At 44.8% G+C, this 72,089-nt stretch overlaps 1 protein-coding gene across 1 annotated transcript; it reads left to right on the forward strand.

Annotated features, from left to right (window-relative positions):
* Positions 1-3,121: 3,121 nt before the first annotated feature.
* Positions 3,122-46,097, forward strand: LOC122939823 (lysine-specific demethylase 3A-A-like). Its single transcript, XM_044295998.1, has 27 exons — positions 3,122-3,270; positions 3,987-4,165; positions 17,319-17,474; positions 21,196-21,306; positions 22,588-22,690; positions 22,919-23,043; positions 23,253-23,322; positions 23,433-23,512; positions 23,642-23,797; positions 24,049-24,209; positions 26,285-26,790; positions 26,931-27,132; positions 27,806-28,020; positions 28,099-28,251; positions 28,367-28,465; positions 29,661-29,788; positions 29,864-30,026; positions 30,964-31,133; positions 32,902-33,141; positions 33,283-33,454; positions 37,020-37,110; positions 37,233-37,363; positions 37,512-37,631; positions 37,724-37,863; positions 39,385-39,561; positions 39,681-39,815; positions 45,291-46,097. Exons 2-27 carry the CDS (start codon positions 3,995-3,997, stop codon positions 45,369-45,371), a joined length of 4,056 nt encoding a protein of 1,351 aa, XP_044151933.1. The 5' UTR covers positions 3,122-3,270; positions 3,987-3,994; the 3' UTR covers positions 45,372-46,097.
* The last annotated feature ends 25,992 nt before the right edge of the window (positions 46,098-72,089 follow it).

Below are 72,089 nucleotides of genomic sequence, written 5' to 3' on the forward strand. Positions count from 1 at the left end.
TATTATGACGGAAAAAATAACGGAATGTCTCTAAATGCATTCCGTCATAGAATTGCAATTCACCTTTTACCAACAAACGAAGTGTGAACGAATTTCAAAATATGAAATTCGCTCATCTCTAGTCAGTACGATTACAGCGATCCCACATTTATATAGTTTTATGGCTTCTGTTTTTATAGCGTTCTCTATGAGATAAAACTTGACTTGTTCTTTTGGGAAGGTGAGATGGCAAAAAGCTATTTTGATGTGTTTTTTCCCCCCATTATGACATTCGCTAAATGGGATAAATATTTGTATATTTTAATAATTTGGGCGTTTTCGCAAGCAGTGATAGCTATAGGGAAAATAGTGTGATTTGAAGTAGTAGATAGATATATTGTACACTTTTATTTTTTTTTCATAGTTCCCCCAGATAACTTGAATAATCAATCATTAGATTGCTTCTCTCATAGTCTCCAATGCACAGGTAGGGTCTTCATAGGAACATAGCTGTGGCAGCCTTGGATCATTCAGGAGCACCAAGGGTCAGTAGGGAGAGCCAACACATGGTCACATTTCACCAAGGCACCTGAGGGGTTAAATGTGTGTAATCAACATTATCGTCAATCGCACACATAAGCCCCAGGTGTCTGCTGTTTAAAACAGCACCCAGCAGCTATAGTGCTTGTGAGCGGCCACCATATTTAAATACCCAATGGAAAACAACTGTGGTGGTGGCTCACTCCTAATTACCTATGGTATGGTGCTACCAACCCAAAAAAAGAGGATACCCTACCTCTTAGGAGTAAATTGGGGAATAAAAAGTATATTGGGCGAGCACGCTAACATAAAGCACACATTTAATCAAGGAGTCCCCTTGTAGCAGATAAGTGTAATGTGCGTGTCTGGTAGGCCATCGTTGATGTTGAGAACGAAGCGAGCTTTGGATGCTTCATCCGAAGTCGCTTTGTTCAAAACTTCGGAATAATACTGTACGGGGATCCGTCTCCGTACAGTATTAGAATGTATGGGCTCCGATGAGCCTAAGTTAGTTATTCACGAAGTCGCGCATGACTTCAAAAATCAACTACCTGAGTTATTCAGTGAAGTGGAAAAACACCCTGCTTTGGTTCCGAGGTACTAGACGGAACCGAAATGATTCAACGAAGTCACTCACAACGACGAGAATAACTAAAACTTTGCCTCATCTGAGCCCATACATTCTAATACTGTACAGAGACAGATCTCCGTAAAGTATTATTCCAAGATTTTGAACGAAGCGACTTCGGATGAAGCATCCAAAGCTCGCTTCGCTCAACACTAGCCATTATAGACGTCTGCGCTTATCGCTATGCACAGCTGCAAGCTCCTAGAATACAGAAGAATGCCAACGGTTAATAAAAAAATAAATGAACAAAAATAGAGAAATAAAAATATATAGAAAACATTTTTTTGGGTTCAACAATATGTTTTTATTAAAACGAGTAAAACCGGCAGCTTTCACTTCAAATTGTAAAGTAGAAAATATACATGAATAAATATCAGGTGCGGAGAACATACTGGAGCCCTGTTGTATTCAGTAAGGCTACTTTCACACTTGCGGCAGGACAGATCCGGCGTGTACTCCACTTGCCGGAATTACATGCCGGATCCGCACTGTGGAGCGCCCCGGGAGCCGCACGGATGGTAAGTATGCTGCTCCCCCGCTCCCCACTACACTTTACCATGGCTGCCAGGACTTTAGCGATCCGGCAGCCATGGTAACCACTCTAAAAAAAGCTAAACGTCGGATCCGGCAATGCGCCGAAACGACGTTTAGCTTAAGGCCGGATCCGGATCAATGCCTTTCAATGGGCATTAATTCCGGATCCGGCCTTGCGGCAAGTCTTCAGGATTTTTGGCCGGAGCAAAAAGCGCAGCATGCTGGGGTATTTTCTCCGGCCAAGAAACGTTCCGTTCCGGAACTGAAGACGTCCTGATGCATCCTGAACGGATTTCACTCCATTCAGAATGCATTGGGATAAAACTGATCAGGATTCTTCCGGCATAGAGCCCCGACGACGGAACTCTATGCCGGAAGACAAGAACGCAGGTGTGAAAGAGCCCTAAGGCTACTTTCACACTTGCGGCAGGACGGATCCGACAGGCTGTTCACCATGTCGGATCCATCCTGACGCTATTTTGCCGCTCCGTCCCCATTGACTATAATGGGGACGGGGGCGGAGCTCCGACGGTGCACAGCGAAAGTCGCCGGACTAAAAAGTCAGACATGCAGGAGTTTTTAGTCCGGAGGACTTTCGCCGTGCACCGTCGGAGCTCCGCCCCCGTCCCCATTATAGTCAATAGGGACGGAGCGGCAGTCAGGCGGCACAGCGAAAGGACGGATGTGACATGGTGAACAGCCTGTCGGATCTGTCCTGCCGCAAGCGTGAAAGTAGCCTAAAAGATGTCACCTACAATGTGCTCTCCCCAGATAGCAGCCCGCATACAAAATTACACTGCACCCCCCCCCCCCCTCAAGCATACAAAATTACACTGCACACCCCCTCAAGCATACAAAATTACACTGCACACCCCCTCAAGCATACAAAATTACACTGCACACCCCCTGCAAAGAATATTCCCCCTCTGCACACAATATTACATGACCCCCTTCTGCATACAAAATTACACAGCACCCCCACCTACAAAGAATATTACACCTTCCCCCTCTGCATACATTACACAACCCCCCCCCCCCATACAGTATTTACACGGCGCCCACCTCTCTGTGTATAATATTACACCTGCATACAATATTACACGACTTTCCCATCTGCACACGGCACCCTCCTCTGCATACAATATTACACGGCTCCCTCCTGCACACTATATTACAGCCCCCACCATTGCACACAGATTCTCCCTCCCCTCAGCACGTCCGCAGTGCACACATCTACCTCCAGCACTGACAGACACTCTCTCCCCCACTATGAGTGATGAGCAGCCATCAGTGACCGGCTCTGCATACAGCCCGAGCGCTCCGGCTTCAGAACCTTCTATTCACTACTCTGCCCGAGTCAGTCACGTGACCCGGTGACGTCAGGAGGTCTGTTTCCTGCATGGAGTTTAGCAGCAACAAAGAGAGGACGAGACTCCGCCTCTTCCCCTGACGTCATGCCTTCCAGGAGTAACTCCATTCTAGTCACTACACTCTGCACGGATTGCTGATACTCCGGTGCAGCCGCCGAGTCGCGCTGTGGTTGGGCTTCATGTTTTAATCTCCGGTGCATGACAGAGGAGCTTCACACGGTAAGTACCGGCGACTACCGGAATTTCTGTGAATTTAACGGCCAGATTGATATAATGCGTCCTGTGGGGTGTAGGCTAAGTATCTTGCATATATTAGTGTAATTAGTATTCATTAGCATATATTATAATTAGGCTGAGCATGCACATTATGCGTTTTGTGTCACTGCTGTATTATGTGGTAGTTTGGGCCGTGGCGGTAGTTGTAGATTGGCGTTACGTTGCCCTACGCTCACCAAGCCCATTTTGCACCCCACTGGCGCCTGGCCATCGATGTCATAGAGCGACAGTCTCGCCTTGGTGGTCACATGATTGGTCGTGCAAAAGTGGTGTCATGTGACTTGAGCAAGTCATCACGGAGGTTGAGTAGCCTTGCTGCCCACCCCCCACCCCATGGCATTGCCATGGTACCACTTCCTGTCCCATTTCGGTCTGGCACGGTCACTAGGGCGTTATTTGTAGGGTTAAAATTCCCATTCTTGTTAATAAAGCTTGTCACGTCCGGATGTAAATATTCAGCCACCTGCTCGGCGTCACGTGCTGTCATTGGCATACGCTGGAGGGGCATATGCTCCGAGTGTTTGCACGGCCCTGTTCACATGTGGTTGGTCAGGACTTACCTCCGCTGTTAACCTGCGACGTGCCAGCATACATTGCTTAGGGTAAGAACAGTTCCTTAATTTAGACTTTTTGTCTTTATTTTTTTTTTAAACCCTTAGCTTTAACCATGATGGTGCTAATGCACCAAGAAAGCTTCCATGTCCTGGTGGGGCAGAGATTCGCCTGTGTGGTGGGCAGCGACTGCCAGCTGGACGTCGAGCAGATCAAGGACTGGCCATGGAGAAACGGCATCATCCGCGCCGCGTCCCACAAAGAATTCAGCTGCCCCGATTTAAAGGTATGTAACGTTTCTCCAGAATAAGTGCCAGCTGCTGACCTTCTGACGGCTGAGGCCAGGACTTGTGTTGTCTGTCGTTTAGCTTTTTTGTGTTGTTTTTGCCCTGGTGCCCCTTGGATTACTGGAATGGCATTGGACAGTTTTATTGAACTCCCTTTGATTGCTGGTTTCCGTTTGTTTAGTTGTGTCGTATCGGTCCAATGCCTTGTACTTGCTCATAGCTCGGTTTCCATCAGAATTATGACATGGACACGGCGCCAATGTTCCAGCGGCAACGACCATGTGGTGTCTACCTTTTTGTTTTCATTGGGAGGCAGCGCTGCAGTTGGCAGGGGTGCGGACAGCTTCCGCTTAGAGCCGCGGTGGGCGTTCACTCCTAGTTTAGCTTCATTTGATGGAGCTAATCCGCAAGTGGGTTTGTAGCATCCAGAGTGAACAACCGTGGTGGTTTCTTCTGCCACAGTATACGTGACGACAAAATCCAATGTGTGAATGTACCCTTACGGTTACATTTACGGTAGAATCACAGACTTTTCTCTGTTCTGGAACCCTACAAACATCGAGGCTCCAGAAACTGGCCACATTGAGGAGTGTTTCTTATCTTGACCAGAATCGTAGTGACGGTCGCCCATGAAATATATTTTTAGGTAAATTTGTTTTTGACTGTAGGATATGATATGGTGGGTTCACCATTGGCTTGATGTTCTTCAGCCTGGACAGGAAGGAACATTTCCACATTGCTCTTGGCAGTACATTGTGTTGAATGTTGTCAAGCATTCTTGTCATTATATTTTGTAGATGTGTTCTTGTTAGGCCCGGTTCACATCCCCAAAGGATGTGTTGGGATTATTTCTCAGCCCCCAATGTATACCACAGTGTCGTCATATGTCAGCCGCTGACGCCCATTGCTCTTAGTGGACTACACTTTCTTATACAGTCCGGAGTATGCCTTTAGGTCACCCTTTTTGCATGGGGCCTTATGTAGATGTTTAGCGTCTGCGCTAGGCTTTTTTCATTGGGCAATCATCAAAATGAGATGGGAACTGAGCCTTACCGCTGTTGGAGATGCTCAAGGAGCGGGTACTTTGCTGATCAGTCTTTAACTGCCCTTCATGTACTGTCAAATTATAGTCTTGGAGAGCTCTCCACATTTCTGATTGGAACTTCTAGCTGACAGAGCTTTTGAGGATGTACTGTCCCACCGTCTTCCTCCGAGGAAAGGGGAAATGTCCTAGAGCAGGGATGCTCAACCTGCAGCCCTCCAGCTGTAGTAAAATTACAACTCCCATCATGCTTTTCTGTAGGCTGTCTGGGAATGATGGGAGTTGTAGTTTTGCAACAGCTGGAGGACCGCAGGTTGAGCATGCCTGTCCTAGAGAAACCCTGAAGTCCATGGGATGCCCATGTGTATGGAAGGCTCTTGGAGGATGTTGCTTGAAGCTCCTTTGTCTGATTATTTATTATATATTACATGTAACTGGGCAAGAGTGGAAGTGGAGGTCACCCTTGAACATATTGTATCTTTGGCTGGTAGGATATGATGGGTCCACCATTGGCTAAACATTTTTCAGCATGGACAAGACTGAATATTTTCATAGTGCTCTGGGCAGTAGATTGTGTTGAATGTTGATTGCTCTTCGTCATAGTCTATAGCTTTGTTCTTGTTAGGCTCGGTCACGTATATGTTGGAAGTATCCCCCCATACTTACCTCAGGCTTCGAAGTATATCACTGTGTAGGCATATGTTGGCCGCTGACTCCCATTGCCTCTAGTAGACTACACTTTCTTAGACAGTCCTGTGTATGCTGAAAGGTCACCCTTTTGGCATACACAAGTTTCGTGAGGTATATGGAGATGTTTAGTGTATATGTTAGACCTTCTCCATTGCACACACACCTACCGTCTGCAAAAGCGACATGTGAACTGAGCCTTACTGTCACTAGAGCCAGAGGTCGCAATAATGCCTGTGCAAGCGTCATCGTTTTACGCCCCTAAAAAAATGTCTATGCGTATAAATACGCACGATAATTTCCCCGCCATTCATGAGCGCACTGAGCAGGCAGCGCAGCAATACCGCTGGTGCCTGAAAGCTCCAATAACAAAGCTCCGCACAGTACAGAGCTTTGTTATTAGGGAGAAGGCTGCTGATTTGCCAGTATCAACGGGCGGCTGTGCCATTGGGTGCTCCTCACACCCCCCCCCCCCCCTTCTCCCGCACATTGGACACACAGCAGCAGCATTCATTTCATTTACTATTAATTTTTAACCATTACCGACTGCTGATGACGGGAAAGCATGGCAGAAATGGAGCCTCCGCTGAGCAAAGACCATGAGAGAAGTGTCAGGCTTGTGCCCAGGTGATGTCACGCCCAAAGTCTCAGCGTGCCCTGCAGGCTTCTATCTGCTGCTGGGAGCTCCATGTGGGGTTTATGGATAGAAAAACTAATAGCCAAGAGGCTAAAGAAAACCCTGTTTCTGATCCTTATGTTAAAACATAACTTTCATTTGATTGCTCTGATACCTAAAAGAAAAAATGAATTTTAAAAACCTGCCGTTTCTTTAGATGACCATATGTTGATAGTTATGTTAGGAGTCTCAAGGGTCTATAAAAGCAGGTACCCTACTTTTATAAACATAAGGTCATCTACAGAAACAGCAGGTTTTTTAAATTCTTTTTCTTTAGCCTCTTGGCTATTAGTTTTCCAAGTAACTTCTCTGGACCACTGAGGTCTATTTTCCTGTATGGAGTGCAGTGTCCAGAGATCAGAGAGGACTATACGGTACACTATACTGTGCAACAGTCCAATATATAGTGTATAAGACTGTCCTATATATGCCTCCTGTGCATTCGTCTCAGACGCCACCTAGGGTTGGGCGATATCAAAAATATTCAGACGATAACGATATTAAAAAATTTATTGCGGTAAATACCAGTTTAACAGGAAAAAAAAACAAGGAGACGTTATACTGTATGGGGGGGCCACAAGGAGACGTTATACTGTATGGGGGGGCCACAAGGAGACGTTATACTGTATGGGGGGGCCACAAGGAGACGTTATACTGTATGGGGGGGCCACAAGGAGACGTTATACTGTATGGGGGGGCCACAAGGAGACGTTATACTGTATGGGGGGGCCACAAGGAGACGTTATACTGTATGGGGGGGCCACAAGGAGACGTTATACTGTATGGGGGGGCCACAAGGAGACGTTATACTGTATGGGGGGGCCACAAGGAGACGTTATACTGTATGGGGGGGCCACAAGGAGACGTTATACTGTATGGGGGGGCCACAAGGAGACGTTATACTGTATGGGGGGGCCACAAGGAGACGTTATACTGTATGGGGGGGCCACAAGGAGACGTTATACTGTATGGGGGGGCCACAAGGAGACGTTATACTGTATGGGGGGGCCACAAGGAGACGTTATACTGTATGGGGGGGCCACAAGGAGACGTTATACTGTATGGGGGGGCCACAAGGAGACGTTATACTGTATGGGGGGGCCACAAGGAGACGTTACACTGTATGGGGGGGCCACAAGGAGACGTTATACTGTATGGGGGGGCCACAAGGAGACGTTATACTGTATGGGGGGGCCACAAGGAGACGTTATACTGTATGGGTGGGGCCACAAGGAGACGTTATAATAAAGTCTTGTGGCCACAGGCCACCATACATACAATAATACTTTACAATATACTTTTCCCGCGGCTGCTTCGCTTGTGTGCTCCGATTCTGATATCAGGTGTCGGCGGGCGGAGATTTGAATATGGGAGCAAGGAGGAGGGAGAGCTGGGGGCAGCCGCTGCGGGAAGTAGTAAGTTTGTAATTTTGTCATCGGAGCACATGAGCGAGGAAGCCGGAGGAAAAGTCTCTCCAGAGACACCCAGTACTCACACAGGGTTCGCCACATATACAATAGAACCAACACGGGTGCGTGACGGACGTTGATGTCAGATGGTGGGTGGAGTCTGGAGACTTGACTAAGGGAGGCGGAGCAAGAAGGAGCGAGAGGAAGTAATGTTTGTACTCGCTACTCGGCGGTATGCAAGGGACGGGCGGACGCAGATCTGCCGCTCGGATCCCTACCGGACAGATTTGGTGCTTCAATAAAGGTAGGGATTCAGTCTGAGAGAGACATTTTTAAATAGTCAAAATTTGCTATTTCTGCATGGAAGACATTATAGAGGAGACTGGTAATGGTTTCCCTGCAGAAATAGCAACCCCGTAATGTTATGTAGGCCTATGTTTTACATATATGAATAACTGCAATTTTCTAAAATGGTAAGAGGAGTATTTTTACTCTTCAGGACAAAATGTAGTGTGACCTGAGACTAGAGCCACTCAAGCAGCAGGTAGTGTGCAGGTCGGTCTTCAACTCGTCTTCATGTAATGTCAAGTCGACATCTCGGAGAGCTCTCCATGATTGGTGCTGCCGGCTGAGAGGACTTTGGAGGATGTACTGTCCCACCATCCACCTCCACAGGAAGGGGAAATGTCATAGAGTAACCCTGAAGTACAGGGGACCCCCGTGGGTATGGACGACTATTAGAGGACGTTCTTGAAGCTCCTTTGTATCATTAGTGATGCTCTTATATGTTAATGTGCCAAACCAAGCACATATGTGTGGGTCACAGGTCAGCGTGTTCTGGCGGTATGTCTGTGACTGACGTGTATTTTATATATGGGCAATGAAGTGAAAGTGTAGCAAAAATATCATATGACCGTATCATAATTTTGATTTTGGAGAATTGTGCGGAATACAACTTGTTTGCTATATATTATTGGGGTCACTTCTGATGGGAGTGGAAGTCATTCCCAGAATGATTACATTGGAGGAAGTATGGAGTTCCCTAACATGCTTGTCTAGTTTCTTAATTGGCTGGTATATAGCTTTTTAAGGCCGTGTCTGTATTACCTATAGCTTTGTGTGAATTTTGTATTTTTCTCACGTTCTTCAATAAAAAGGATTTTTCTCATCTGCAAATGTAGAGCAGAATACGACCTGCGGTGAGATTTGTGGATCTGCAAGGATTCACAAAAAATGCTATATGAGTGGCCCCCTAGAATTGGATGGGTCAGTGTGCTCGCTGTGGAAAGGTAGTTAGCACACGGAGGGAAAATACGGTCATGTGCATGGGCCCTAACATCGGCCTCTGTAGTTGATGGCCGCCTTGATAATGGCAATGTCAGGAGCGCGGGAAATGGCTGGTGTCAGTGTGAAGGAGAACACTGTAGAACGTCACCCACCGCTGAGTGGACAGGAGGAAAAAAGGGGAGGAGGTGAGCGCCACTCCGTCAGCGATAACGGATAACTAAAATGGGTAACGGTCCAGTTAGGCAGGTACAAAGAACAATGACATAAGTGGTGAAATGTAAGAATAACGATAGTATGTGGATATCACTAAGTACGGATTGTCCCTCAGTGCCGAGGAGTGAACGTACTGCTGGGCAACTGTAATTGCACTAGTGTAGGAATATAAAGTAGTGTAGTAGGATAGATATAATATCATATAAAAACATTAATGTAGTCAGACTATATAGATGTAGAGTGCGATCCTGGCCGGGGGGTCTAGATCACAGGTGTTATGTGCTTATCCTGATGACCACCCCCTAGTGAAGTGAGTGCATTAATATTTTATAAACTTTTAATGATTTCATATTCTGTATAGTCTGACTACATTAATGTTTTTATATGATATTATATCCTATATATCCTACTACACTACTTTATATTCCTACACTAGTGCAATTACGGTTGCCCAGCACTACGTCCACTCCTCGGCACCGAGTGACAATCCGTGCTTAGTGATATCCACATACTATCGTTATTCTTATATTTTACCACTCATGTCATTGTTCTTTGTACCTGCCTAACTGGACCGTTACCCATTTTAGTTATCCGTTATTGCTGACAGAGCGGCGCTCACCTCCTGTCCACTCAGCGGTGGGTGACGTTCTACAGTGTTACAGTGTTATCCTTCACATTGACACCACCCATTTCCCACACTCCTGACATTGCCATTTGAGAGTGTTCTAGGTTCTTTCAGAGCCGCCTTCTGGAATTCCACTTTCGTCCACCTCATCATATTTTAGCCCACATGCCTGTCGGCACCCATCTTTATTTCATCCTTCGGTGGGATTTGGTGATCCCTCTAGGTTTGAAGTAACTTCCTCCCCCCCCTTTTTTTTTTTTTTTTTTTTTTTTTTTTTTTTTTTCTCTCTACTCCTACTATGGCCTTGATAATGACCAGACATGGTGGCTTCATGCGTTCACTTGATATCCTATAGACCAGGGATGCCCAATCTGCCTGTTTTAAAACTGCAACTCCCAGCATGCCTGGATTTGGGCATGCTGGGAGTTGTAGTTATGCAACAGCTGAAGGGATGCAGGTTGAGCCTCCCTGCTATAGACAGTTAGACAGTCTCCTTACACTAGTGAGAACCATCTTGGCAAAATCTCCTCCTCCAGATACATGTAATGACTCTCTGAGACTCGGAGCTAGCACTTATCGAACGTCTGGGGAGTTTGGTGGTGCACAAAATCATTGAAAGTAAGGGCTTGTTCACATTTGTGTCAGATGATCTGCAGATTCCATCAAAAACAGCAGAGAGAAGTCCTGTATGCAAGACTCTTTTTCTGCACTGGAATAGTGGACCCCGTTGTAGTCATTGGGATCTGTTTGGGTCAATAGCATTGGTGTGAACTCTGCCTAAAAGTGCCTGTTTAGTACTAATTATCACGTGAGATGTTGGAGGGTCTGGTCTCTTGGGCACTTGCCCAAGTACTTGTTCTGCAGTATGATAACAGTACCGTCTCCGACTGCTGCTGCCTTGCTTCTACACGCCTGTCCTCTGACTCCGCCTCCTTCTCCCCAGCTGACTTCCTGTTTTGGTGACCATGCTGTCTGTGCGTGTAGTACCACAGTGGACTGCTGCAGAATGAATGAAGATGGCTCCTGGTCAGGTGGGGAGGGGGACAAGTGCCAGAGATGAAGCGAAGACATGCAAGGGTGTAGTAGAGGCAAGAGGTTTTAAATTTCTAGGAAAAACGGGTGTTTGAAGCTGTGGTGGAGGAACCTGTCTGCAATCGCAAGGAGAAGTGGCCCACTCCTACCAGGCCGGCTATGGTCTTGGAGCTGGTGGGGTCTTCTAAGGACTGCGTAGGGTTTGGCTCCGAGGAACGCCAGTCACTGGGTGACTTTGGCGTTGGCCCAGCTGTGGTTATAGTTAACGTGGGTGTGGGGAAGCCATGGTATCTAGTTTTAGTTGCTGATGAATCCCTTGTGTTTCTGTGACGTCACAGAGTGCCTTCTGTTTTGGTTCAGTCCACTAAATGATGGCTGCCTCCACAACATAGGGGCAGATCGGTGGGCTGGTGCTCACGTCCAGCTGTATTTCACACTGATGGATCAGGAGTTCTGGCACGATGTTGCAGCAGGTCTACCATCCGTGTAGGAATTGACGCCTTAGTGTGCGTGTTTTGAGCAAAATGCTGAATTCTTCCATGTTTTGCATTTTATTTTGTCCTTCATCTCCTGCCTTGCGATTGGCTTTCTTTCCTATGTCCGTGGCTGGATTCACTGAGGTAGTTAGCAAGCCATTGTCTCCCTCTGAATGTCCTCTGCTGTAGGACGCCTTCTTCTCTCCCCACCCCCAGCTCGTATGCATTTGGAAGTTCCTCTGTGTACGTGCCGTCTGCCTTTCCGGGAGGGAAGGGGGGGGGAGGGGGGGTTGACTGACAGATTCTTCAGCTTACAATGAGTCATGTTATGTGAGGGGAGTATCCCTGCTAACCGTGACATTATTGTATGTGACGGCGTCTTCTGTGCCTACATGGGTAATCTTATTTTTATTTTTTTACTTTGATCGTTGCTCTTCATCATCGTTCTAGAGCAAACCTTATATTACCAGACTGCTCGCTGCCAAAGTCACGTCCCAAAGCGTCCTTTTTGCTGTGGATCAGATTTGCCTTTATGTGGCTGCCGCCCTCTGGGGTATTTGCTGGCAGGGCCGTCTCCGTTCATGCTTTAGTTACCTTCACGTTTAAATTTTTTTTTTTTGTTTTTTGAATTATTTTTTATTTATTTTTGTAATTTGGACCAAAATACACAGAGAAATCACTTTGTCCTTGGTTACGTGAAGGTCTGACGATCTCTATAATTAGTGTCCTGGCCCGGTTCGTTCGCTTGTGGTTAACCCCCGAGTGAGTGTTCTGCATTTAGTGTTACATTGTTGCCATCATCTGGATACTTCCCAGTTGTTTATATCTTGTGACTCCTCCCACCAGACGTCCCATCCAGTCCAAGCCATCCTTTCATTTTCAGCTTGCTGCTCATTGGCTGCTGACCACAAGAGTTAGTCATGTGAGCTCTTCCATTGGACTTTTCTGTCTCCCACTGACACATTAGAGGGTTTGTGTTCATTTCATCTACTCTGAATGGTTCATAAATTTAAGGATTTTAAGTTAGGTGATTGGTTAATTTCTGGTTGTCCTCCTGTTGCATTAAAGACCCATATTTCCCCCCCCCCCCCCATCCCCCCATTTTTTTAATTAAAGGGATTGAATGCACCTCATGGCTCCTTGCAGTGCTTTGGACTTTCCACTTTACCTACCGTAGTTTTGGGGGTGCTGTTTGGCCACATTGCAGGAATGGGTCTGGAGGAGAAGGGAGTGCGTGCTGCTTGCTTTGCAAATTGCTTACTATAAAAGGAATCCATGCAAGGCGTTGTGCAGGAAGGGAGGCAGAGGGAACTGAGAGGATTAAACTGGCAGCTGTGATCTTCAGTAGGCTTAAACATGGAGGCGTGTGTTTCATCCAGAATTTGCCATTGATATGGGAGGAAATGGGGAGGAAAACGCAGCAGAGGAAGGGAGCCATAGATTCACAATGGAGGATCATTTCAGTGGAATGTGAAATCTGCCGATTAGATCTTGAAGCAGCTCTAGAAAAGCTTTGACCGACCACCTTCTTTAAATGGCTGTCTGCTGACAACTATTCCCATGTGAGTCCCCTCCACCACCGCGCACATACAGGGGAGAAAGCCACTGCCAGACTTCTGTTGAACGCCAAGGGTAGGTTCACACAGTTTTTTTGGAGGAGGTTTTGAGGCAGATTTTCATGAAGGTTGACCATGAGGTTAAATCAGGACAAAGAGGGATCAGGCTAAGGTTAGGGTAGGTTTACATGGAGTTTTTTGGAGAAGGATTTAAGGCAAGTTTTCTTGCAGGTTTTTCAGACGAGGCCAGAAGGGGGTTTGAAAGGAATCAGAAATATAAAGGAAGGACATACACTTGGATCCAGCAGTAATGAGAAGTAGTTGTCCTTTATTTATATTTGCGATTTCCTTTGACATGCCATTTTGGCTTGGACTTAAAAACCTGCAAGAAAATCGGCCTTAAAATTTCCTCCAAAAATTCCATGTGAACCTCTTCTTTGCCCAGATTTGTCCTCATACATATTGTATTCAGCCGATGTTCTTGTGCGGTGTATGGTCCACTTTAGAAGAACTGATGATGTCCCTCAGATGCAGATTTTTGGATGTTCCCTGCGCTTTAGAGACAGACTAACCCCTCCCTAGTGTGAAATGGCTGCTTACAGGGAACAATAGATTGCAACCAAGTGCGTAGCAGATGTAGGGAAGATGAATGCTGAGTTTTTGTCCTTTTAAGATGAACATACAGGGTAGATGTCAGGAAGCGGTGGCAGGATGTAGTCTGAGGTTAGTGACCATGACTTGTATTGAGAACCATATCATGCGCCGGTACACACACTGCCAAGCCCAGGCTTGAATTTTAATGGCTTCTCTTTTTGTCTAAACCGTAAGGCCCCTTGCAGACAAGCGTGTCTGGATTAGGACCGGATGGTGGATTAGGACCGGATGGTTGCGAATGCGTTCAGTGAAAAATGAGCGATTTCACAGGCAAAGTCCTTCAGTTTTGCCTGCGAACACGTTCAGTTAAATTTTTCTCGCGGGCCTAAGGTCTCTTTCAGACACGCGGGTGAAATGCGTGATGCGAATGCTTTGCACCCGCACTGAATCTGGATACATTAATTTCAATGGGTCTGTGTACATGGGCGTTGTTTTTCACGCATCACTTGTGCGTTGCGTGAAAATCGCAGCATGTTCTATATTCTTCGTTTTTCATGCAACTCTGGTCCCATAGAAGTGAATGGGGCTGCGTGGAAAAACTCATTGCATCCGCAAGCAAGTGCAGATGCAATGCGTTTTTCACTGACGGTTGCTAAGAAATGTTGTGGACATGTGGACCTGGTCATACACCATCTGCTAATCTCAGTCCAGTAGCCTTGTTCAAGTGCTTGGTGGATGAGGTCAGGCGAGTTGTCTCTGATCATCACCCTCCATGGTTGGAGGTCTCTGGCTTTCATTTCTATATTCCCAGTTTGCGAGGATCATTATCATTCTAGGTTCCTTAAAGGTCTTGTTTTCTGTGAAAAGAGTAGAAATGTTCCCTTTGGGCATGAGAGTTTTTCACCGTATCATGGAGAGAAGATGAAAGTATTGTCAGCCTGAAGGCAGAGGCTGCCGTTAGTATGTTGTGTTGTGTTGTGCAGGTGGCAGAGGACTTTCTTAAGCCAAGCCCCATCGTAGTCATGACTGTCACCTCCTCCCCATACACAGTTCATGTAAACATACTATCATTAGCCACGTGCTGGCACATCCTCCTCCCAGTAGTAAAAGAGGGCGGTGGTGGCTGAGTGGCCGCCCTCACCATGACAGTGGAGAGGAGGAGGAGGACTCGGGAGTCTAGACACAGTTCTTGCTGCTGTTTGGCTTGTAATGTGTCCACCACTCCACTTCCCATCGGACCATGGTGTGTGTGTGTGTGTGTGTATATTGTGTGTGTGTGTGTGTGTGTGTGTGAGAGATTTTAGCGCACTGTCACCTATGCTAGGTTCCTAGTGTGCAGATGAAAGCTTGGTATGGTACTTCTGCACGGTATAATACTTCGGCACTTGCACAGCAGGAAACTAGTGCAGGTGGATTGTGTTACAGCGAGGTGGGGTCCTGTCACATCCCCCTCCTTTGCAGCAATTCTGTCAGTGGAGAAGACCCAGAGGGCAAGCCAATGCTTGAGAATGGTGCTGAACAGTGCACTGTATTTTATTTACTCACTTATAGCCCAGACATATTCCGCATCGCTTTACAGACCTTATCCTCACTCATTCTCCCTCGTGGAGCTCACAATCTAAATTCCCTATCAGTGTCTATGAAGCATCGGAGGAAACCCAGTCAAACACAGGGAGAACATACAAACTCCATGCAGATGATGTCCTTGGTCAGGTTTGAACCTAGGACCCCAGCTCTGCAAGGAACCAATGCTAACCACTGAGCTGCCATGCTGCCCTTCTTACCTATTCTTTTGTACATGTTGTATGTATTGTGGCCCATCCCTTTAAAAACTGCTCTGCTCTATTGCTGGAAGCCTAGAGAAGGGCCCATTTTTACATGGGTGAATGCACAAGGCTTATTAACCCCCTGGCCACCGCTGCACTGGCAGTATTGGGGAAGATCACGGCACATTCAGTATGTCTTTGGAGAGTGGAAGGAAAACTACGCAAACACGTGGAAACTTCATGTACCAGTGCCAACCACTGAGCTGCCCACAGTAATTGTTATCCCCTCGTTCCTGTTAGACCCGATCAGTTTATCAGTGGTAGTATTTTAAGGACGGTGGCTGTCGCTGCTTCTGTGCTGTGCTGGTGGAGCGATAGGGCCTAGGTGGCTTTGCCGCACAGTAGGATGCGCTGTGTGGCTGCTGGGTCCCATTGCCTGCTAGAGCGGTGTGGGGCCACACGGTGCCGCGCTAAGGTTAGAGTAGGTCCCCACTTGAAGAGGCAACCTTGTCGTGGTAAGTGGGCCTATGCTCTTTGATCAAACTGTATACTAATGGCTCCTAATAGTGCATAGCAATAGATTGACAATAGTGCTGTAGAGCCATGTATCTTGCTGTAGTTTGAAACTGTTGTTATATCAAAAGCATAGTATGAGGATGTGCGATCCAGATTCTCTTTCTAATATTGAATACGTAGTATTTTAAGGAGTTGTCCAATCCTTTTACAAATGATGGTCGGGGTTCCATTGCCACAACCACACAGCTCTGTCCAGTGGACGAACGGAGCAGGTTACCAACCTACAACCCCTATTAAAGTTTTTGTTTTCCTTTTTTCTGCTCACATCTTGTTTTTGCCTCATTCGTAAGATGCCATGTAACCAGCATATGCCAATAGTGTCCTTTTTTGGTATGTGTATTTTTTTTATATACTGTATAGGAAAGCAACTTTCATACTCCTCCTTGGATAAAAATGCTCAGAGAAGTACTTTTACTCTTCGGTGCGGCACCAGACATCAACAGAGATGTGCTGCTGACAAACAATATGTATGGGGACAAATGATCACAGTAGGGATTGTTCTTCCCCATACAGAGATGAGTGCTGCATGTAAATGCAGCTCTACTGCACCTGAATGATGGAGAATGAAGGGTATTTTTTTGGATCCTTGCCTTGTGCATTCACCCTTGTAATAATGGGCCCTTCTCTAGGCTTCTAGCAATATAGCTGTCTGTAAAGGGGTGAGCCACGTTGCCTACAACGTGTACAAAGAAACAGGTAAGGAGGGCAGCACAATGGCTCACTGGTTAGCATTGGTTGCACTGCTTTCCTCTATGGTGGGCGGTGTAGAAAGCAGTATATTCATGCAGTGCTCTACGTTGGAGGTATGTATTGGAGGATACTTCTAAAATATGCCTCCTATGAAGCAAAGACAGAATGTGGACAGAGCCAAACCTGTGGTGTACAGTGGAGCCTGCACCTTGTGCTTTCTCGGGTTGGTGTGTTCCATCTCTTAGCCGGAAGTCCAGGCTGGGGCTACATGGCGACAATATGTGTCATGTGACCAGGGATTGCTGCGTAGCGCTGCAACCTCTCAGATGAAGGGAACAGCACTACTCACAATTTGCTGCGATGCCAGGAGAGAACTGATAAGTGCACAATTTTTCTGCAATTCTGAGGTCTTGCCACTCGCACTGTGACCTTGTTCAGTGACTGCAGCGCTACGCAGCGATCATTGATTGCTCAGCGGGTGTCAAAGCAGTACATGCGACTCACATTCATCTTCTGTCCGCAGGTTTGCGTGGAGTTTGAAGATGAGCCCTGGGAGAAGAGGATGTGGATCGAGGTGTACAGCTCACAAGTCCAGATGTTTCTGGTGGAGCACAACTTGGCAATTTCTGACCGAAAATGTCCCAGTAACCCTTCTGTGTCTGTGGTGTGCCCGGCAATGGTGAGTATGGCTTCATTCTGACTTGTTTCTGTGGGCACCCTGAGGGGCTGATCGATAAAACATTTTGCCGTACCACAGAGGCATTGGCGTAAACTGTGCAGCGAAATCTGCTTACTGTCAGTGAATTGCAGCATTTCTATTTACACACAGGCCGAAATTCAGTACAAACCTATTCCTAGTCACTCAGCAGAGTATTTGTTACAAATGCATCACGTCTAAGCAATTCAGATAGTACAAAAACACTACATTTAGCTTCTGCTCCTTTCTGTTCTGTCTTTTCGTTTGAGGTATGGCGCTCAGTAAAGGAGTTTGAGCAGTGATTTGCGGGTGTTAAAGGGATTATCCAGCATTATATCAGCCCTCACCATCGGTGGTGATCATACTTATCTGGACTCCGCTGCTGGGTTCGGTCTATTGCTCCACGGCTCTTCATCTCCCTGGTTCGCTGATATCCACATCCTGTTGATTGGGGACAAGTGACCGCTGCAGCCAATAAATGGTCGCAGAGGTGATCCGCTCCCCTTGGGTGACGATAAATGGTCACGATTGGCTGCAGGCATCACATGCCTCTCCGTGTTAATATCAGCGCACTTCTGCCCCTTTCTTGTATCACAAACCTTCTGTTTTGTCTTATTGTCTAGGGTGAGTTTGAGGTATGGCGCTCAGTGAAGGAGTTTGAGCAGTGATTTGCGGGTGTTAAAGGGGTTATCCAGCATTATATCAGCCCTCACCATCAGTGGTGATCATACTTATCTGGTCTCTGCTGCTGCGTTCGGTCTATTGCTCCACGGCTCTTCATCTCCCTGGTTCGCTGATATCCACATCAATCGCAGAGGTGATCCGCTCCCCTTGGGTGACGATAAATGGTCACGATTGGCTGCAGGCGTCACATTCCTCTCCGTGTTAATATCTGCGCACCAGGGAGATGAAGGGCAATGGAGCAATCGAGGGTGAACCATGTGGCGGGGACCAGTTAAGTCTGATTACCTGGTGAGATGGTCACTCTGTGAGGTCTGATATAAAGTTGGATAACCCCTGTAAACCTGTGATGCATAGTTCCAGAGTTCAGTGTTTTTTTGTTTGTTTTTTTTCCACCCTTTTATTTTCCGTTATGAGAAGTCAAGCTCCTGCAGGATGACATCACATGACTTGACGGAGTGTCAAGTCATGCGATGTCACCCAGCTGGAGCTTGACTTCTCATAACGGGAAATAAAAGGGTGGAAAAAAAAGCGCACTGCATTCTGGAACTATGCATCACGTGTATCAAGGTCTCTGCCTGTAGTAAGTGTAGTCTCGCGCATGCGCTGGCACATCTTCACTGCACATGCGCAGAGTGCTGTCACGTGCAAAATCTCAGGGGTAGGTGTTGGAGCAACGAGGACGCTAGACCCTGTAAATCTCGCTGGGAGGGGAACAGGGGTGAGGCAGAGCAGGAAGCGGTTCTCCAAGGCGCTAGGCCAGATCCTTAGTGCTGTAAGTGCCTCATTTACATATAACTAAAAATAAAAATTTCTTTGCATCAGTAATAGAGCTTGCAACAATACATTTTTTTTTTTCTTTTTTTTTTTCGCATGATCAACCCTACCATGCAGTAATTTAACCCTTTAAGGACCCCAAACGTGGTGCCCGCTTGCACGTGCAGCGGACCCCATAGCCGCCGGGTTTCTGCTGTGGCACATGTGTGCGATCAGCCAAAAGGCTGATCACATACATTTTCCCTTTCAGATGCCGTGGTCAAATGTGTTCACAGCATATGCGCAGTCCAGAAGCGGAAGTCGCGCACTTCCGCTCCGGTAACAGCGTTCCCCGGCTGAGATCGGGGAACCTGTTACATTGATCTAATAGGCTGAAGCTCAAGAAGGCTTTGGTGCCTGTTAGATTACTAGACCAATACAGGCCACTAAGTGGCAGCATTGTATTGGTATAGTGCAAATGAAGTGTTCAATGGTGTCTATATAGACATCAATGAACAAAATAGGCAATCTATTGATTGCCAGTTATTGTCACCCAAGGTGACTTAAAGTTCAAATCACCCCCCTTTCCTTAAAATAAAAATACTTAAACAATAAAAAAATAAACATCATGGGCATTGCCGCATGCAAAAATGCCCATGCTATTAAAATATAACAATATTAATGGCATGCAGCAAATGGCTTAACGGGGGAAAAAAATAAAAACTGCCAATTTGCCATTTTTTTTTTGTCACTTCAACTACCTAATAATTTTTTTTTATAAAAAGTGATCAAAAAGTCACACACACTTCAAATTAGTATCACTGAAAACAGATCATCCTGCAAAAAATGAGCCCTCACAGCCTCGTACACAACTACAAAAAAGTCATAGAAGTGAGAATATGGTTATAAAAAAAAAAAGTTTTTTTCCCTCAAAGGTTTAAATTTTTTATTTTTTTCAGTATTAAAACTCAAGAAAATTATACAATTGTGGTATCATCGTAACTGTACTGACCTGGAGAATAAAGATAACAGGTCAATTTTACCCAGGGCTGTGGAGTCGGTAGATAAATGCTCTGACGTTTTTGGTACTTCCGACTCCGACTTCTCTGTATTTAATATGCGAATGTATTAAAGAAAGACGACATACAGCTGTTCCACCGAGTTCTTCTAGCTCTTCTAGCAGAGAGAGGTAGTTGGGCAGAAGCTGCTGCCTTCTCCTTTGTGTGCTGAAGATAGGGCAGTGGGAGGATCCAGGAAGGGGCATTTATTTTAAAACATGATTTCCCCAGTAGAATCCCATAGTCATGTTTAAAGTTTAAGCTAACAATCTGAGTTTACAAGTTTTTATATCCTTTGCTGAATGACAGCAGTTTTTCCAATGGTTTACAGCTTCAGTCTTGAACTATTGACTATCCATTCCCTTCACTTATACAAGTGTCTAGTCCTGCAAAAAAACATATTTACTTAATCAGTTATCAGTGAGAGGCTAGGTTAACCATGGGCGTTGCGTTCCCTGTAACAGCGGGACACAACACAATGGAAAGTATAAGTATTGCCGCTCCTTAACTGTGCGTTGCGTGCCCTATAGTGAAGCATATGAAAAGCATGCTTCTTCACGGTCTCTTAACGTGTTCGTTTTGCGGTAACGTGACGCACTGCATGCATTGGCCTTTATTTTTACAGTAGAGAAGTAATTAACTATAACTTTTTGTGAATTGGGACATTTAAAATTGCTTTTATTTTTTAATTCCAATTTAAATTTAGCAGGAGTCGGAATCGGTTCATTTTTGCCGACTCCAGGTACCCAAAATTGCCTCCGACTCCACAGCCCTGATTTTACCGCATAGTGTACAGTGTAAAAATAAAAACCTTTATCAAAATTTTTCCCCAATTCTACCTCATTTGGAATTTTTTTCCCCTGCTTCCTACTACTTGGTATGCAATGGTGCAATTAGAAAACACAACTTGTCCCACAAAAAAAAAAAGCCCTCATAAGGCTATGTGAATGGAAAAATAAAAAAGTTAGGACTATGGGCAGACGGGGAGTGAAAAACGAAAACGCAAAAATGGAAAATCTCAGGGTCCTTAAGTGGTTAATAGGGTTGATCGTGGTGACATTCATCACTTAATGTCATTTAATGTTCTTTTTCTGTTTGACAAGGGTCTCTTGTTTATTTCCTTGTGAATTCTTGACTTCAGGGGAGAAATGCCATAGAGGTCTGGATATTGTTCTAATTTATTTTTACTTTTTTTCTTTCCCGTGCAGCAATATAAAGTATTGGCAAGCAAGAAATCCATAGATCCCATGACGTGCATACAGTTTCTTGGAGACAGACACAAAATTTTCATGAATCAGGATGCCGTGAAGGTTTTAGGGGTAATTGTCTTACTGCATTTCTTATATCCTCTGTTTTTCTGACAGTGATCTCTAAAGACGGCAAATGTAATGATGTTGTGGATATAAAGGGATTAAAAATAAAAAAGGCAGCCCCAGTTGGTCTAAAATCTGAATGACTCGCTTAGCTCATGACTGCACCTTCTGGTTTTTATGTGGGCTGATGGTTTTGGGTTAATGGTTAAACCACCTTTATCCTCTGTTTCACTGGATGTCCACAGATCTTCACTGTTTCAGGCTTATTAACGCTTAACTACTGTCAATCATTAAGATTGGACAGGGACCATTTCGTGGACATAGTTGCTCTAGCTGTATCTGTGCAAAGCGTCAAACTGCGTCGTCAAGTACTGTAAATTTATGTAAGGCAGGTTCTCAAAGGCTCTTGTCTTAAAAAGGACCCATCCCCTCACCTGACGTGTATGTTTGGTAACTACCTGCATACCCCATGTAATAACAATTCGGGAGCATCTATTCTTATAACTCTATGAGGAGCCATTGCTTTATTATTCCTACTAGACGCTATGATTACATTACTAGCAGTAAAGGGCCACATGGGGGTTACCAGTTGGGGGTGAGAGACCCAGCACATTGTGACAATATCTAATCAGTGCTGCCAGTGTGACTCTGCAGGGACACCTTGCCAACTGGTAAACCCATCTGTAATTCCTTCATAACTTCTAGCAGGAATAATAAAGGAATTACACAATATAAAGTCATAAGAATAGTTGGTTGAGAATTGTTATTACACGGGGGAAGCAAGTAGTTACTAAAACAGACATGTCGGGAGAGGGGGTGACTCAAAATTTTAAGCCATAGAGCCTAAAAACTTGCTGTATTAATGCCATAGGTGGACCTACAGATTTGCATTTTAGGCTATTTTATAACAGTTATGATGTTTTTATCTTTTTATTTTAGTTTTCAATTATAGTACATATAAATAAAAGGTATAACAACTGATCCCTTTGACTCTAATGGGGTCAGTCGGGGTAAGGACATTTTTTACTACAATTTTTGCAACAGATAATACAGAAAAAAAATGAATCATTTAATCCTAATGTGTAATTAGCAGTTTTATTGTGGTGTTTTTGCCCTAGATTCCTATTTTGGACCTTAAAAACTGTCTGAAAAACACTAGAAATTGTTGGCATTGTTATAAAAAGCATTTTGTGTTACTGAGCCTGAGAGATCCGATTTAACATCATTAGGTCCTGGAGTTGCCTGCCGTCCATACGCTGACTGTCCTTTTTCTTCTCATCATTACAGGATCGGGACAGCTTGAAACAGTTTATGCAGGGAAACCGAACATTTAACAAGGCCCTTCAGGAATTCATAAGAAAGAGTTTGAATGAAAGTCGTGTACTGCAAGGTGAGCCGGCAAGGAGTGGTCCGCTTTGGACATTATTAGAAAATCCATCTCCCAGGGATGAAGCTTGTGTCTGGAACAACATTGCTTCTTGTGTTACAGCAGCAGCCCTTTTTTTTTCAGAGGGTGTCATGTATTTTATCCTATTTTGAAGCCTGTGTACGTGGACATTAAATGGAATTGAAGGAACATGGTATGGCTATTTCAATTAACTTTTCCTTCCATTTAAAGGTGTTAAGAACTTAGTTGGTTCATCTGTAAGAGTGTATAGTATGACTGAAGACTATCAGTGGTTTGACGCCTCAGTGGTGAATTCAAGCAGCACTACCCGGACGCTGGAGATTAAATGTAAACAGGTAAACATCCATTACTGCTTTTCTGGTGTGGAGGAGTCTCCTGGATGACCCTTAAAGAGAACCTGTCACCTGTAGTATGCTCCCCTCATAGTATAGTGACAGACTCACGGATTTCAGTGTGAAAGCACTGCAAAGGCGATCAGTCCGATAAAACTTGCTGGCCTCCTGACTAGGACTGGTGCATTCATTAACTTTGTGTTCTCCTTTAGGTTCCCAGTCTCAAGATTGTTGATCCAGCACTGATACACGTTCAGCTTGTACATAAATATGTTGATCAAGGTAAGATTTCACCATTTACCATAGAAAAGCTTTACCTGTAGTGGTCATCCTATGTAATGGCAGGCTTTATGGGTGACACATACTGACAGACTGTTGCCTGATTATTTCAGTGGCCATCAAGAAACCTCTGAAAAGGAAGAGTGAAGAAAGGACGGGGAAAACTAAGGCAAAGCAGAACAGAGTAGCGCAGGTATTAGACATGATGAAGTATGAATATGTCTGATCATATGAGCAACACAGGATTAAGCTGTGTGTTGTGTATGTACAGAACCATAGGTGTGTATGTGCAGATAATCATATTTGTTACGTCCTTTTTTAGGCATCTGCTAAGGGATCTGTTAAGAAGCCAAGCTTCATTACCTACTCCAGAGATGATGGGAAGACCTTGGTCGTGGTGGACAACCCCAAGTCCTCAGGGAACCCTCTTTTGAATTTCATGAAAACGCCACAGGAAAGTGAAAAAGTTTACCAAACAGTGAGTGGCAGTCTTCTACTGTTAAGGCTATGATATCACTTTGCGATAGGTCTCTGTGTGAGAAGGGAGTGTCTGACCCAGGATCCCACAATCCTGATATTGAACGGGTGCATCACTGATTTAGAATACCTGTGGAGGAGCAAAATAGTCAAGGTGATGCATTCTTTCGATTTGCTGGGCTTCTGGAGTTTAACTTCCCATTGATCTAAAGTGTTACTTTCGTTGTAACATAAAAATACCTTTTCTCGTAGACTACACCTAGCCTGGCATCCAAGCAGTCTGTACCGGTTGGGTTTGGAGAAGCATTGCTAGGATGTACCGCCACTACGCCTTCCAGTCAAAACCAGACCTCTTGTGCAACTCCACCACAAGCAAATTCTCCTCCAAGCTTTGGTGCTGCAACACCTCCAGGGTAAGAATATTTCTATGAAAAATATGTAATGGATTGCTGGGCATTTTAAAGAGGACATGCCGTCACAAAATACAGTGCAACATGAAGGCATCATGTTATAGAGCTGGAGGAGATTGATATATAGTTTTTGGGGAAAAGATTACATTAAACGTGTTATTTAGAAATTTTAATCTCTGCTATTTCTGATTACATTGTTTGTGGAGGAGGTATTAGCATTCCCTATGTAAGTGGGTATACAGAGATGGCTGTCAGTTACTGCTATCAATCACTGATAACACCTTCCCTGTGTATAACTGAAGTCAGAAAGAGGAAAGATTTAAATGTATAAATTACAAGTACTACTAAATCTTTTCCACAAAACCATGCATCATTCTGCTCAGCTCCTCCTGCTTTATAACCTCCTGTAGATTTGCTAAAGCCTTGCATAACGGCGCAGGCAGCACATAGCTGCTCTTCTAAAGCCTGGGATAGCAGGGTGGCGCTGGTACAGGCAGGAACAGCAGCCATGCGTGCTCCTGCCTGAACAGCGCTCCTGCAGCCCTGGTGTCGGTGGTGTACTAGACTATGGATTCCGAAGTGCAAAGATACCTGAACTTCAGATGTCTATTTTGCGTGGAAAACCTGAAAAAAAAATTAAATGCCATTTCGAGTAGTTTTGAATAAAAGTTTAGATGCACTATAATGGCCGCACCATGTGGCTGTAGTCTTAAAATGGAGAGAGAATTGCACAAAATTTGCACATGCCTCTTTCACACGGGCGTCATGGATTTGGGCCGGATAAGATGCTGGTGCGTAGCGGGAAAACGCACAATTTTTCCGCGTGAGTGCAAAACATTTTAATGCGTTTTGCACACACGTGAGAAAAATCGGCATGTTTGGTACCCGGACTTCTTCACAGGGGTTTGGGTTAGGTGTTGTGTAGATGGTTATGACTAAGGGTCCCAGTACCCGAAACGCGTCAACGTGAATTCTGTTGTACCAAGTGGCGGTCTGTCATGTCTATATGATCAAATAAAGAAGCAGTTTTAAACATGGATCCAATCTGAATCGGAGACCAATCCTTTCAAATTACCTGCACCTTACAGCATCCTATGGTCAGATGCTGTGAACATGAGTCAGGTAGTTGTTCAATACTAGGGATCAGCACTTGCACCCGCAACCACACCTTTGTTCACGGCCTCTGTTTAATTTTTGTTCCCTGCTGTTTATGGTCACATCATCCTCCATTGTGATTCTCCACATTGTATAGCCCTTTGTGGCCCAGTCTCCATGTCCTGTCCCTTTTTGAGCATTACCTGTAACGATCATGTGATTTATAGTGAATAAAATGAGATTTTTTTACCTTGCATAAATCCTTGCTCTATTTTTGTACAAGCTGCGCGAACAAGTGGATTAAGGCGCGTTAAATTATTATTTTATTTTTTAACCCCTCCAGCCCTATTGTACTATGCATTCTGTATTCAGAATGCTATTATTTTCCCTTATAACCATGTTATAAGCGAAAATAATAATGATCGGTGCCCCATCCCGATTGTCTCCTAGCAACCATGCTTGAAAATCGCACCGCATCAGCACTTGCTTGCAGATGCTTGCGATTTTCATGCAGCCCCATTCACTTCTATGGGGCCTACGTTGCGTGAAAAATGCACAAAATAGAGCTTGCTGCGATTTTCACGCAACGCACAAGTGATGCGTGAATATCACCGCTCATGTTCACAGCCCCATAGAAATGAAAGGGTCCGGATTTAGTGCGGGTGCAATACGTTCACTGCACCCGCACGGAAATCTCTCCCGTGTGAAAGAGGCCTTACATTTTCCTTTTGCGTTGCTTTTGATTTGAGTGCCATTAATTTATACCTTTTCATCTTAATAAATTTGCCTAAACTGTGACTCCTGTGAGACCATGGCCACTCTTCTCATCGCTTTTCTGATTTGATGGAGAGAAAAAAGAAAGTTGCAAAAAATTCAGCAAATTTAGCACAAAGCTTGAATATGTTCAAGAAAACAAAATACTTTCATGGTTGTCAGTCATTATATTTATTTATAGGCTAGTAATCACATCTGTTGCCTTTCAGGAAATGTTCTCAAAACTTGCCAAGTGAAACATCCTCCATGCTGAACGGTGACGGAAAAGGGGAGGAGCAAAACTTGTTGCTCAGCGCCACAATGTCGCAAGGAAAGGGTCTAGGACTTGGCCTGACAGATCAGTCCAGCCCTTTTGAATCTGCCTTTTCATCCTGGGCCAATGGCGACAATGGACAGAAATCCGAAAACCTCTTTGCTGCCTTTACAAAACCCTCAACTGTGTTCCCGAAGGGCTTTGAGTTTTCTGTGGAACGATTTTCTGAGAAGAACACCTTGACGGTGAAAGACTCTCCGCGGCCGGGAAGTTTTGAGCCATGTAAAAACCTAACGCGGCAGCCTCCGAGTGTGTTTGGTGCAACGACCGAGACCAAACCTGCGGGTGATTTACCACCCATAAAAACTGAATTCAACTCTAAGCCACCAAACATAATTTCTGTTCCAAAACTCAACAAAATAGAAGTTGCTCCCCACAAGAGTCCCATTAAAAATGATGGGGGTAAGTAGGCATAAAATACGTATTACTTATTCTCTTTGACACTTTAAAGTAAATCTGATTGTGACACAATGGATTACATACAGAATGAATATACTTTGTTCTAGTTGATTACTTATTAGACTTTGTTCCCTTGTTTGCAGTCACATATCCCAGATCTGTATTGCTGGACTCACAGAAGCTAAAGAGGCTCCAAGCAAGTGGTGATTGCTTTGTGCAGGACGGCTCTTGCAATAACATTGCTCCCCATTTGCACAAGTGTCGAGAATGCCGTCTGGACCGATTTGGACGCAGCAAAGAACAGCGAGATGCTGCAGTTTTCTGCCGCTTCTTTCACTTCCGGAGGTAAGGGTAATCCCCCCCTGAAGTTTACAGGGGTAATTGTGTGGTGGGGGCTGCTATATAGACACTCAACCCCACCAGGGTCAATTTCCATAACAGGAAACCCATGCAAACACTGGGAAAGCGTACAAACTCCATGCAGATGATGTCCCTAGTCAGATTCAAGTCAGGCTATCTGTAGCTGGTTTTTGAGGGGTGACTTCAAGCTTATGGCAGGCATACCGTTTGTATGTTGTGTTCATTGTAGACCAATAAAATGTATCCCACATCCACAAGATGCGAGATCGGTGCGAGTCCAGCCCCTGGGTCAAGTATGTACGTGCTACTGCTCTATTCATTCTCTGTTGGTCTGGAGATAGTACAGACTTTGCCATCTCTGCCATTTCCATAGAGAATGAATGGTGCTGGACCACACGTGCTTGATTGCTGCTGTCTTATGAATAGGGGTATTAGTTTTATATCTTGGTACAAAACATTTAGGCTCCTTCTGGTGGTGGCTACAAGTGTCAAGAATGTTAGGTTTTAAATCTGTGCTCGGCTGTTGGCGCTCTGTATCATGAAGATGGAGCTCCAGCTGCTAAATAAAAATTTATTAAGAAGCAGAATTTTCAGCTTTAGTGTAAAAAATAAAATGTCCACCACTGTCTGAAACACTACATCTTTCTTTTTCTCCTAGGTTATTCTTCAATAAGCATGGATTACTGCGGGAAGGTGGCTTCCTGACTCCTAATAAGTACGATGCTGAAGCAATAAACTTGTGGCTTCCTTTAGTGAACAGAGTTGTGGATTTGGACCTTGACACCGCAAAGTACATTCTGGCGAACGTAGGAGACCACTTTTGTAAGCTTATCTTGTCCGAAAAGGATGTTATGGCTTCTGTAGATCCACAAAGTAAGAACCTTGTGCTGACAGCGCTGAAAACTCCAGACTTTCTGTGACCATTCTGTTTAACCTATTTGTTTCCTGCAGAACAAGTGGCCTGGAAACGTGCAGTACGTGGCGTGCGGGAAATGTGTGATGTCTGTGACACAACCATCTTCAATCTCCATTGGGTTTGTCCTAAATGTGGCTTTGGCGTGTGTGTAGACTGTCACCGAATGAAAAAGAAGAGTATGAGCAGCGGTAAGTTCCAAAATCCATTTGCTTTTATCATTTTACTCTTTTCTTACTGGTCTTTGTAATTCCTGCTTGGCACTGTTCATTTATGTTTTTTTTCCCTTTCTCCCCTCGGTTAAAGGTAATGATGGAGCAGACGTATTCTCTTGGCTGAAGTGCGTTAAAGGGCAGTTACATGAGCCTGACAATCTCATGCCAACTCAGATCGTCCCGGGAAAAGGTAACTTACTTCTGCTTTGCAGACGGCAGCACTTTGTTACTCCTAGTGTAGCTCTAGTATTGTGATCGCCAAGTATAAGCCTCCCCTTTTAGGTGTGCAGGCTATAGCGTCATATAGTCCTTCTACATCACAGTTTTAAAACAAAAATGATTTAAAGGCTATAGACGCCTGGAGTATTCCTTTTTTTTATTATTGCATTCTACTTAGTTTATGTTGCAAATCATTTTTAATTTGGTCTTTATTCAAAATTTTCACCAGTTTTTTCCTCTGCAGCTTTATGTCTAGTTCTGTGACATCTTTGTCGGGGAACTGGAGATTAGATCATCTCTTGCTGAGAAGGAGAAGCGACAGTCTGCAGATGCCGCAAAGCTGTAGAGGAAAAACTGTTGAAAAATCTAATAAAGGCCATTTGAAAAAATGATTGTAGCCCAAAATAACACTAGTGCAGCGTAAAGGGTACAGCTACATGGCGACATTTCATGTACTGTATTTCAAGGATATGGCAATGTGACAAGCTGCTACTGCGACACGACAGTCGTAATTCTCTTTGCGGCTGCCACTGAGGTCGATGCCATTGAAATACATTGCATGAAATGTCGCGTGACACATGTTGCCATGTAGACCTAGCCTAAGTAGAATGCAATAAAAGTTGGCCCAAGGGTGTCCAAAGCCTTTAAATGTCCGCTCGTGAGACACAGAAGGGAAAAAAAATTGTATTAAACTTGACATTAAAGTGGTTCTGCAGTTCTTTTAAACTGATGACCTATCATCTGGATAGATAATCGGCATCTGATCGGCAGGGTCCGACACCTGGTACCCCTGCCGATCAGCTGTTTGAGAAGGCAGCAGCGCTGGCATTATTGCCGCGGCCTTCTCGCTTTTTACTGCAGGGGGTGAACAGAGCTTAGCCCCACCGAGGCCAGTGGTACTAGTGGTGATGTCACTGGGCCTGAGGAAAACAGAGAGAAGGCTGCGGTTTTCCTAGAGCGCCACTTCCTTTTCAAACAGCTGATCGGTGGGGGGTCCCGGGTGTCTATAGTTTGTATGCACCTCAAAGTAATGTTTGAAAAATCTGCAACTTTCCTGCAAAAACAAGGCCCTGAAGAGAGATGTAGATGTAAAAATAGTTATGGATAGAATTGTAAAAGCAAAAATGTATCTGGCCCTTACAGGGTTAATGTGGTCTCTTTTCCAGCTCTGTATGATGTCGGAGATGTTGTCCACTCTGTAAGGGGGAAGTGGGGAATAAAGTCAAATTGTCTATGTTCCAACAAACACCAAAAGCCTTTACCTAGACCGGTTGTGAAGGAAGAGCCAAAACAGGTATTTATTTTTTTGGCTGCCATGTGTGCTGGTTGAGAATTGCGTAGTTTCTCATAACTGATATTCCGTTCACAGACGTCTTCTAGCTCTGAATCCACAAACGGATCTCCGCAGCCGAGCAATTTACCTGCACAGGATCCATTGATGGCTAATAGTAAAACGCCTTCATCTTCCCTCCCCGGGCCTTTGAGTTGGCTAACCAATCTTCCTAACACAAACGTGAAGAAGGAAAACAAAGGTACGTCAGGCAATAGGGAAGCTAGTGCCAGAAAGAGATCATTTCGGCAGTCCTGTACCATCGAGAATCTAATGCAAAATAGTTATTCTGTAGCAGTCAGCGCAAAGATATAAAACTCCTATATAGATAGGAATGCATTGTTAGTTTACTGCTCCTATGAGGGGAAGATGTGATCTGCTAGTATAATAGTAAATTTGTAGAATTAGGATAACAGTATGGTCTGTTGTTAGATAGAGAAGTCTACAGAAGATGACTGCTTTTAACAGTTTTACGTGTGATGCTGTAATTGACTCGCTCACTCCACCTTCCCTCTCTGATTGCAGTGATGGTCTGACTGAGTGAGTGAAGCTAAGGTTACTTTCACACTGGCATTTTGGCTTTCCGTTTGTGAGATCCCTTCAGGGTTTTCACAGGCGGTCCAAAACGGATAAGTTTGGCCCTAATGCATGCTGAATGGAAAAGAATCCACTCAGAATGCATCAGTTTGCCTCCGTTCCGTCTCCATTCTGCTTTGAAGGCGGACACCACAATGCTGCTTGCAGCGTTTTGGTGTACGTTTGACGAAACTGAGCCAAATGGATCTGTCCTGACAAACAATGTAAGTCAATTGGGAGGAATCGGTTTTCTATGACGCAATAGAAAACTGATCCGTCCTACATTGACTTTCAATGGTGTTCAAGACTGATCCGTCTTGGCTGTGTTAAAGATAATACAAACGGATCCGTTCTGAACTGATCCGTCTGTGCAGATCCATGACGGATCCGCACCAAACGCGAGTGTGAAAGTAGCTGTATGACATGCTAAAAGTAAAAAAATAGAAATAAGTTATGTTGGGGTCTATTTAAAGTGCAGTTTTATTAAAGTAGACGTTTTAGTGTCATGCTTCAGTGACCTCTTCTGCCTGGGTCCTCAAGTGTTTATTCTGATCTTCCTGCAGATAACCTCTTCACATCTGCACTGAAAACGGAAAACAAAGCACTACCCTCTTTTGCTAGTTTCGGAAAGCCAGCTTCCGCGTTGCAGCCATTCAATAGCTCAATATTTTCTCCTATGAGCAGTAACAGTTCTGGATTCTTAAGGAACCTCCTCAATTCTTCAACTGTGAAGGTGAGCTTGTGTTCTTGTCTTATAACTGGTCGCAAATTATGGTTCTTTTTATGAGGTTATGGTCAACTTTATTTCCCTTAAATTGTCATTGAGATGTCAGAAGGTGGCAGAATTCAGGTGTCCCTGTGGCCGCCAGTAAGAGGTTTAGAGATGACCAGAACCTGCTGTGTACTGACGAGGAGCAGATACTCCAACATGATCCTGCATGCACATAGGTGTCTCTGGTGTGTCATGTTTCAGGTCCTTAATCCCTTAACGCATAAGGCCGAATGCACACGGCCGTTGTTCACGGCCGTGTGCGGTCCGTGGAACCGCGGCCTGGATTCCTCCTGAGAGCAGGAGCGCACGGCGTCATTGGTTGCTATGACGCAGTGCGCTCCCTGCTGCCGCCACAGTACAGTCATACACTGGTATAGATCATACCAGTGTGTTACTGTATTGTGGCGGCAGCAGGGAGCGCACGGAGTCATAGCAACCAATGACGCCGTGCGCTCCTGCTCTCAGGAGGAATCCAGGCCGCGGTTCCACGGACCGCTCGCGGCCGTGAACAACGGCCGTGTGCATTCGGCCTAATGCTGTACGGCATTATGCGACCACATTTGTATGGAGCGGGTCTCTGCTGTGAGCCACCACACCCTTCATTTAACTCCTCAGGTGCCAGGATCAACACTAATCGCAGCACCTGTGGAGTTAGGCAGAGAGTTGCGGAACCCTCTGCCTTCCGATCGGAGCCCCCGCTGCTGAAGCCTTCCAGGCCTGCCATGGCAATCTTCATGCTGAACTGCTTAGCATGCACAGTGTACAAAATCTTATTTCAATGGTGCCTGTCAATTATTCAGGAGCAAGCTGCCTTCCAGAAGCCATTTGGTGCTCCTTTCCTTCTGACCCCTGTGGTACGCCCATATAGCAGTATACAAGCACATACATGGTATTTCCGTAATCGGTAGAAAATGGGCAATAAATTAGGGGGTGCATTTTCTCCAGTTCCCCCATGTGAAAGTGAAACATTTGGACCTAAGTGACTTAATAACTGAATTGGTTCTTTAAAAAAATTAGTTTTGTAACATTTCTGGAAAATCTAAAATTAGCATCTAAAATTTAAAGCCATCTGACATCCTAAAAAAAGAAAGAAAAAAGACATTTACAAAATGATGCCAACATAAAGTAGACATATGGGGAATGATGAGTAACTATTTTATTAGGTATTACTATATGTCTTAAATGTAGAAAATTTCTAAGATGGTGAATTTTCTGTAAATTTTGATGGTTTTCCCAAATAAAGGGAAAAAAAATTGACTCAAATTTATCACTTACATAAAGTACAACGTGTCACGAGAAAACAATCTCAGAATCTGTGAGATAAGTAAAAGCATGCCAAAGGTATTACCACATAAAGTGACACAGGTCAGATTTGCAAAAATAGGCCTGGGCAGGAAGGTGAAAACAGGTCTAGGGTAGAAGGGGTTAATGAGTCGCACATAGGCTTGCAGGGTAGCTACCCATGGGTGGTACTGGAGAGAGTTTCCTTCCATTTGGAGGAGAGTAGTTTGCATGATGTTTCTTCCGAAATCAATGACGTTCCATTCAAACATGCGCGTAATTGGTGAACATAACTAATATTTTCATAAATATGTTTGTTTTTTAATAACAAATTTGTTATACCTTTCATTTATATGTTTGTATTCGACAAAAAAGAACAAGGGACTACGATCCTTCAATGTAGAAAATATTAAAAAGCTTTTTTTTTTGTGTGTGCTTTTGTTTGCAGCCTGAGGGTGGTGGTGAGAAGAGCACACCTAAACTGCTAGATGACATATTTGCATCTTTGGTTCAAACCAAGCCTATGACTGACCCAGTCAAGAGGCCACATGGCCTTGCTGTTCAGCCCAGTCTGATGGGATTCAATACCCCGCACTACTGGCTCTGTGACAATAGGTTGCTTTGTCTGCAAGATCCCACCAATAAGAGCAACTGGAACGTCTTCCGTGAATGTTGGAAACAAGGACAGGTAAGCGATATTGGAGTAAATCGGCGCTCTTGCTCTCTTCTCTGGCCAGTGCTTTTATTGCTTGTGGTCCATTGTCTGCGATTCTTAGAACATCTGGTGCTGCTTTTGTTACGTGTTCATCATAACATTTCTGTCTTCCAGCCTGTCATGGTATCTGGAGTGCACCATAAATTGAATTCTGACCTTTGGAGACCCGAATCCTTCAGGGATGAGTTTGGGGAGCAAGAAGTTGACTTGGTGAACTGTAGGACAAACGATATCATCTCAGGAGCCTCTGTTGGAGACTTCTGGGACGGCTTTGAACATATATCAAGTAAATATGATTTGATCTGTTCACTTTTTACAAGAAGCTAAAGTGCAAATTTAAAGGGGTTGTCCAGGTGTAGGCAAACATGGCTGCTTTGCGCCAGAAACAATACAACAGGTGTCCATGGGTTGTGTCTGGTATTGCAGCTCTGTTCCATTGGTGAAAATACTGCAGGTCTGCCTTATCATAGATGTGGCTGTCGGGTTGTAATAATTCAATTAAGAATTATTAATTATGGTCATAAAAAAAATTAATCATAAAAAAAATTATTTTATAAAATTTGTCATAAATTCTTAAAATCATGACCTGGTGAATTGTAGACAACCTAATTGATACAATTCACATCTGAGGCCGACTATTTCCTCAGATAAATAAGTTATTTTTGACGTGAGATGACGTTAATGATAAAACATGTAGTCCTGCATTATACAATAATACACAGGTTTATAAAAATATGCAGATTTATTGGATACAAGGTTATAAACATATATAAGTAAATAAACACAATGATACATGCAAATGAATATATATAGCGTTAATATAAAGCATTACAAGCTTAACAATACATGTGAGTGGAAATAACTTGTCACATTATAACCAAGCTATTATTAGGTTGGGATATCAAAGTAGGAACATAAGTTATACGTATATATATTACTTTTGTTCAGAGAAAACCTCATGATATCGGGACGAGCATGTCTATTCCTAGACATCAATATGGAATGCTAAATACATTCTTCCCCCCTCTAACCAACTACACATCACATGACTTCAGGCATGGGCAAATCCATTCAAGGATATAACTTGGAAGAGATAACTATCCTTCCGCCCCATCCTGGACTATTTTCACACATATGACTTTGGTAAGACTATTAAGACAAATGACAGGGATATATGATCTTTGCTAGACCATATCTTAAATGGAAAGGACTTGAAATAAGTCTTTCCTGTGGGAAACCATCACTTAGCTTGGCGAAGAATGTTCTATCAATATATATATATCTAAGCAATTATTTACTGCTTTGCTAGATTATGAGTCTTGATTCTTCTGCAGGTAGAATGAAGTCTCACAATATCCTAAAACTACATCTCAATATGGAGATGATCAATTAATTTAATTATGTATTTATTCGCCAATCTAGATGGTATAATTTCACCCACACTATCAAATTCGTCTTAATAAAATGAAATATCATTTTCTGTATCTCTTACCAAGTCCTAGTAGAAATCTCACTTCTGCTCCTAGGAAAGCTGGATGGTCCATCATAGCACATCTCACCATGGCTTCCATCTTGATAGACCCCTTTAGACAGCTTTACTTCTCTTTCCTCTCTTTCTTGTGCGTGTCTATCTTCTCTGTCTCCTGCGTATGGTTTATGATCACAAACTTATCAGTTAGACACACCTTCCTAGTTTGGAGCTTTCCAATCATTGTCGGATGGGTGTGATCATTGATAAGAAATGACATCATAACCTTACCCAGAATGCACTTTTGCTACTGTTGTAATGTCACCTACTCATACCTAGGTGGCACTGCTGTGTAAGCTATTTGCATCATAGTATAAAGGGTTAACTTCTGTAAGTCTGAATAGAGGTATAATATACAATTGACCTTAAAAGCTTTAATTCAAGGCTATAGGGATTAGATTTGACACTTGTAGCAATTAGAGACAGACCTCCAGGCGTCTCTCTGGATGTTTCTCTCACTGTTTATTTGTGTATCGTAAATAATTTGAATGGCTTTGTTTTCTTAGAGATATCAGTATCTCCTGTTACACCAAAGAGGTGAATAATTGTTACAAAACATACATCTTCACAGACACTCTTTTAGAGACAAAGATTCTCCTAATGAGAAATATATATAATATACTGGATACATGTTGTCTTCATAACATATAACAGTATAATATAATATATATTATATGTTCTACTGATTGTCTTATGCTAAGGACTAAGGTTCATTAAATGAATACATGAATATTATATATTTGCTTCATTGATAAATGCCTAATTGTGTAGGTAATTATCACCAGCTGCATAGAGCTTATCTTTACCTCCCGTCATAAATTTTAAAGTAGATAAGAAGGCCTCTTCTCAGACTGGTACACTCATGAGAAGAATAACACTAAAAAGTAGAAACCTTCGTGTGACCTTACTTTGGCCTTCTCAAGACATACAAAATTGTAACTATAGTGAGCATGGCTCTTAAAGGTAATGAACATCCACCTTGACTAAAAATGAATTGGATATCAATGTATTTACCTATGAAAAGGCACGACATGGCACTTGTTTTGGATATAAGGGGCCATGTTTTCTAATCCTGGACAACCCATAACTTGGGCTTACGAAATGTCTAGACTTCTTTTCCCCAGAACTGGCACCGTCTGTCCATGTGCTGTGTCTTGTATTACCGTTAAAACCCTGTTCTGGTGAATGAGGCAGATTCTACCTTTGCACAGATATTGCACTGTTTCTGGAATGAAAGTCGATCCTTACAAGATGGCAGGAGAGCTGACACTTTTCATAATTTTTTGTTGTTGTTTTCCAGTACTACAAAATTGATGACTTACCTTTTTTAATAGGCCCTCAATAGTAGATCGGTAAAGGACTTCTGACACTTGTGGATCAGCCGACTGGGCACCTTGTCCCTTCATTGGTTACCAGGCACAGCTATGCATGTTTGGTTGTGCCCGCTACTGCACCTCGGTACCACTTACTTGAACGAGACTGAGCTATAGAACGTGCATAGGCACTGGTAAATAAATGTACTGCCGGATAAAGGACGAGGACGTAGCACATTATGGAGTGCTGTGGTAACTTGAGTAAGCTGATCGTCTGGGGTCTCGGAGATCTGATATTTATGGCTTATCCTAAGGATAGGTAATCCATTTTGTAGTCACAGAGAACACATCACCCGTAGTCTATAGTCACAAAGGCCGGATCACCCCTTTTAAGGCTAGAAAGTATCTGACTGTAAATGTTTTTAAAGGGATTTCCAGCAGGAAGAAATATATATTATTGAAAAATCTATTCTCCCGAGCATCTCCAGATACGTAACGGATTTAAATGAATCTGTCACCAGCGACCTCCCCTATCCAGCTGTTTGCACAGACACATAGCTGTGGGTCACCTGATTTAAAACGCAATTTTTCTTTTGTTGATCTAAAGCTCCCGAGTCATGATACATTTTTTAAATATACAAATTAGAGCTTTAGTGCAATGCAGGCGTCACCATTGCTCTTATTGCGCCCAAGCTCCACTCCTTTCTGCGGCCAGACCCTGATGGAGGGCCAGACAGTGACAAAGCGGCATGAGAGGGGCGGAGATGGGTACGACAAGAGCAATGGTGACGCACTCATTGCACCAAAGGCCTAATTTGCATATTAAGATATAGTGTCATAACGGAGCCTTGGCATTTTAATCAGGGGAACCACAACTACGTGTCTGTGCAAAAGGCTGGATAGGGGGGGGTCGCTGGTGACAAATTCCCTTTAAAAGCCACGGGGCTGATTAAAATCTGTGGTCCTGTGAGGTTTACTGTGTCTGTAAGATACGTCTCCTTCTGTTACAGGACGTCTTAAAAATGATGCTGGAGAACCAATGGTGCTGAAATTGAAGGACTGGCCTCCTGGTGAAGACTTCAGAGATATGATGCTATCGCGGTACGTCCTCTACTTCTTGTTTCTCACATTTCACTACATTGTGAGAGAAATGCTTTCCACGATGTTGTACTGTACATCATAGATGGTCCGCATGTAGTAACCTTATTATTCTCCTCCCACAGGTTTGATGATTTAATGAACAATATTCCACTGCCCGAATACACAAAGAGAGAAGGCAAGCTAAATCTCGCCGCTCGGCTTCCTCCTTACTTCGTTCGTCCCGACTTGGGACCTAAAATGTACAATGCTTATGGTAAGACGTCATTAGAATTTGATATTGTGAATATTATTAATGGTCTGTACAGATGGTTCCTGCATATGTGATAGTTTTAACCAAATGGATCAGATATCTTGGTAAAGGCTCTCTGACACAATTCTTTTTCTTTATTTTATTAATTTAGGTTTAATTACTCCAGAGGATCGGAAATATGGAACAACCAACCTCCACCTGGATGTGTCTGATGCGGCTAATGTGATGGTCTATGTAGGAATCCCAAAGGATGGGGGTGATCAGGAGCAAGGTAGGGTTCCTGTTTAGTTCACGTTTGAAGGATATTGTTTTTGTAGCTGCTAATTTGAGAGGTTAATCACTCTTGCTGGGTTTCTGTTACAGAAGTGCTTAGGACCGTACAGGACGGAGATGCAGACGAATTGACCATTAAGAGATTTGTGGAGTTCCAGGAGAAGCCTGGAGCTTTATGGCATATCTATGCAGCAAAGGACACTGAGAAAATACGGCAGTTCTTGAAAAAGGTATTTAAATAAAGTGAGAGAAATGGCTTTAAAGGGGTTAACCCAAGAAGCAGAACAAAACTCTGCATTAATTGACATTCATGATCTAATAAGGCAAAACATGCAGTTCTGTTCACTTTCTGTTGGGAGGGCAGCATTGTGCCCAACATGACTCTTAAAGGGGTTGTCTCACTTTAGCAAATGGCATTTATCATGTATAGAAAGGTAATACAAGGCACTTACTAATGCATTGCTATTATCCATATTTCCTCCTTTGCTGCCTGGATTTGTTTTTTCATCACGTTATACACTGCTCATACTGAGGGGTTACGACCACCCTGCAGTCCAGCATCGGTGGCCGTGCTTGCACACTATAGGAAAAGGCACCAGCCTGTCTGGTGGGAGCACACATAGGCACATATGCAGCAGTCCACATCCTGGCCACCTCGTGTCTGCACTGGTGGCCGTACCTCCTGGAAACGGGCCGTGTATAATGTGATGGCAAAAGGGATAAAGGAGGCAATATGTACAATCGCAATACATTAGTAAGTGCCTTGTTTAAACGTTTTCTACATGATTTGTCTACAACTGAAAATCACAAAATTCCCCAAAGATTTTGATTATGTCTATAATAGTCTACTTATTTGACCGCGTTACCCAATTATGCCAGGCCACTTGTAAATAACATGTTTTAAATTTATTAGAACTAGTAGCAATTTGGGATAGACATGTTCTGATGAATGTTGACTTACTCATCTGATCAAACATGGCGATGTCTGCTGGGGACCTGTGAGCCACCCGACCCCTGACAGATCACTGTAAAGCCTCTTTCACACAAGCGTATTTGGAATCCGTATATCATCCAGATTTTATGTACCATAAATCTGCTGCTTGGGAACCTATCTCCGGGATTTTGTAGAGCTGAGCAGATGGGTTCCTAGATGGCCGCTAGGACATCCGCAATACCCAGTCCCCATAGCTCTGTGTGCTTTTATTGTGTAAAAAAATAAAAACTATTTGATACATATGCAAATTAACCTGAGACAGCCAGCACCGCCCCGCATCCTCAGAATCTCCTCCTTGCTCCCCAACGTCAGAAAGCTAGAGCGCCGTAATCTCGCGATGTGCGAGCTTCCATACATTTTTATTTTTTTACATGTCTGATTTATGCTTTCCAAGCACAGCGCCATATATTGTATAGTGGCTCCATTCACTTCAGTGGGGCTGAGCGCGATACCAAGCACAGCCGTTATACAGTGTATGGCGCTATTCTTGGAAGGCAGCGGAGCTCACGAGCGCTGGTGCCTTCTCAAACAGCTGATCAGTGTGGGTCTTAGGTGTCGGACCCCCACTATCATATACTGATGACCTTTCCTGAGGATAGGTCATCCCTATCAAAATCTCAGAAAACCCCTTTAATTAGACTAAAGATTTTCAGCAGTAAATGGCATTACTGCCTGTGATACTAGTGACCGATCCTGTTTGTGAACTTGACCCAGATGAATGAATGCCCATTGTTTTTTGTTATTTTGTCTTCATTAGGTGGCAGAAGAACAAGGCCAAGAGAACCCTCCAGATCATGATCCAATTCATGATCAGAGTTGGTACCTGGATAGTACGTTAAGGAAGAGGCTCCTCCAAGAACATGGGGTTCAGGGATGGGCCATTGTACAGTTCTTGGGAGATGCTGTCTTCATTCCAGCCGGAGCCCCCCATCAGGTATGGGTCCTCTAAATGCTTAGAATGTAGCATCCTTTCTTCCCCCTCACGCCTATTGTTACACTGACCAGCTTGATGCTGATGTGTGCTTGTTCTAATACCTTCTCTGATCTTCTCAGGTTCAAAACTTGTACAGCTGCATAAAAGTTGCCGAGGACTTTGTTTCTCCAGAACACGTGAAGCACTGCTTCTGGCTGACTCAGGAATTCCGCTATCTCTCCCATACACACACAAACCACGAGGACAAGCTTCAGGTACCTATCCGCTGTGCAGAGTCAGTTGTGATAGATTGTGTGATTTCCAGGGCTCTGTGAAATGAATGTCCATCTTATGATCCTTTCCTTAAACTGTAAAAATAAAGGGGTTGTCCGGGAATAAAAAAAACGTGCCCGCAGCTTGCCTTTGCTATTGAAAGATGGACTTGGCCTTAGCTGCCCCGTGCCGCTGTGGTCCTGTGCATTGGCTCCTGCGTGTGCATCTTCCGGTCCGTGACTAGTTTACTTCCTCCGGGCATGGGCTCGGTTTCTTGCCCTGCTGCAGGACAACCCCTTTTAAGAGCTCATGCATACAAGCGATAATAAAGGGAACCGGTCATCAACTTTATGCTAACCTCACTGAGGGCATCATAAAATAGTGAAAGAAATTCTGATTTAAGTGGTGTCACTTGAGCTAAAAGTAAGCAGTTGCCGAGAACCAGCATCATAATCATTGCAGCCCAGGCCTTGAAAAGAGTCAAATCTACCTGAGAAGTCATGGTAATTCCTAATCTCCTGCTCTCTCTGTCCATCGGCTGATGATTCGCAGTTCTCTCCTAGAGAGAAAGGGAGAAAAACTAGGTAGAAGACTGTCAATCATCAGCAGGTGGGCAGGAGAGCAAGAATTCATGAATAACCATGACTCTTCTCAGGTGGCCGTGACTCTTTTCTCCAGGCCCAGTCTGCAATGATTGTGATGTTGGTTCTCGGCAACCACTTACTTTTAGCTTAAATGACAGACCGCTGAAATCAACTCGCCTGTCTCTACTTTATTCTGCTGTTAGTATGGGCAGCATAAAGTGGATGACAGATTCTCTTTAAACTTGTGAGTTCGATCAGTGAAAAACTGATGTTTTCCCTTCAGTTTGTCTTCAATGTTTTTTCACAGACCCATTGACTTGAATGGACAAGTGCTGCATGAAAAACACAAAGTATGGCTTGTGCTTTTCAAGCAGACCCAATAATTTCTACTTCTTGCGTAAAAGATGGAAAATGCTGCATGTGTTTTCTCATAGAGCGATCTTTTGTGACAATAAACACCCATGTGTATAAACCCGGGTCAGTTTTAAACATGGGTGGCATCCATGTGTGATGCTTACTCTGCGGCAAGAGCCTTAAGTCTGCTTAAAGGGGTAATCTCACTGCAACAAATGGCATTTCTCATGTAGACTCGTAATACAAGGCACTTACTAATGTATTGTGATTGTTCATTTCTTGCCCATATTCATTGGGGGGGGGGGGGGGGGCAGGAACCGTGGGTATAGCTATGTCCTCTAGGAGGCGTTGACACTAGTAAAAGCTGTTAGCTCCTACCCTGGCAGCTATACCCCTCCAGCCTGGAGAGAGAGAGCTTCAGTTTTTTTTCTAGTGTCCATAGAAGGAAAGACCTCCCTGATTATTATTTTAGGTTTTTATTTTCCTTCTTTTAGGTGGAAAACAGTGGACGCCTTGCCTCCCTGTTTTCCGGGGGAGCACGCCAGCGTTGGTCCGCCACGCTGCCTCCTCACCCACAAGAAGACAAGGTGGACCAGGGCAGCCTCGCTCCCCTGCCTCCCGCCAGCAGTGCCAGTAGCTGAAGGGGTGACCCTGCTGCATCAGAGGAAGGGTGAAGATTGCGGCAGGACAGAAGATGAGGTGAGTACACGGGACTAGGTAAGTATGTTTAACCCTCCCTCCCTCGTCGTCATTGTCAGCAGGGCTAGCCTATACTCAGGGGTTCAAGACACCATGATGGCCAACGGTTACATACTTTAATCAGGGTTGGGACACCCTGTCTGTGTAAATCAATAGGCCCTCCTCAGCCCTCATCTCTTGGACTCGCATTAGGTTGCAGTACAGTGTGCCATATTATCCCCTCAGGCGAAGTTCCTCCGTTCTACAGCGGGAGGCCGAGCGCACCGCTGTGGACCGGAGCGCTCGGTCAGGCATGCAGAGGGGGAGCGGAAGAGGCTCCTGCTTCCCACACCTACTGCCATCATCCACCCCTTTCGGGAGCAGACCGCGCTGCAGTGTGAGCGCGCTGCTCCGGAGGGGGTTAACAGCAGCGCGATTGGTCGTGCACCGCATGGTTTTCCGACCCACGCTTTTTTTGTCTGCCACGGGGGGGGGGTGTAATACTCTTGGCCGCGTTAAAATCGGGATGCTCCCTGGCGCTAGCTTGGCAGTTGCGCCTGTTCAGCGCCCTTCCACGTAGGGTTTTTAAGGTAGCTCTACTTAACTGGGGCAGTATGGTACGTGGCTTCTACGGATAGTCTCAGGCCTCCCCCTCAGTTTTTCGCTGACTGGGCAAGCGATGGCTACTACTGTGGGAGCGGTATTGCATTACCACTTTATGCTTGGGTTCTTTCTGCACAGCTCTTTTGTCAGGCGTTGGACTCTTTTAGCACTGAATTCGGTGGCCTCTGCGGGTGGCCCTCTCTGCTGGGGTATGGGGCTAACAATACAGTGTGGCTTCCTCCTCAGGCGGTTTTTGCACAGCCACTTAATCCTTGGCTACTTCTGTATAGCGCCGGTCTAAGAAGGGGAATGGGCTTAGACCTAGCCTATTCTTCTCCTGTCTTTTCCTCCTCTGATTCATAGCCAACCCGCATGCCTTGGTAGTTCCTACGTTGCTACCTTCCTTTATCTGCATTTACACGGGGTATTCGTTTGGTGGCCTTCCATTCCAGGCACGATCCAGTCCCGACTGGTGGGCTGTGGCACCCTCCACATCCTTCTTTCTACAGGGACTCTTCCATTGGTCCGGGTGTGCTAACTGTATCTACACGAAAGCTTCCCACCTTCTCTCCAGAGCCAGAGTTCCGGAAGCATGCAACGTGGACGCCCTGATTTCTCCTTGGCGGGAGTTCTCCTTCCTTATGTGTTTCTTACCCTCCTTCCCAGGGTTCTACGGAAACTCAAGCTGGGGGACATTACCACAAATCCTAGTCGCGCCGAATTGATCCCGTCGCGCGTGGTACGCCGACCTAGTTCGCCTTCTAGGAGATGTTCCTTGGTCACTGCCACTCAGACTACCTCTTCACAGGGTCCGGTCCTACATCAGCGTTTAGGGTCTTTTGTTTGACGGCGTGGCTATTGAAACTGCCATTCTGATGTGGAGAGGGTTTTCGGCGGATGTCATCTGCACTATGATTCAGGCCAGGAAGCCTGCTTTGGATCGATTAAGACCTAGAGGTCCTTCCTGGGCTTCTGTGAAAGCCGGGACATCCCGTCACTCCGTTTTTTTTTTTTCTCTCCCCGCGACTATCAGGATTGGACCTGGTTTAGCCCTTAGTCCTTGATGGGTCAGGTGTTGGCGCTTCTATCCTGGGGCGGCTTCCAGTGTACCCTGGTTTCTCTGGTGCCATGGAAACCTTCCTAAGGGAGTGGCACATACGGTTCCTCTGTACCGTCCTTACCGCCTTGGGATCCGTATATAGTTTTCTCAGCGTTTCAGTCTTCTCCCTTTGAGCCCTTGTGGGAGATCTCACTCCGGCTCCTGTCCTACATGGTAGTCTTTTCACATCCATCAGACGGGCGTCAGAGTTGGGGGCGCTCTCTTGCAGAAAGCCTTCCTGGTTCTTCACAAGGAAGGCGGTTCTCCGGCTCATTCCTCCTTCTCCCGAAGGTGGTCTCTGACTTCCATATCAATGAAGAAATTGTCCTTCCTTCACTGTTTCTCCCCTTCACACCCTACGGAAGGGAGTTACGTTATTGGACGTTGTCTGAGCTCCGATCATTATTTGGCAGCCTCCAGTCTCTTCCGGCATACGGACCCCCTTTTTGTCTCCGAAGGGTCCTCGCTAGGGATTGGCAGCCTCTAAGGTGGTGATTGCACGTTGGATTCGGTCTGCAACTGCTGGAGTATACAGCTCCCGGAGCAGGGTTCCGCCCTTAGGTGTTGCGGCTCACTCCACAGAGCGGTGGGCACTTCTTGGGCTCGGAGGAATCGCGCTTCGGCTGCTCAGGTCCTCCTTACACTTTCTGTAAGGCAGCTACTTGGTCCTCCTTACACTTTCACAAAAATTTACCAGGTGCATACTTGTGCGTCGGCAGTCGCTGCCTTGGGCGGCGTGGTCTTGCAGGCGACAGTTCTTAGATGCCTGCAGGGACGCTTGCTTCCATGGGTCTGTGGTTTCCCTCCCTGTGGACTGCTTTTTGACGTCCCACGGTTCCGGTGTCCCCCAATTAATATGGATGAGAATAGGAGATTTTTGTATAACTTACCAGTAAAATCTTTCTCGCTCTTCATTGGGGGATACAGCACCCACCCAGTATAGTTGTTCAACCACAGTTATAGCTGTTGCCGGTTAGAACCCCGTTAGGTCTTTTGGCATGGTTGGTGTTCCATGTTTTTTCTTTAGCTTGCTTCTCCTACTGCTTGTACACAAACTGAAGCTTTCTCTCCAGGCTGGAGGGGGTATAGCTGCCAGGAGAGGAGCTAACAGCTTTTACTAGTGTCAACGCCTCCTAGAGGACATAGCTATACCCACGGTTCCTGTGTCCCCCAATGAAAAGCGAGAAAGAGATTTTACTGGCAAGTTATACAAAAATCTCCTTATTGCTTCCTGTGTTGGCTGGATTCATTTTTCCATCGCATTATACACTTCTTGTATCCTGGGGTTACGGCCAACTGGCACAAAAAAGGAAAAAGCATCGGCCTCTCTGGTGGATGGGATAGCGGGAGCACTTACGCAGCAGCTTCTGTCCCGGCTACCGCTGCAGCACCGTAACCCATAGACACGTGTATAATTTGATGGGAAAAATGAATGCAGCGAGCAAAGAAAGCAATATGGACAATCACAATACATTAGGAAGTGCCTTGTATTTACTTTTTCTACATGATAGTGATGCTGAAGTGATGCAACCCCTTTAAAGAGCGTGAATGTGTACGAGGCTCTGTCTTAGAAGGTTGCTCCAGCCCCTGTAAACATGTGACTATGGCTGCAGCTATCGACTATTTTTATAATTGAGTATTCTATCGATTTAATCCAAAAATGAATAGAGTACTCGAATAACAAAAAACAAATTAAAAGAATGTTTGTTTGTTTGTTTTTCTTTATAAAAACTCATCAGCTTCCCACTCGGTGCCATCAGCTTGCCAGTGCCACGTCCCGAGCGCCAGTACTTACCTTTCCTGTAGGGGCGCCGCTCCATAGCTCCTCCATCTTCTCCGCACGTTGCACTGTCGTTCTGACATCACACAGCGTCGGGTCATAGTGTGCGCTTACGTGCACTATGACCTGACGATGTGTCAGGATACAGTACAGTGCGGGCAGGTGGATGACCACGGAGTGGTGAGTAATAGCAAGCACTTCACTGCCGCTCCGTGGTCACATGACACAAACAAATCCTCGATGCAAAAAAATTTGCGCCGAGGATTATTTTTATTTTTTTGTGTCGATTTACTCTATTTCAGTCCTACATGTGACCTGGTGGACTGGTAGTGAGAATTTGGCTGACAGATACATATAATGACGTCTGTTCTCCCTGCAGGTGAAGAATGTGATCTACCATGCTGTGAAGGATGCGGTGGCAGTACTGAAAGCAAATGAAGCCAGCCTAGGAAAGGTTTAATACTGATGCATGGATTCATTGGATAGACTTCTTCTGGCAGCTTTTTCCTCCCCTTCTACTCCAATCACTAGCTCTTTGAACTTTTACCTCATACAAGACATGAACTTTTTAGGAGATGTTTACAATCCCTGGGATCGATCCATTTGATAAGTCCAGCACGACATTGATCCTACTCTCCAGAGCTGCATTGTTCAAACTACTAACATCTCCTCTCTTCAGAGGTGCCATACTCTATGACGAAAAACCAAAACTTTTTTTAGACTGTACGAAATATACCTCTTGTTTTTGGAAACTCTCTAAAAACATTGTGTAAATCGGCTTTTTATCCGCAAATTCGAGGCTTGTAGGACGGCAACAATAGAAAAAAAACTTTTTTCTTTTTTAAATGAGAACTTATTGTAGCCATGATGCATTGCTAGAAGTAAAATGTAAATAAGCAGGCTGTTATAAATTTACATTGATTTAGAACTAGCACTGATGTGCTTGGAATTGTGTAATTAAATACTTTTTTTATTTTATTTTAGATTTTGTTCGCTTGTTTGACTTTCATTTAATTAACAATTCGATTTGGGTTGTTCTCTTTTGACCATATTGGAGAAAGGGAGAGGGTGGGAGGGATGAGGACAGTGGCCCATTATCCATGGGTCTTTCAAAACACTTGTCATTTTTTTGTATTATTACTTCAATACTTGAGGAAAAATAATAAACTGTAATTTTTTGTTTGTATAGTTTGTGTTATTGCTTTGAGTATTACATCCACCGATATTGATCTTTCAATGAAACCTCTTCAAAACACCACCTCTTTAAGCAGGCCTACATTTATATAAATGCATTTTTGAAAGTGATGACCATTGGGAGCTTTCGATCCTCGAAGTGGCTTCGCTCAAAACTTCAGATTAATGCTGTACGGAGATCTGTCTCTGTACAGTATTAAAATGTATGGGCTCCGATGAGGCAAAGTGAGTTATTTGTGAAGTCCGGCGAGACTTTGTTCAATAACCTTCAATATTTGATTTTTAAACTGAAAAAAAAAAAATTTTAAAATTTGGATCCGAACTCTGATTCGGTTCTGACTGGTATCTCGCTGGACTTCGCTAATAGCTCACCTCGCCTCTTCGGAGGCAGTACATTTTAATACTGTATGGAGATGAAGAGGGAATGCCCTTAAAATGGGTGTTCCAACAAGACCACGACCCCAAACACACCAGTAAACGTGCAACATCTTGGTTCCAGACCAACAAGATTGACGTTATGGAGTGGTCAGCCCAATCTCCGGATCTTAATCCAATAGAAAACTTGTGGGCGACATCAAAAATGCAGTTTCTGAGGCAAAACCAAGAAATGGGGAAGAACTGTGGAATGTAGTCCAATCATCCTGGGCTGGAATACCTGTTCACAGGTGCCAGAAGTTGGTTGACTCAATTCAACACAGATGTACAGCAGTTCTCAGAAACAGCGGTTATACAACTATATGTTTAGTTAAGTGATTCAAAGCAGAGCAAACTCTATATTTCACAAATTTTTTATTAGAAAATCATAGCATACATCATCTTCCACAATGTCAAATTACCGTACAGTACAGTATAATTTGCTCATCACATTGCAGGATAAAAGACACTGGATGAAAAGTTTTCATTTATATTAAAGAAAAAAAAAAAAAAAAAAAACAAGGCCGTAAGAGAAAGACCAACAAACAATAATAAACACTGCGCCACATTTAAAATCAAGCAGTAAAATTGAGGTATGCATCTTCTACACTTGTAGATCTGGCAAAGATGGATAGTGTTTGGATATATAAGACGCCCATTTTCGCCACCTTGCACTGACACATGATAATCGGCAAAGCTGTTTTGCAATCAGTAGCTCCATGCCATAATTATAGTGGACTTTAGCAATGATTTCTGGTATGGTTGGGATGTCCCTACTCTTCCACCTTTTAGCTATTGCAACTCTCGTTGCTGTTAGTATATGAAAAGCAATAGTGAGGTCCGCTAACTCTAAACATTCCAGCTCAAAGGAGAGCAATGCTAGTTCCATGGGGAGCGCCTTCCCTATTACAGCACCTATAAGTAACAATATTGTGGACCAGAAACGGTGGACAACAGGGCAGGTCCACCAGATATGCATTAAGTTGCCAACTGCTGATAGGCATCGCCAGCAAACATTTGAGGTGGTTGGATATATAATGGATAGGCGATAAGGGGTATAATACCACCTATAAAGGAGTTTTCTTGAGGCCTCCAGGTGGTCGACACACTTTGAGGTTCTAGAGCTCAGGGAGAAAACAAAGGCCCAATGTGCTGGCACAAAAGATTTATTTAAATCTGTCTCCCATTTAATCTGGAACGGGAATTTTGATATAGCAACTGAGAGCTGCAACCCCCTATAGGCCTCAGAAATACCTCCCTTCCGTATTTTGGGGTTCTGGAAATATGCAGCATACATAGAGGAGTGTGTAGAGTGTGTAATGTTCTTGGATGCTAGGAGGTGGCGTAATTGAAGGTACTTATAAAAATCTGACCACTGGACTTGATACCGCTCTCTTAAGTCAGTGAATGATATAAGGGCCTCATTGGTTAGCAGACACTGAAAGGATTCCTTTAGATTCCCATTGTGAGAAATCAGTATCCGGCAAGCAGGCACTGAAAGCTGACAACGGAGCATCCAAAATCCTGAGTGGAAGGATTTTCGGGATAAGGGGACACTTGGTCCACAAGGACATTCCAGCTTGACTAGTGATAGATGGAGATCGAGATGGCGTTTTGGAAAGTAATCCCTGCCAAAGTAAGTGCTGCAATGAGGGTGCACGAGTTAAGCTAGTTTCCATTTGTACCCATTTCTTCGCTGTGTCATTAATCCACCAGCTTTTGAGTTGGTCGAGCACAGTAGCTTGGTAATAGGTAAGAAGGCATGGACATCCCAATCCCCCCAGTTTAACAGGCTTGTATAGGATATCAGCCGCTACTCTCGCCCTCTGTTTTTTCCATATAAATTGTGATATAAGGGCTTGGAGCGAAGCAATATATCTGCGGGGCACAATGACAGGCAAGTTCCTAAATAAGTACAAAATCTTTGGCAAAAGAAACATTTTGGACGCAGCAATGCGGCCCAACCATGAGAGAGGGTATTGCGAATAGGCCACTATGTCATGTTTAATTTGTGCAATGATAGCGTTGTAGTTAACAGACTGGAGGTTACCTAGGGGGAATGTGAGGGATATACCTAAGTAAGGAATACTTCCTTCGGCCCATTTGAAGGGGAATTTGGCTGAGATGGCACTTTTGGTATCTAGCGAGATCCACATTCCTAGTATAAGCGATTTATGAGAATTTATTTTATAGTAACTCACCCGACTAAACTGATCAATGATATCTGAGACAGCTGTTAAGGAGGTTAAGGGGTCTCTAACTGAAATAATGACATCATCCGCGAAAAGGCCTATTTTGTGGTCTGTTTCACCAATAGTAATACCTTTAATGTTCGGGGACAACCTGATTTGGTGAGCTAGAGGTTCCATCATTAGTGCAAATAGGAGGGGAGAAAGGGGGCACCCCTGTCTTGTGCCATTAGTGATCCCAAAGGGCGAGGAGAGTGCTCCCGAGGAGTATACTCTGGCCGAGGGCTTTGAATATAACACTAAGATGGAGGATAGTAGCCTCGGTGGAAAACCAAATTTGCCCAGTACCGCTTCAAGGTAGCCCCAGTGGATCCGGTCGAACGCCTTTTCGGCATCCAATGATAGAAGCAGAGAAGGCGTCCGACGTTCAGCCACCACCGACATAATATTCAAATACCTGCGGGTGCCATCCACTGTCTGTCGGTCCTTGACAAACCCGACTTGATCAGCGTCAATTAACGTTGGGAGAATATTTGTCAAGCGGGTCGCGATCACCTTAGCGTAGATTTTTAGGTCCACGTTAAGAAGTGATATTGGCCTAAAGTTAGAGGGAACATCTGGGGATTTCCCAGGCTTCGGCAGGGTGACTATCAATGCATTTAGCATTTCTTCAGGTAGAGAGCCTGAGGATGCAGCATCAATAAATAGCCTTGTTAGGTAAGGAACTAGTAGGTCTTTATGAGCCTTATAAAATTCATTGGTGAGACCATCCGGCCCAGGTGACTTGCCAATTTTCAGGGTTTTAATTGCTACAGAGATTTCCTCCGGAGAGAAAACAGAGGATGTGTGTAGTTTTTGACTGTCTGTCAATGAGGGTAAATTTAGATGGTCTAGAAATGTTTGTATAAAGGGCAAAGAAGGTTGAGGTGTGGACATGTCAGTTGAAAGGTTGTACAAAGATGCATAATACTTAGCAAACTCATTAGCAATGCCCTGCGGATCAAACACCCTAGACCCATCAGAGCAGGATAAGTAAGAAATTCTGTTTTTGGCACTGCGTGATTTTAATTGTTTAGCAAGTAATGCCCCCCCTTTATTACCCTGCCAGTAATGTTGAAGCTTAAGTTTCCTTAGCATCAAGTCGTACTGATAAGAATTTAGTTCATGCAGACGGGATTGAATTAACGTAATTTCTGCTGCTCTATGAGGCGAGTAGGAAGACTTATTTAAGCGGTGTAGTTCAGCTAGCTTAGATTGTAATTGGAGTGACAACTGAGTTCTGCATTTTTTATCATAGGAAGATTGCTTAATAAAATGACCTCTAAGAGTCGCTTTCATAGCACACCACAGAATACCTTCAGAGATTTCACCAGTATCGTTTTCCCTAAAATAATTGTGCAAACACTCAATGGTTTGAGGTGAGTAACGCGGACTCTGCAGGATAAAATTATTAAGCCTCCATATGGAGTGATGTGCAGAAGTGTACTGTTCTGTTATTTCAATTGCAATGGGCGCATGATCTGACCAAGTAATGGTATAGACATTAGAGGAGGCTACGCAGGGCAGTAACTGCCTGTTGACCAAAAAGTAGTCGATCCTAGTGTACACCTTATGGGCAGCAGAAAAAAAGGTGAAATCACGCTCAGTTGGGTGTTGGATCCGCCAGGCATCATACAGATCATGTGATTGTGTAAGTTTAGCCATTGCTGATGGTTCCCTAGCTCCAGTTGAGGAAGTAGAGTCCATAGAAGGCCACATCACTGTATTAAAGTCCCCTAACACAATGAGACGTCCCTTCTGAATTTTGGACACTTTGCACAGAAGAGAGGTACAAAAGGCAGAAGGGCGTTGATTAGGCGCATATAAAGAGACAATTGTATATTGAACATTGTTAATAAGGCCTATCACAATGACAAATCTCCCACTTTTATCCATCTCAACCTTTTCTACTTGAAGTGCAATCGAATCTTTGAACGCAATGGATACCCCCCTTTTTTTCCTCCCAACTGCTGGAGCTGAGAATATATGGGGAAAATTTTTGTGCCTTAATCTAGGAACATCAACAGGTAGTAAGTGTGTTTCCTGTACGCAGAGTATGTCAGCTTGAAGGTGCTTAGTTTCTTTCCATAGTAAAGACCGCTTGAAGGGAGAATTTAACCCTTTAGCATTAAGTGAGATACCATGGTGAGAAACTGTCAAGGATGTGTTTAGCCGTAGTATCTTATGCGAGATAATCCCACATCGTATATGCACAAGAGTCATCATAGGAGAGGCGAAGTATACCTGAGAAGATGTAAATGTGGCGCTAAAAACAGATAAATAAGTCAAAACAATAACATAACTAAGAGAGTGTACGGCGGTGGTGACCGCTCTGATACAAAGAAATAGGTTATAATATACCAAATTGTTGTAAGAAGGGTATTTGCAACATAGGGGCAGTATAGAGCAAACTCTATAAACATTTTTCAGTTTATATATTTTTTTTTTTTTTATTAAATAATTTTTATTTGAATTTCACATAAAGAACACCTCCATAACAAAAACACGTTACTCTAAGACTAAGCAAAAATCAACCATTGACAGTTAATGATTACAGTTCCTTTTCCTACTCCCCTTTCCCGAACCACCCGAGCAATCTGGCCTGAAATAATACTTTATTCAAAACCAGTCGTGTTTTTTTATTTAGCTTCAAATGTTCAGTTGCCCCTAGAATACAGATTATTGGATCATTGGGCAGCCGAACTTTCAGGAGCAAAGATACGGTTTCCATTATTTCTGTCCAATATCTATGGAGCTTGGGACATCTCCAGAAACAATGTATTAAGTCTGCTCTCTCCTCCCAACATTTTGGGCACTTATCTGTTGCTTTTACTCCCATTCTTTTCAGCATCCATGGAGATCGATGTAATCTGTGCACTATAAAGAATTGTGAGATCTTATGTGAGCCCCTATCCGAGATTGTCGCGTAATTTCTAAGGGCATCTCTCCAATTTTCTTCTGTAAAGGAGTCTAGATCCTTCTCCCATTTTTCCCCAGCAGAGCATTGTAATCCTTTTTCTCTTTCCTTCCATCAAAAGCCTATATCTCCTTGTAGTTGTTCCTCTTCCTTCCCCTGCTGTAGTAAATTTATTCAACCTGTCTGATTTTTCCCTACTATACCTGTCCTCCTGTACCACTGTCCGCAGTGCATTTCTTAGTTGAAAATATTTATACATATCAATATGGGGGATCCCAAATTCCAACACCATTATGTTAAAGTCCTTCAGCCTATCATCTGGATCGAAGATCTGATCCAGATATTTCATTCCTTTTTTTTCCCAATCTATATAGTCCCTTATTGTTTCTAATTCTTTTAAATTAAGATTTTTCCATATCGGTGTGTATTTCAAAAACCCTTTAATCTCCAATATCTTCTTAACTTCCCCCCATACGTATTCTACTAAGTTTAATATCCTATTATCAGAATTTTTTCCCCCCAAGAAACCTGACTCCAACACCTCTAAGTGATTGCATCCCTCTTTCCATCCCCATCTATTTAATTCTTGCCTGCCCACTTGACTATCTAAACTACCCTTTATATTCCCATATTGAGTTATTAAGTAATAAAGAAACAAATTAGGGACCGCTAATCCTCCCTCCTGCACTGGAAGCTGAAGGACTTCCTTCTTTATCCGAGGGATCGCACCCTTCCAAATAAAGTCCCCCATTAGTCTATCAATTAGTTTAAAAGTATTCTGCGGTATTTTCACTGGCGCATTTTGCAATATATAAAGTATCTTTGGGAGAAGGACCATTTTTATTAGATTTACCCTACCTTGGATTGACATTGGTAGTCTTTTCCATATATGTATTTTAGTTCTTAATTCTTTTATTAGGGGAAGGACATTTAATTTTTCATATTCTTCTATATTTCTGGAGATTTGTATGCCGAGATATTTAAAATTTTCATGTTTTTTAAGAACATGCACCCGTGTATCTCCTTGTAATTGTCTATCTCCTAGTAATAACATACGTGATTTCCCCCAATTAATCTTTAAGCCAGAGAAAAACCCAAACTTGTCTATTATCTCTATCACTCTATTAAACTGATCCCCAGTGTTTTGCAAAAAAAGTAAAATATCGTCCGCATACATTAGCAGTTTTTCTTCTCCGCCCGCATATTGAAAACATTTAATCTCCCTATCATTTCTTATTAGATTTGCCAAAGGTTCAATTGCAATAGCAAATAGCAGTGGGGAGAGAGGGCATCCCTGCCTTGTGCCACGAAATAGGGCAAACGGCAGGGACAAGCTCCCATCCACCACCACTCTAGCCCTAGGGTTTTGATATATTAGCTGGATCCACCCTATAAATCCCTCCCCTATACCAAGTCTCCTTAATACTGCCCATAGATATTCCCATTCAATGCAATCGAATGCCTTTTGGGCATCCAATGAGAGTATCGCTTTCTCCTCTGCATCTAATCTATTCGCTTCGATATTGAGAAACAACCTTCTTATATTGGAGTATATTGTTCTACCCGGTATAAATCCTGTCTGATCTTTATTTATTAATACTTTGATAACCCTTGAAAGCCTATCTGCTAGGACTTTTGCCAGAATTTTAACATCCGTATTTAACAGGGATATTGGCCTGTATGAACCGGGGTCTGTTTGTTCTTTTCCTTTTTTTGGGATTAGTGTAATAATTGCTTCCTTCATGGAATTCGGTAGGTCGCCTAATTTTCGAGCCTCGTCCAGAGTTATCTTTAATTCTGGTACTAGGACCTGGGAGAAGGTTTTATATATTTCAAAAGGAAGCCCATCTCCACCTGGTGCTTTCTCAGATTTAACCTTCCCCAGAGCTAGATTTATTTCTGCCACCGTTATTTCTTTTTCCAGATATTCTTTTTGGGACTTAGATATCCTACTGAGGGCGATCTTGTCTAGGTATGAATCTAACTCTTGTTTTGAGTATTGTACCCTAGACTTATATAACTCTAGGAAATACTCCCAAAACACTTTTTTAATATCTTCGGGTATGGTAATTAATTTACCCGTTTTATCTTTAATTGCACCTATCCATGATTTCCCTTTTTGATTTCTCACTATATTTGCTAGTATTTTACCGACCTTTTCACCCTCCGAGGCTAACTGTATGCCATGAAAAAGCAATTCTTTCCTACTTTTCTCTAATTGATATATCTTCAACTTTTCCTGCTCTTCCTCCCATACTCTCTTATTAAGTGCAGTAGGATATCTCATGCTTGCCATACCTGCCTCTTGCAGTTTTTTCTCCAATGCCTTCCCGTTCTCTCTAGTGCTTTTTTTTCCAGTGATTTACCTTTTTAAACAATACCCCCCTCAGAAATGCCTTGAAAGTGTCCCAAACCACAAGTCTACTGGCAGAACCGTTATTTTCCATAAAAATTTTTTTAGCTCCTCAGTTATACTCTCTTTATCTGGGATAAATAATAGCCAATGGGAGTTGAACTTAAACAACGGCGGAGTATTGTTTTTATTCAGGTCCAGCTCAACTGTCATTGCATTATGGTCTGACAAGGCCATAGGTATATATTTTATCGTGATCCTATTTTGGGACATTAAATTTTTATTTCCAAAAATCATGTCTATTCTCGACCAAGTTTGGTGTGTTTTCGAGTAGCAAGAATATCTAGTTTCATCCGGGTGCTGAACCCTCCAAACATCTACCCAATTAAATTCATGGGCTACCTTACATAAATTTACATTTTGTGCTCCTCCCCCTCTGCTAGACGTCCTATCCCTGAGTGGATCCATAACCGCATTGTAATCACCTACCGCGATCAATATACATTCTTGTTTATTCAACATAAATCTGTACAATTGATACAAAACATCTGGTTTATATGGGGGTGGAATATATATATTTGCGATTACAGTTTTAATCCCTTCTACATAACAATGTAAAAAGAGGTATCTACCATGGTCATCAGTCTCACATGCCAGAAATTCAAACTTAATCTTATTATGTATCAGAATTGAGACCCCTCTGGAGTAGGTGGTATATACAGAATGATATCCCGCCACCACCCATCCCCTCTCCAACCATCTTAGTGATTCCTTATCCAAATGTGTCTCCTGGAGGCAGATGATGGCTGGCAGAAACCTCTTCATCCACTCAAGGATAGCATATCTTTTAACCCTCTCACGGAGCCCCCTCACATTCAATGAAAGGATCTTAACCATCTAACAGAGGGGGAGGAGAAAAATAAAATAAAAACGTTTTTCTCCACGTCCCCCCCCACCCCCCCCCCATATATACCCTCCCACCCTCCCATCTATATAGTCCCCCCTTCTGCTAACCAGCAGTCCGGGCGACTCCATAACTTAGCATGGCTCCTATCGCCCCCTCCCCCCACCCGCCTCAAAGGCCCTCTCCATCCGCCCATTCACTGACTTCCTCCGGAGTCCGAAAAAAGGAAACCTTGCCATTATATTCCACCCTTAATTTTGCTGGAAAGAGCAAGCTATACTTTATACCTGCCTCCCTTAATCTTTTTTTGACCGATATAAATTCTCTTCTTTGTGCATTAGTACTAAAAGAGTAGTCTGGAAAGAGTTTGATCTTTACACCCTGTATGTAATATTTTTCTGAGGTTCTTGCATCGGATAGTATTCCATCTCGATCCTTAGATAGCAAGCATTTCACCAGTATAGATCTGGGGTAATCCCCTGGCACCCTATTTTTTGTGGGGACCCTGTGTGCTCTTTCAATAGAGAATAGGGGAGAGAGAGTACCTGTTTTACTATTTTCCCTCAACCATTTTTCCATAAATTCAGTACAGTTTCCTCCCTCCGCTCGCTCTGGGATCCCCACACATCTTATGTTAGCCCTTCTTGATCTATCCTCCTGATCTACCAGTTTTTGTTCCATCTTAACGTTTGTTTGTTTTAAAAGGGCCACCTCCTTCTCTAATTTCTGCACGGATTTCTCTAGGGTGGGAATCCTTTTTTCCATCTCTTGTAAGCGCTGCCTTACTTTTTCCATCTCGGCTCGAATAACCATAACATCCGTTTGCACTGCCCCAAGCTGGGTTACTAAATTACCCATTAAATTTTCCATCCGTGAGACAGTGCAAAGTATGTCCTGTACCATTTTTACGTCTGTTTCTGTGTATGTCACTGGTGTTCCCCTCTCCCCCTCTCCCCCTTCAGCTGACGTCTCATGTGTCGGATCCTGTAATCTGGTATCCACCATTTTTTCTTTTTGTGGGGATCTAAGCCCAGGTGAATTCGGGACCAGGTATTTATTTAAACCCGATTGTTTAGGCCCACTTTCCAGCCCTACTGCTGATCGCCTGGCGATGTTCCCCGTAGGGCCGCGCTGTTCCTCCCTTTTTTTAGGTGGCATTTTGAGTTCTTCAACTCTTTTATAACAAATATAGTCCCCTTCTTAAATATATCAGATATCAATAAATTACATTCACATTTGAACATATTCAAACACAGAAGTCAGTTCAAAGGGGGAAGAAGAAAGTTAGTGGTGTTAGTCGGGACCTTAGCCAAAAAAAAAAAAAAAAATTAATTTCCTTGGGGAATATGACTCAGGTCCGCCTCTCAATAGGTATAAAGTTAGTTAATTCAAAAAACAAAATATTAATTAAAAACAGGGAGGGTAGGGGGGAACGGGTCCAATTAAAGTGTTATTGTTGCAGCTCCTAGTATCATATGTAACACACAAGATCCTGTCCAAGGACAATTTCTTAATTCCTCTCTATATTAATCCAGGATGAGAGGTTAGTAAAAGCAGAGATCTACAGATCCACAGTATTTAAGGCGCTAAGGCAGATACAGGAGAGGTTAATACACATAAAGCTAATCCTTGATTGATCCAGAGGATTAGGAGGGGGTCAAGAGGTGATAGACCTTCAAGGTTTCAGAGAGGGGACTTATGATCAAAACCGGGAGCAGACCCTATCAAAGTTCACCTATATTATACAGGAAACGCTCCACCATTATTGACATCACATATCCTCAACACATCTTCACCCCTTATTCCTCCTTTCCCCTCCTCTCTCCCTTGCTCCACTTTCCACAAGGAATACAAGAGTGACTTATACATGCACCCTACTGCAGATAGTATCCGGCAGGCTCAGCTTTCGCTTTCTAAATCGACTCCTTCAGCACTTCTGCGGTGATAACACAGTTGTAACAGGACTTCTATCCTCTGTAGTAGATAAACACCGCAGACACCGCCTTCAATATACACGGCACAGCTAGCAAAACGCCAACAGCGATCGGCAGCAGCGATAGTACCGCCCGGCCGTCTCAGCCTCTGCAGACACCAGACGCTGAAGCTCAGGCAGCGCACCCAGACCCCATCAGCACAGAGCGGTGCTGCCACTCCACCGCTCCTCCGATCTTGGAATCTCACCACCCTCGGTATCGGCGTCCTCAGCTGGCCTCAATCGTCAACAGCAAGCATGGAGTCCTCCATAGATCGCCGTACACCAGACACCAGCCATCAGGAACACACGAGCGGGCCAGAGAGGCGGAGGGGGGGAGGGAGGCGGAGCCTAGCGTCCTGCGTCAGACGCTCACATGCTCAGCAGCTCAACCTATGACCCCCCAAACATAGATTGTCATCTCTGTATTAAAGTCCCCTAACACAATGAGACGTCCCTTCTGAATTTTGGACACTTTGCGCAGAAGAGAGGTACAAAAGGCAGAAGGGCGTTGATTAGGCGCATATAAAGAGACAATTGTATATTGAACATTGTTAATAAGGCCTATCACAATGACAAATCTCCCACTTTTATCCATCTCAACCTTTTCTACTTGAAGTGCAATCGAATCTTTGAACGCAATGGATACCCCCCTTTTTTTCCTCCCAACTGCTGGAGCTGAGAATATATGGGGAAAATTTTTGTGCCTTAATCTAGGAACATCAACAGGTAGTAAGTGTGTTTCCTGTACGCAGAGTATGTCAGCTTGAAGGTGCTTAGTTTCTTTCCATAGTAAAGACCGCTTGAAGGGAGAATTTAACCCTTTAGCATTAAGTGAGACAATCTTAAATACCATGGTGAGAAACTGTCAAGGATGTGTTTAGCCGTAGTATCTTATGCGAGATAATCCCACATCGTATATGCACAAGAGTCATCATAGGAGAGGCGAAGTATACCTGAGAAGATGTAAATGTGGCGCTAAAAACAGATAAATAAGTCAAAACAATAACATAACTAAGAGAGTGTACGGCGGTGGTGACCGCTCTGATACAAAGAAATAGGTATAATATACCAAATTGTTGTAAGAAGGGTATTTGCAACATAGGGGCAGTATAGAGCAAACTCTATAAACATTTTTCAGTTTATATAGTTAATGTTTGAATTTCTTTAGAGGAACAACACAAATTTTTATATATTTTTCTTCATGTTTTGATTTGGAATAGAATGTGTAGTTTTCCCAATGCATTTGTGTGTATGGAAATGAAATCTATTAGAAGGATTTTGAGCTTTATTCACTTTTTTTAAACACACTGCTATTTTGAACACAACTGTATATACGAGCAATGACCTCTCTCAGCACCACATCCGGCAGAGATTAAAATGTGTATAACATTGACAGATCTTTCCAATGAATGATCCTGCGGCACTCATTTGCACCAGTCTGATTACACAGGCCAAGGCAAACTGAATGTGGGAGAAAGGATTATCAGCAGCACATTCTGGATTACCTTGGTAAAACAAGCAAGTTCTGTATTGAGGTTTTTTACAGTAAAAATGTATTCCTCATCAGAGCCAAATACATTCTAATGCTCTATGGAGCTGCCACTCCGTACAGTATTAAAACAGTTTTATGCGAATCGACTTCGGATCAAGCATCCGAAGTCAATTCGCTCATCTCTACTTACGATATTTAGCATCTTTCATCCTGATGAAAGCTGCCCAGCAGCCGATCCTTTATCTGCTGGGACAGCTAGTCGAGATTATGAGACAATTTATTGAAGCATTATAACGCTCGTTACTGCTAATTAGGCCAAAAATCATGCAGTCTAAAAGGGCTTTTAAGCTTAGAAATCTTATAGACTCAGTCAGTTATCAGATTGTAAGGTTGTGTGGATGGTAGAACAGTCTTTATCTGTTGCTGTGTGAGATGGGAAAACGGATCTCCTTGTCTGAACACTGTGTAGATTAAATTAAATGATCTGGACTGACATTCTGTTTGGCCACAAGATGTCGCTGTTTTCATAAACACAGCTACAAGCTGCATATATTTCCATATTCATGAGAGGTGGAGTTACACAGAGCCTGGAGAGGAAGAGAAAGGAAACGGCCATCTTAGAGGGAGCTGAGATTGAGGACCTGTGTGAGCAGAGGATCCAACGGCATCTAGGTGTGGGAGCATACTTCAGTGACCAGAGCGGCAGCTAAGTTAAGCTAATTGTGTCTAAGACCGAGGAGCAAAGTGACATACACTGCGGTACCACATGCTTGTTGGAGAGGCTTTTGTTCTGTTCAGAATCACCAGCGGATGCAGACCTGGGTCAGTAAGATCGGGCACTCACCTCATTACAGTGTTTGTGCCTAGAGACTGAGACCAGGCCCGTAGTTAGCTAGGGTCTCTGTATGTCACGGGCCACAAGTGTTACTACTGTTCATCGCAAGGACTCCATAACTTAAAGTGACATTTCACATTGGAGAGCTGATAAACTTCCTCACAAACTCAATCCAGGCTGGCGTTTTGCTCAGAAGGAATACTCAGGCATGTGCTACAGGACCAGTTATAAGAGGGGAATCCTGTAGAGCACTGTAAGATTGTAAGCTGTTGTGCTGCACCGTAGGAAAGCTTGCACCACACACCCATACAGTTGTTCTTGTTTTTTAGGGTAATAACAGGTAAGGTGTGGCTGTTTAGTTGTGCCCACCAGTAGGTAAATTACCACATTTTTCTTCCTGCATTCGGGCTGGGTGTGTGTAAATTTATTGTATGTTCCCAGCATTTGGGGTTGTGTTCATTACCACGTTTAAGTAAAATTCTGTTTTGGCAAAAGCTGGTGGTGGAGTTGTTTTCCTTGTTCGTGACTTTGCTGTGTCCTGGGGAGCCCACCCGATACACGGTTTACATATTGGCGTAGTCTGCAGGATACAGCGACCGTTATGGATGGGAACGTGGCCGGAGACCTTCCCCTGGCACCAATGGCACTAGTCCAAGACCCAGCTCAGGGTGCGCCAGTGCAAGGCCAACTTGCCCCACCACCGCTAATGCAGCTTGCCCCTGCCATGCCCGCCCCAGTAGCGTACATCCCTGTGGAGGCACTGTTGCTTTATCTACCAAAATTTGACGGTAAAAACATGACGTTGCAGGGCTGGACTGAAAGGGTCCGAAGTGCGATTAGAATGTGTAACCTGTGTATATATAAAGAGCATTTCGGTGTCTGCACTGCTGCCACTTTTTGGGGTGCATAGAACCGACGGAATTATTATTGAGCCCAAGTAAATAAAACAATTAATTAAGTATCTTATAAAGGAGGGAATCACCCCCAGCCCACTGTGTTATAGCAAGAATTATAACTAGACTTGCTAGGGCGGGATATTTGTGTGCTGCTGTTAGGACTAAGGGAAAACAAACTATCGTTAGAAATTAATGATTCCCATACGTTCTACCAGCAGCACAGATGGGGAGGTAGCAAGAAGGGAGGGCCCTTATGCCTGGCAGAATCAAGTATAGTCTGCCCAAAGGCCGAGTATTCAGCTAATCTGGCATCCAATCTATAATGGGAGATGAATGTTGATTCAGAACTCTAGGAGGCAGACTTGCAAATCATGTCGAGAGGAAGAAGACTCCTCTCTGCAAAAGAAGTAGCGACCGCCCTAGTAGAATGGGCCTTCACAAACCCTGGAGGGTCCAGAGATTGGGAAACAAAGGATTCCTTAATAGCCTCCTTAATCCATCGACTGATGGATGGTTTAGATGCTTTACAGCCTTTAAACTTACCGGCAAACAGGATTAGAAGATTTTCATCTTTCCTGAACTCCTTTGATGTATCCACATAGATCCAAAGGCCTCTCGAGACGTCCAGAGGATTTCTATCAGGTTCCTCGGAGGAGGTAGAAGGTGTAGAAAGAGCCGGGAGGGATATCACCTGGTTGATATTCTGGAACGAAGGAACTTTAGGCCTAAAGTACGGGAAAAATCTTAGAAGAACCCGGTCTTGCAAAAAGATGGTATAGGGCTAGTTTGCTGTGAGAGCTTGAAGCTCAGAGACCCTCTTGGCCAAAGTCACTGCAAGGAGAAAAACAAGTTTCCATGTGACGAACTTGAAATCCACCTCCTCCAAAGGCTCAAAGGGGGGGGGGGGGGGAGATGCTAACCCCATGAGAACCACTGATAAATCCCATTGAGGAATGGGTCTCAGTACTGTAGGCTTTAATCTCCTTTAAGGAACCGTTTGATGAGCGGGTACTGAGAAAAAGACCTGTTGAGGCAAGCTGAGATGTCTGAAACTTGAACCCTCAGAGTAGATGGCGCAAGGCCATTGTCAAGGCCGTCTTGCAGGAACTGAAGTATGGCAGAGAGGGGCGGATTTGCAGACGCCACCTCCTTTGAGGTACACTAGGATGAGAATATCCTCATAATCCGTGACTAGGCTCTCTTGATAGAGTCCGCTCTTGAATGAGACGGCGTTCTCAGGACAGACTCTGAAAGCCCTTCTATTCTGGGAAGGGACTGATCAACCTCCAGGCTTTCAGGTTGAACCTGAGCAGAGGTGAATGTCCAACGACACCAAGGTCTGCTGAGGGGGGAGTCTCCAATATTGCCCTCGACTCCTTTTGGGTGAGCTGGGTAAACCAGGATCTCTTTGGCCAAAACGGTATGATGGCTAACACTGAGGCCTGATCCTAACAGATTTTCATAAATACCCTCGGAAACAAGGAAAATGGAGGGAAGATGTAAGCCAGCCTGAACCTCCAGGATACTGACAGAGCATCTATCACCAGGGGGTTGTCCTCCCTGTAAAGGGAGCAAAACTTCTCCACCTTGGCATTGAACCTTGTTGCCATAAGATCCAACCACTTGAGGACTATCTGCTTGAATATCTCCGGATGTAAAGACCACTCCACTGTTGGAAGACCGCGGCTCAGCCGATCCGCTATCATATTGAGGGAGCCTCGAATGTGGATCGCAGATAAGTGGGAAAGGTTTGACTCTACCCAATCCAGAATCACCCTGATCTCTGATAGGAGGGGAAGTGATCTTGTGCCTCCCTGCTTGTTGATGTAAAGTACCACAGTCATATTGTCTGACTGGATTTTCACAGCTTTGCCCCGGATCTGAGGGGTGAAGTGAAGGAGGGCTAGCCGGATAGCTCAAATCTTGCAGAGATTGGATGAGAGAAGCCGCTCCTGAGTAGACCAGGTTCCGTGAACTGGAGAGTAGTCTAGGTCAGTGTTTCCCAACCAGTGTGCCTCCAGCTGTTGCAAAACTACAACTACCAGCATGCCCGCACAGCCAAAGGCTGTCCGGGCATGCTGGGAGTTGTAGTTTTGCAACAGCTGGAGGCACACTGGTTGGGAAAAACTGGTCTAGGTGAGCGCCCCAGCCTACTTGGGACACATCTGTTGTCAATATGATCCAGGCTGGCTGGGTCATAGACCTCCTGTCTAAAAGTGGAACCACCATCTGAGGGAATACAGAGTTTGCCAAGACAGGGAGCACAGGGAGTTTAGCCCGGAAGGGCTGCCATTCCATTTGGAGAGGACCTCCGACTGTAGAGGGCGGAGGTGCCATAGAGCCCAAGGGACTGCTTCCACAGACGCTGACATGAGCCCCAAAATCTTCATGAGAGTCCGAATTGGGAGTCGCCAAGGAACGGATAGGAACTCTGCCATGTTCTGTATCTGGGATCTTATTTCTGGAGTCAACTGGAGAGACATCCCAACGGAGTCGATTATGAAGCCTAGATATCTTACTGATGTTGACGGGCTCATGTTCGACTTCTGCCAGTTGATGATCCAACCCAGGCGGAACAGAAAGGAGATGGCTACATGAAGATGGTGGGTTAGGACCACTAGAGAAGAGGCTTTCAAAAGCCAATCGTCCAGATAAGGAATGATGGTCAGTCCTTGAAGTCTTATAGCCGCCACCACAGAAAAACTTGTGAGTAGATCCCTAAGCCCCAACTAAAAACAGCCAACTGGCGCATGCGCAATATGAAAAGCTGTTCCTCTGCCCATAATGGGCAGAAACATAGAATGTGCCGGCAGATCAAAACCATTTGACCCATCTAGTCTGCCCAATATACCATACTGAATACTATGAATAGCCCTTGGCCCTATCTTATATGAAGGATGGCCTTATGCCAATCCCATGCACGCCAATCCCACTGCTGCAGGAAGGCTATTCCATGCATCCACTACTCTCTCACTAAAGTAATACTTCCTGATATTACTTTTAAACCTTTGCCCCTCTAATTTAAAACTATGTCCTCTTGTAGCAGTTTTTCTTCTTTTAAATATGCTCTCCTCTTTTACCTTGTTGATTCCCTTTATGTATTTAAAAGTTTCTATCATATCCCCTCTGTCTCATCTTTCTTCCAAGCTATACATGTTAAGGTCCTTTAATCTTTCCTGGTAAGTTTTATCCTGCAATCCATGTACTAGTTTAGTAGCTCTTCTCTGAACTCTCTACAAAGTATCAATATCCTTCTGGAGATTAGTGATGAGCGGCAGGGGTCATATTCGAATTTGCGATATTTCGCAAATATTTTGTAGAATATTCGCAAATTCGAATAGTCGTTATATTCTATGATTGTTTTACTCGAAAAATCAGCAAGATAAAGATCGTGTAATATGTGAATTTTCGTAATGGCAAATTTTTCAATTTACAACTATTAGACAAAGAAGATTATAGCACTATATTAGCTAAATTGCTCTATATTCACTTTTTTTTTTTTGAATATTCGCTATATTGCTATAACTTGTTTTCAAATATTCGTAATATTCTAAAACAAGAAGATATAGCGAATCTTCGGAAAAAAACGAATATAGAGCAATTTAGCTAATATAAGTATAATAAGTATAATAGTTGTAATTTTTTTTCTCATCTAAAGTTCAGATTGGAAAAAAATTGCAACTATAAAAAAAAAGAAAATTATAGCACTATATAAGCTAAATTGCTCTATATTCTTTTTTTTTTCCGAATATTCGCTATATTGCTATAACTTTGTTTTTTCGAATATTCGTAATATTCTAAAACAAGAATATATAGCAATATAGCGAATATTCGAGGAAAAAAAATGAATATAGAGCAATTTAGCTAATATAGTGCTATAATCTTTGGAAAAAAATTACAACTATAAAAAAAAAGATTATAGCACTATATTAGCTAAATTGCTCTATATTCGTTTTCTTTCGAATATTCGCTATATTGCTATATATTTTTGTTTTAGAATATCATGAATATTCGAAAAAACAAAGTTATAGCAATATACCGAATATTCGGAAAAAAAAAACGAATATAGAGCAATTTAGCTAATATAGTGCTATAATCTTCTTTGTCTAATAGTTGTAAGTTGAAAAATTTGCAATAAAGATTCACACTACAAAAATTTGCATTCCGAAAATTCGCAAACAACACTACTCCTAAAGTCAAATATACTTCAGCCTTCTCATTGGCCCACAAGCTAGAAGCAGGAAGGGGTCATGTGTACTGATTTAAAAAAAAAAAATCGAATATTCGAAATTACGAATATATATCACTATATTCGAAATATTCGCGAATTTTCTAAGTACCTATATTCGTGATCAACACTACTGGAGATATGGTCTCCAGTACTGAGCACAATACTCCAAATGAGGTCTCACTAGTGCTCTGTAGAGCGGCATAAGCACCTCCCTCTTTCCACTGGTAATGCCTCTCCCTATACACCCAAGCATTCTGCTAGCATTTCCTGCTGCTCTATGACATTGTCTGCCTACCTTTAAGTCTTCTGAAATAATGACCCCTAAATCCCTTTCCTCAGATACTGAGGTTAGGACTGTATCACTGATTTTATATTCTGCTCTTGGGTTTTTACGCCCCAGGTGCATTATCTTGCACTTATCAACATTACATTTTAGTTGCCAGATTTTTGACCATTCCTCTAGTTTTCCTAAATCCTTTTCTATTTGGTGTATCCCTCCAGGAACATCAACCCTGTTACAAATCTTTGTGTCATCAGCAAAAAGACACACCTTACTATCGAGGCCTTCTGCAATTTCGCTGATAAAGATATTAAACAATATGGGTCCCAGAACAGATCCCTGAGGTACCCCACTGGTAACAAGACCATGGTCTGAATATACTCCATTGACTACAACCCTCTGTTATCTGTCCCTCAGCCACTGCCTAATCCATTCAACAATATGGGAGTCTATGCCCAAAGACTCTAATTTATTGATTAGCCTTCTATGTGGGACAGTATCAAAAGCCTTACTAAAGTCTAGATAAGCGATGTCTACTGCACCTCCGCCTGTCACTCAATCAAAAAAATCAATAAGATTAGTTTGACATGATCTCCCTGTCATGGTCTTACCTTCTTGCTGTTCTCCTTCGTTTGACATGTGCTGGCGGCCATCTTGGTTTCTGGGTTTCTTGTAGCCTCCCACCCTGCGGCTTCTCCTTCCCACTGGGAGGAGCTGGATGCCTAGCTCATATATATAGGAGGTCTGTGGCTTCAGTTCCCTGCTTGGTCCTCCTGTGTTCACATGCTCCTAAGACTGCTGCTGCTTCTGGTTCCTGATCCTGGCTTCGTCTGACTACCCTGCTGGTTCCTGATCCAGGCTTCGTCTGACTACCCTGCTGGTTCCTGATCCAGGCTTCGTCTGACTTCCCTTCTGGTTCCTGACCTCTGGCTTCGCAAGACCCTGCTTCGGTTTAGCCATCCGCTTGGACTTTTGCCTTACAGCTTGATTTTCAATAAAGCCTTCTTACTTCCACTTATCTCTTGTTGTACGTCTGGTTCATGGTTCCATGACATTAGGACCAAGCCATGAATTCTGACGGTACAGGGCCATCCTCGCTACCTACGCTGGTTGCCAGACTTGATCAGCAGGATCACCTGTTGGGTCGGTTCGCTGTGGCGTTGCAAACCCTGCTTGAACGCACGGCTCATTTAGCTTCCGTTGCCGATGGGTCGGTTGTCGCTCCTGGGCCCGCTCCTACTGCCGCTCCGGTTGTTGCGCCAGAGTCTACCCCGACACCTGTTGCTGCGCCTGCGGTGTTTCGGGGTATGACCGGTTCTGCCCCCCTTCCACAGCGCTTTGGGGGAGAGCCAACTCAGTGCCGAGGTTTCCTTAACCAGGTGGGCATTTATTTCGAGTTGCTGCCACATGCCTTTCCTACTGAGAGATCAAAGGTGGGCTTCTTGATCTCGCTGCTCTCGGACAAGGCCTTGGCCTGGGCCAGCCCTTTATGGGAGAACAACAATCCGGTGGTTGCCGAGTTTTCCGGTTTTGTTGCTTCTCTTCGGAAGGTATTCGATGTGCCGGCTCGTGCTGCCTCTGCTGCGAAGCTCCTTATGTCCATCAGACAGGGTTCACGATCCGTAGCTGAATACGCCATTGAGTTTCGTACCCTGGCAGCAGAGGTGGGCTGGAATAATGAGGCTCTGGTCGCTGCTTTCTCTCATGGTCTCTCGGATGCCTTGAAGGATGAGGTTGCAGCTAAGGACCTACCAGTGGAGCTCGAGTCCCTTATTTCTTTCCTGATTTTGATTGACACCAGACTCAGGGAGAGACCTTCCTTTAAGGAGAGCCTGCGGAGGTCTTCTAACAGATTGGCGCCTACGTTTGCTGTCCCACCCGTGCCTCCCTCTCCTCCCACGCCTCCTGGGGATGACTTGTCTGGGGGTGAACCCATGCAGCTGAGGTTTGCTCGCCTGTCCGAGGGGGAGAGGGTACTCCGGAGACGCGAGGGCCGATGCATGTACTGTGGTCTCGGTGGGCATTTTCGGTTGGCATGCCCGAACCGTCCGGGAAACGCTCGCACCTGAGATCCTGTCGGGGGCAGATCTTGGGTGGAGTCTCCTCGTCCCCGGTTTTCCGTGTTGACAAACCACTGATTACTGTTGTCCTCTCCTGGGTCGGGGGCTCGGTGACGACCCAGGCGTTGGTGGACTCTGGTGCTGGTGGTTTGTTCATTGATAGTGTGTTTGCTGCCGCCAATTCCATTCCTCTGCAGCCTCGAGGTTCCCCACTGGCTCTTGAGGCGATAGACGGCAGACCCCTTCTGCCGCCACACGTGACTCAGGAGACCCTTCCAGTGGGGATGGCCATTGGTGCCGTTCACAGAGAGTCGGTCTGTCTCCAGGTTATTTCGTCTCCACACTACTCGGTGGTCTTGGGGTACCCCTGGCTCCAGAAGCATAATCCGACTTTCGATTGGAGATCGGCCGAGATCCTCTCGTGGTCACCGCAGTGTGGGGCTAGTTGCATCCATGGGCCTGTCAAGTTGCTGTGTACTTCCTCGGACTCTCTGTTGCCTCCTGAATACGAGGAGTACCGGGATGTATTCGATAAGGTGCGTGCGGTTGCCCTACCTCCGCACCGCCCATACGATTGTGCCATAGAGTTACAATCTGGTGCCGTTCCTCCTCGTGGCAAAGTCTATCCACTGTCGGTAGCGGAGAATGAGGCCATGGAGGAGTACGTGAGGGAGGCGCTTTCACGCGGACACATTCGCAAATCCTCGTCCCCGGCAGGGGCTGGATTTTTCTTTGTGAAAAAGAAGGGCGGTGAGTTGAGGCCTTGCATCGATTACAGGGGTCTCAATCGCATCACGATCAAGAACGCTTACCCGATACCCTTGATTTCCGAGCTGTTCGATCGCCTCAAAGGGGCCACGGTCTTTACCAAACTCGACCTGAGGGCGGCATATAACCTGGTAAGGATCAAGGCGGGCGATGAGTGGAAGACCGCGTTTAACACCAGGACCGGTCATTATGAATCCTTGGTTATGCCCTTTGGGTTGTGCAATGCGCCCGCAGTCTTCCAGGAATTCATCAACGATGTTTTCTGTGACCTGTTGCAGCAGTGTGTGGTGGTCTATTTGGATGACATCTTGGTATATTCTGAATCCATGGAGGCCCACATTCTGGATGTCAGACGAGTGTTGCAACGCTTACGAGAGAACAAGCTGTTCGGTAAGCTTGAGAAATGCGAATTTCACCGATCCCAGGTAACCTTCTTAGGTTACATCATTTCCGCTGAGGGGTTCTCCATGGATCCTGAGAAGGTTTCGGCTGTCTTACAGTGGCCCCAGCCCAGTGGTCTTCGTGCCCTGCAGCGCTTTTTGGGCTTCGCCAATTATTATCGGAAGTTCATCAGGGACTTTTCCATGCTAGCCAAGCCTCTCACGGATCTGACCAGGAAGGGCAGTAATCCCCAGGTCTGGCCGCTCGAGGCCATCCGAGCTTTTGAGGCTCTAAAGTCCGCCTTTGTGTCGGCTCCGATTCTGTCGCATCCCAACCCTGGGTTGCCTTTTGTCCTCGAGGTGGACGTGTCTGAGACGGGAGTAGGCGCCCTTCTGTCTCAGCGTAGAACACCAGAGGGTCCTCTGCTTCCTTGTGGGTTTTACTCCCGGAAACTGTCTTCCGCGGAGTGCAACTATCAGATTGGTGACAGGGAGTTATTGGCCATCGTGCAGGCCCTTAAAGAATGGAGGCACTTGCTCGAGGGCTCGGTGGTTCCGGTTCTCATCCTGACGGACCACAAGAATCTGACCTACCTCTCTGAGGCCAAGAGATTGACACCACGTCAGGCCAGATGGGCTCTGTTCTTGTCACGTTTTAATTACGTGGTCTCCTACTTACCCGGTTCCAAGAACATCAGAGCGGATGCCTTATCACGGCAGTACTCCGAGCTGTCCGGGGAGGAGTCGATTCCGACTTCGGTCATACCTCTGAATCAGATCCTGGCCGCTATTCGCACCAGCCTGACCTCTCCCCTGGGTGAGCAGATTTTGGCGGCTCAATCTGGTGCTCCCTCTGGGAGACCCAACGGCAGATGTTTTGTGCCTGAGGAGTTGCGCACTCGGTTGTTGCGAACCTACCATAATACCAAGGCCGCGGGGCATCCTGGAAAGAATCAGCTGTCCTGGGCTGTTTCACGTCTGTTCTGGTGGCCTTCTCTACGTTCCGACATCGCCGCATATGTAGCGGCATGCTCCGTTTGTGCCCAGAGTAAGTCCCCTCGGCACCTTCCGTTGGGCCTTTTGCAACCCATAGCCACCGGGGAGCGTCCATGGTCACACCTGGGGATGGATTTCATTGTGGACCTCCCTGCATCCCGAGGCCATACGGTCATTCTCATGATTGTGGATCGGTTTTCCAAAATGTGCCACTGTGTTCCTCTCAAGAAGTTACCCTCTGCACAAGAGTTGGCCTCGATTTTTGCCAGGGAGGTCTTCCGGTTGCACGGTTTGCCCAAGGAGATTGTGTCGGATCGGGGGAGTCAGTTTGTGTCCAGGTTCTGGCGCGCCTTTTGCTCCCAGTTGGGGATTCATCTCTCTTTCTCCTCGGCCTACCACCCTCAGTCCAATGGGGCCGCAGAACGATCCAATCAGGCCTTGGAGCAATTCCTTCGTTGCTATGTCTCCGATCACCAAGACAATTGGGTTGACCTCCTGCCTTGGGCTGAGTTTGCCAGGAACACGGCGGTGAACTCTTCCTCTGGGACGTCTCCCTTCATGGCCAATTATGGGTTCCAACCTGCCGTGTTACCGGAGGTATTCTCTCCCCAGGATATTCCGGCTGTGGAGGATCACCTTTCCGTCCTACGTGCTTCTTGGGTACAGATCCAGAGGTCCCTTGAGGTCTCTGCGCAGCGCCAGAGACTCCAGGCTGATCGCAGACGAGCGCCCGCTCCTTCCTACCAGGTCGGAGACCGCGTATGGTTGTCCACCCGCAACCTCAACCTTCGAGTGCCCACTCCCAAGCTGGCGCCTCGCTTTGTTGGTCCCTTCCGAGCGCTTCGCAGGGTAAACCCGGTAGCCTATGCCCTTGCGCTTCCTCCTGGCATGCGGATCTCCAACGTGTTTCATGTCTCCCTGTTGAAGCCACTGGTGTGTAATCGTTTCACTTCCTCGGTTCCTCGGCCTCGTCCGGTCCAAGTGGGCAATCGTGAGGAGTATGAGGTGAGCAATATCCTGGACTCACGCCTGGTCCGCGGTCGGGTGCAGTTTTTGGTCCATTGGCGTGGTTATGGTCCAGAGGAGCGTTCCTGGGTTCCCTCCGCAGATGTCCATGCTCCTGCCTTGCTCCGAGCCTTCCACGCACGCTTCCCTCAGAAACCGTTCTTTACTCCGCGGAGGAGGGGCCCTTGAGGGGGAGGTACTGCAGCATACGGGTAGGCTACCCGACACTGCTAGATTTGAGTGTGTAGTTCCCTTTAAGCCAGTCAGGCCGGTTACCGGCAATCCTTATCACAGCCAGCAGAGGGAGCCCCCAGTTCAGTATAAATAAGCTAGGGCCTAGCTCAGGAAGGTAGAAGTTTCCAGACTCAGTGCAGAGAGGGTTCCCTCCTGAGTCCGTATGCATAGAAGTCAGAAGGGCATAGCTAATCAGCCTGAAGACACAGAATACCACAGAGGCCGATCAGATAAAGCAAGAGGTACTCAAGATAACAGAGGAGGTACTAGATAAGGACAGCTTCAAGGGTACGCCAGATAAAGGGCATTAGACCTTGGAGAGAAAGTCACATGTTTCAGGACCAGTCAGGAATAGTGTGCAAGCCGCCTGTACTGCATCTCCTGTAATCAACACTCTGTATAAAACATTGCTGAGACCGGCCATTCTGTACTTCCAAGAACCAGCTGTATTCCAATAGTAACCAACTGTCTTTCATGGAACTGCGCTTCCAACTGCGTCCATGTATTATACTCACTGATATTCAGTAAAGTTCCAGTTTTTGTTGGCTATCCTATGCTTGCTTCATTCTTCTACAATACCATACATGGCGTGTCACCGTTTAATTGACACTGGCGTCACGAACTTTTAAATACCTGCCTGTTCCAGTATTTGCCCCAATTGAAGACGACAGTGGATCCCAGGTTAGTGAGTCAATCTGCACTACAAAGCCCAGCATACACTACTGACCCCCTGGGACACTGCATCGCTCTTTTTGGCGTCACGAACATGATCCGCATACTTCTAAAGTGCAGAGAAGTGTGAACTGTGTGCTTTAACTATTCCACCACCGTATTGCAAAGACTGTAACCTTTATTTCCAAGCCGGTGGATTGAAATTGTGCCTGGGAGGAATCAGAGACGCTGTACTGTGTTGCGCTACCCCCAGAGAGAAAATCGTAATTGTGGACTGTGATTTATTGGACTTTGCAACACCCTGCTTGCTGTCAGGGAATCGTGATCAAGATGGCCACCGGCCGCCTGGAGTAAAGTTTCCCGCGCTGCTGAGGACCTCCGTGGGCGGATCCCTTCAAAGACACAGAGAATCCCGCCCCTCTTCATCATCGCACCGCCGCGGCCCTGCTTTTCCTGCGTCAGCAACGTCACCGCGTACACAGGACGTCCGGAGTCTCACGAGATTTGGCCTGCGCGAACCCGGCGATACCGGTAAGAACTTGTATCCGGAGGGAAGGGGATTGTTCCGGCCCCTTTAGTCACCAGCGGCCACCTCGTAATAAGTTAACATGTCAGATCCGGGAGTTGCCGAGCGGCCGGACCCGGGAGAGCTTGCGGCTCCTAATCATCCTATAGCCCCCAGCATGATGCCCTTTACCATGCCTTACTATTTTGGGGCCCCATGGTTTCCCCGCTATAACGGAGAGGCCCATACCCTAAGGGACTTTAAGGAAAAGTTGCTGGCCTTATTCAAACTATACCCCATAAACGCCGATCAGCAAATGGAAATCTTGCTAGCGCAACTGGAGGGGGCTGCCCGCAGAGAGGTATTATCCTGGCCTGCTGCGGAACGGAGTACTCTAGAGCAGATATTCACCCGCCTCAGGGCCACTTTTGAAACGAGGACTGCCTCAGAGATAAAGATGCACTTCTTTGGCAAGAAACAGAAGCCCGGTGAGTCCCTCCGTGACTATGCCCTATCACTTCAGGAGGCTTTGGGGGCTGTAATCCAGATAGATCCCAAGGAAGCTGATAACCAGGATCAGACCCTGAGGGAACAATTTATTACCGGAGTGGCTAGTGAGCAAATAAGGACCCAATTAAAGATGCTGTCCGCCCAACACCCTAACAGTACCTTTCTGGACTTTAAAGAACTGGCTATAAAAATTCTGGGGTCAGCAGTATCTACAGAGTTTAACACCCCACCTGAGTTATCAGCCTGCAGGTCAAAACCGTTTATCATTAACCGAGCTGAGGCCGGTCAAGCTGTTCAAGCTACAGCTACCGATACTATCGCCATGCTGA

This window comes from Bufo gargarizans, chromosome 1 (assembly GCF_014858855.1).
Source record: "Bufo gargarizans isolate SCDJY-AF-19 chromosome 1, ASM1485885v1, whole genome shotgun sequence".
Classification (NCBI taxonomy): domain Eukaryota; kingdom Metazoa; phylum Chordata; class Amphibia; order Anura; family Bufonidae; genus Bufo; species Bufo gargarizans.

Coding starts and splice junctions, on each gene's coding strand:
- LOC122939823 (XM_044295998.1), top strand. CDS start 3,995: ATGATGGTGCTAATGCACCAAGAAAGCTTCCATGTCCTGGTGGGGCAG. Junction 39,562..39,680: donor CAGCCGGAGCCCCCCATCAG/GTATGGGTCCTC, acceptor TGATCTTCTCAG/GTTCAAAACTTGTACAGCTG. Junction 39,816..45,290: donor ACCACGAGGACAAGCTTCAG/GTACCTATCCGC, acceptor TTCTCCCTGCAG/GTGAAGAATGTGATCTACCA.